At 40.6% G+C, this 72,089-nt stretch overlaps 1 long non-coding RNA gene across 2 annotated transcripts; it reads right to left on the bottom strand.

Moving 5' to 3' along the window:
* Window positions 1-24,403: 24,403 nt before the first annotated feature.
* On the bottom strand, window positions 24,404-58,467 carry LOC127014198 (uncharacterized). Of its 2 annotated transcripts, XR_007766160.1 has the most exons (6): window positions 58,352-58,467; window positions 56,984-57,093; window positions 56,723-56,883; window positions 26,757-26,824; window positions 25,583-25,715; window positions 24,404-25,295 (listed from the first exon to the last, which is right to left on the bottom strand). It is a non-coding gene; the product is annotated as an uncharacterized LOC127014198 (long non-coding RNA). The 2 variants fall into 2 exon arrangements; XR_007766159.1 differs by having other exon boundaries at window positions 24,404-25,715.
* Window positions 58,468-72,089: the final 13,622 nt, after the last annotated feature.

Raw genomic sequence — 72,089 nt, 5'->3', positions numbered from 1 at the left:
AACCATCTGGCAAAAGATACTTTTTATAAAGTTGTTTAAAATATGTATTTATTTAAACCAACAGACTTTAGTCTAGAGAGGATCTTTAACTCGATAGTTCACCCATGCTCTGTCTTTCTTGTTTTCTGGGAAAACAGAGTTTGAGATGGATATCTAATATATTATCCTTGATGCAAAGATTTTTCTAGGATCCAGACAAGCAAATGGCTGTCTCCATTTGTTTCACAGTGGATTTGAACTGGCCTTCCTGAAGTCTGTATGTCAATTAGAACAGAGCAGAAGAAGCTCAAAGTGCAGGAATCTGTGCGAAAGGGCCTTGGAGTTGGAGCTCTTCTTTAAGAAGTTGTGCAAGGTGACTCTGCTGGTCTCACTAACATCAGGACTGAACCTTAGCTCAAACTCTGCAACATACCTAAGTATAGTAGTTACTTTAAGCAAGTGAAGGTTGACTTCAGTGGCCCCATTCTTCTGCTTCAGAGCCTGATCGAGTTGCCCGGTGGAGTCTTTTTCATTGCCTTCAGGGAGCTCTGCACAATGCGGGTCTACGTCAGTGGCACATCTAAGGGCTTTTTGGTGTCCTCCCAGCGCAGCACTGCAGTGCTACCTCCATGTCCAAGTCCTGGCCTGGGATTTGCAATACACTATCTTTTGAACTTTACTGAAAAAAATGGAAGTAGAAACCTGATACGAATCTCACCATAATCTTGCACCTGCTTTTTAGTATTGTCTTTGCTATGTATATGTCTTATACATTTGCACAGTTGACAAACACCTGGGGAGACTGAGCAAAGAGAGAGGAAGGAGAGGGTTTTCTAAGCCAAAGCTTTTCTTTATGTAGGTTATGATTTCCTTCTGTTCTGAAAGGTGCTCATAAAGCTCATCTCTTTCCACACTACCAACAGTCACATTCACCAAAAAAACCCTTCCCAGTTATCTGAGTTTCCCAAAAGATGGCATAAATTGCTGTGTAACTTATCACCTAAGGCTCAGAATGGAGAAATAGTCATCACCTTGATCAAGGGATCCCAGAAGAAAGGCCCCTGTGGGACAGGTTACCGGTTGCTACATTGCATTGTTCAATAACTGAGCAAATCTTGTTCTCAGTTATCCTGAGGGGTGTGAAATCCAACCCCAAAGGCTTGGCACACAGCAGCATTGAAAGGGCTCTTTGAAGGGGGTGCCTGTCTCTTCTCTAGATTGATAGCAGTGAAGAAGAGGCAGAGTGTGTTGGGGGCATCCACAGACACCTCTATAAGGGACGAAAGATGTCTTTGCATTTGAACAACTTCAACATTTTCCCATTCTATCTCCTGCAAAGAAGCTGCTGGTCTTACTGGTTTCCTGAGAGTGTGGACAAGCATCTTCGAGTCCACAGCTTTTGGATGCTTGCATGAGAAACAAGGGTTAGGGCAATAGAACAAAGGCAACCAAGTTTAAATTTTGGCCTCTAGTACGTGCCAATTTGTCGATAATTATGATTCTATTAAATTTGGTAGCAACTTCTAGTGGGTGGACATATGAAAACTCAGACCTGTTTCCTCAGCAAGGAAGCTTTAAAGAATAACACCCATTCAGTAGTATAACATTTGATTAAAGCAGGCTCAAATATCCTAACTGTAAAGGTTAAGCACAGACATGTGTGTCACACATGATGCACTGAGTAAATGATGTAATGTTGATAGACCTGTAACAACGAAAAACATTCCAACACCACATTTTGGCAGAAAGTTTGATACCATATAAAATACAATTAAATGGCTATAACTTGCATGGCGTGAGAATCAGTGTCCTGTAAAAATAATACAATATTTATTAGAAACTTTCCAAAATACTTAATTGCACTTCAGAACAACTGCTCTGCTTTTAAAATTGCAATTCCTTAAGCAGGTTTGTACTGTGCAAGCTAGCTTTCACAGTTTTATTTTGGCAGGGTAATGTATAAGCTGCAGGCTGTTTCAAGTGCAATCATTTATCATATCCCTGGCATAAAAAAACCTGCTTTTGCAGCAAAGGAGGTCTAGCATGACTTTGCTTTTCTCTAAAAATGAAATTTAGTTTATGTCACAGGATCCCTGCACCACTGAGAGTTTTCAGGGGAACTGAGTCATACAGTGGTCCCGACCTTTACTGGTTCATGGGTACCAAGGAAGCTGCAAATTTTTAAGAAAAAAAATAATGAATAATGATGTGGATGATTATATAGAAAATGTGGTAATAAGCAACATGGTTTTACCAAAGACAGATCATCCAGACAAACCTTGTAGCTTCATTTAGAAAGTAAACCAGGACAACGGAAGATCTCACCTGTCTATGCTTCTGTAAACATTCAATACAGGGTCAGAGAGTAAATTATTAGGAAAACTGGAGGAAAAAAAACCCAAAACCAGGATTGACAGGGAACTGGCTAAGAGGAGTTAGTAACTGAGAAGTACTATCAGCTCCATCAGAGGCTACTCATGGAGTTGTTCACAGCTGGGACTGAGCATGTTTGATACTTACAGCAGTGTCCTTAGCGTAAAAACGTGAAACTGTGCTGACAAAATTTGCTGATGACCATGGTACTGGCAGTACAGGGGTGTCAGAATGACATGTCAAAAGGCCTTGAGGTCACCCAGTTAACAGAAAGGAGATTAAATTGCATTGTACGAGATGTAAGATAACATATGCAAGGAGAAATAACAAGAACTTCTGATGTAAGCGGCGCATTCAGCTGCCAGAAATAGGTCCTCTTTGGTTGTTTCTACGGACCCATGTCTTCAAACCAATCACCTAATGCTATTGAGCTGTCACTGTGCTGTAACCATTAAAAAAGCTAAATGAGATGGACCCAAGGCTTGTCCACAAGGTATTTTCTACAGTGAAATGGAAATGCATGGGCATTGCACAAGCTATTGCTGTGATCTCTTATGTCAAAACATATTGTTCTTGTCAACACTGCTTAAAGAGCTTGCCAAAGGAGCAATGGAGAAATATTTGGTGGGCATGGCCTGGGAGGAAGAGTGTGTGGCATCCTATGAAATCGCCTTTCAGAAGGTGACAATTAAATGACTCTACTTCAGGGAGAGGCCGGGACTGGTCTGTCTGCTCAATGCACTGCAGGACAGAGATGAAACTCCTTGCACTGAATAAGGTGACCTGGTCACTAAGCACAACCTGTCAATGGCAACACCAAGATCCTCAGCTGAAAAACGGAGTTTGTCTGAGTCCTTCTCAGCTGAAAGGTTGCTTCTATTACCAAACCAAGCTCATTTAAAACTTAGCTGAGTGTGCTGGTTTCAGCTGGGATAGAGTTAATTTTCTTCACAGTAGCTAGTATGGGGCTATGTTTTGGATTTGTGCTGAAAACAGTGTTGATAACACGGGGATGTTTTAGTTATTGCTGAGCAGTGCTTACACAGAGTCAGGGCCTCCTCTGCTTCTCACACCACCCCACCAGCGAGGAGGCTGGGGGTGCACAAGAAGCTGGGAGGGGACACAGCTGGGACAGCTGACCCCACCTGACCAAAGGGATATTCCATACCATACGATGTCATGCTCAGCAATAAAAAGCTGGAGGAAGAAGAAGGAAGGGGGGGACGTTTGGAGTGATGCCGTTTGTCTTCCCAAGTAACCGTTACACGTGATGGAGCCCTGCTTTCCTGGAGATGGCTGAACACCTGCCTGCTGATGGGAAGTGGTGAATGAATTCCTTGTTTTGCTTTCCTTGTGTGCACGGCTTTTGCTTTACCTATTAAACTGCCTTTATCTCAACCCACGAGTTTTCTCATTTTTACCCTTCTGATTCTCTCCCCCATCCCACCAGGGGGAGTGAGCGAGCGGCTGTGTGGTGCTTAGTTGCCAGCTGGGGTTAAACCACGACACTGAGGTAAAAAGCTTTGTAGTAATTACCTGTAATTAATATCTTATTAGACTTCAGTAACCCAAAGAGCAGGTGGATTTTGACTATCAGTACACTAGAGAGCCAGCTTCCAAATTTTAACCAAACTTAACCCAAAATGCACGGGGACAGCCCCACAGCAGATATACCCCTTGACAGTGTGGGTCCATGCCTCGAAATTACAATATTCTTTCTCATGCTCTTTCTCTAAGCAACAAGCAGAACCAAGCGCAATTTGGTTTTGTATGAAGCCAAGTTTTAATATTGCTCCTAATTGCTCTATGTGCATAGCACAGTTAAATGATAAGGAAGGCATTCTACTTCACAGTTCACATGCCAGCTTTACATACGCTCATAGACATACTAGATACATATTTAAAGCTCTGTGATAATGTGAGAAAGAAACACTGACAAAGCCATCTGTGAAAGGAAAGGTTTTGGGGTCTGTTGGCTCCTGGCTTTCAGATGAACCTACAAAACATTCTCATCCCCAGGCATCTATGAGTGGTGATACCAAAATCCATAAAATGGGCATAGTGAGAAATCCACAGCGTATGTCCAACACTAGAAAGGAGATATTAGCTAGAACAGAAAAACAAGGAGTTTTATTGTCCTGCTCATATCATATGGAGCATGCTTAATTCATTTATTTATTTATTTTCTAATAGTCTTATCCTTTTATGTTATTACAGTGCTTCAGAAAATCTCAAGGTCTAGGGGGAAGTTTAATGTTTGCTGTTCTGGGATCATTTGAAGCCATGCATTCAAAGAGGACAAAATCACTTTTAAGTCTGCCTGTAGGAAATCTATCTTGGCAACCAGACAACTAGAATTAGTTATTAAAGGCATGTCAAATGAATAAAGACACCTCTGTAAGGAAAACCGCAAAAGTATTTACTTTTTCTAATATGAATAGTGGGCTAATACCAAATCAGCTTTCATTTTCCACTCTCCCTTCACCTCCTAGACCAGAGGTCAGATCCAATAAAGACTAATGCAACTGAAAATCATTTCGGTTTTTTGCATCTATTACATAGCAGATGTATATTAAATAGCACTGCCTGGAAATGAAGCAAACTCACATAATCTGATGTGGCAATCTCCTTGTGGAACTGGTTCACTGCAAGGCAAAGAAGTCTGTGGTATTATTAAAAGTCAGGAGGCACATCAAAAAGTGGGGTTTTTTCCCCTTCCAGAAAAAAAGAGGTAGAGCTTGCTAGTTCTGTAATGAAAATTAAGATACTGAGACAACTTTGTTCAGGATCAGAGTCTACACTTCTTCCTTACACTGGGCAACCCCCCGGAATCACTTAGTCAACCAATAGAGAGAAAATAAGTATTTTCGTGATAGCCAGAGTCTGGAGGAGTGGGAACAATTCCTGGTTTTACCAAAGATTTCCTATGTGATACCTTCTAAATTCCTTAGATCAAAAGAAGAGACTTTGGGATTTTCATCTTTACCGTGCCTACATCAGAAAGCAGGACCTCTGTGCTGTTCAACTGTTACATCTGTCCCCACAAATTTACTTGAAAATGTACAGTTTAGGTACATACCTGCTGCTTTAAATCTTCCTTATCAGAATATGGTCAGATTTGACCAAGGTCCAAAAGCAAGCGTAAGCTTCTTCAAGACTTTTTTGTTAACTGCTGGATAACATCTAATAAGAAAGGAGCCAGAAAACCCATGAGTGGGCAAATGGCTGTCCCAATCTGGTATTTGTTGAAAGAAGCAACTACAGATTGTAGTTTTATCTTGATCCACTTAGTCAGGAATATTTATTTGGACTAAAGTAGCCATAAAAACCAGCTTTAGCTGTAGCTATAAAAAAATAGGCAAATTGTTTTGACATCAGGTAGCATATACAGTTACCAAATTTGTCAGAATTGAACACTATCAAAGGCCTTCTTTTTAAGAAAAATATACTACTTATACACAAAGTAATTCACCTGCTTAATCAGACACAGGGAAAATTAAAAACATGGGAAAAGGAAAATCTTGTGGATGGAAAAATACTTGTACCACTTATATAAGTTGCACGTTAGCTATCAAACACTTTTTTAGAAGACTTTGGAAATGGAAAAGTTCCAAATCTTAGAAAAAATAAGCACCTTTCGGTTCATGCAATTCAGTAAAACATAGCCCAAAGGAGCTTCTAGCCTGTGGCCTACAAATCAGATAGAAGTTCTCCATACTTGTTAGGTATTAGCCTCTTCTTCATCACTTCCCAGAGGAGAATTTCTCAACCTTCTTCACTTACTCCTTGTCGAGTCCTAAAGCTCGCTGTCATATATGCTACCATACCACTTGCACTGTCTCAGGAAGAAAACTCTTCAGTCATACAACGTACCAAGTTAAACACTGGAAAAAGACATCCCTGATTTCTCATAGCATCTGTTGACTTCTTCACGTTACTCTCACAGCTTAGCTCCAAGGAATTTCTCTATCACTCAGTCTAGATACAGCTAACAGAGTGAATCCAGCTGAAATGCCTATTGAAATTAACTCTTTGGACCCAGACACAACCACCGGGGAGGGCATTCTCTTAGGCCTTTCTCATACCCACCCATAAACAGCAAGAAAACATCAGAAAGTCATCCAGTTTGACTTCCACGCTCTCTAACACAGGTATACCACAGGGCACAGAATTAACCCAGTTGCTCCGGTATTGAAACCATCACATTCTGATTTACCAACAGGTATTCCATATGTCTCCAGTGTCAACTTGAGAAGGTCAAGAAATGGAGAAGCCCCCGCTTATTTGGTACTTTGTTAACTCTGATGAACATTTTTGCAGCAATAATCATCAGTCCTGAAGAGGCACACTGATAACTGCCCAGCATGTACCTTCACCTCTGTATTTCGTGGTTATTGATCATGTTACCTTGATGCGAGACCTGAGGTCTAGAGGCTTAACCTCAGTTGTTGTCCAAATCCTGGAAAGGCACAAAGCCCCATTTCTGAATCTTAGTGCTTTGATAATATGGTATTCACTAGAAAAAGGACTCAGTACTTACTGCAGCTCCCAGGCTGTCAGCAAGGACAGCATATATTTATGTCCTCTTGGAAGTATATGGAGATACAATTCTGTGGTAATTGCCATAGCATATCAAAATAGTAGCCCACTGCTCTTACGTAGTCCATCTTTGACTTGGATTTGGGGGAAAATAGCCCAGTACTTCAGCAGGAAATTGTATATTTAGACTCAAGGTGAGTTCTTCCTAAACTTCCATAGAGGCTGTTTTGTGTCCTGAAACATGAAGATTTAAACTTTCTCTATCGTAAATTTGAATATACTTTTACTCATATGAATCTTCAACATTTTGAAAATGTAGCTCATAAAGCTTTTTACCTGTTTTGATACCTTTGTAGCACACAAATTTCAGATGAACTATAGGTATGTAAATAAATATTATGTCCTTGGTGACTTTTTTCGTGGGCATCATTGCATATTTACTTGCAAAACACAGAGCTGGCCCTGGATATTTCTGAAACACCTTGTCATAACAATGAAGGTCTTTTTTGCTTTGAAAGTACACACAAAGTCTGCTGCATGCTGGCAGCCCGCAGTGCTATTTTGCCATTTTGACTTCAAAGCAGTCACCTTTCAAAAGATTGGTTAGTTGTGCTCACAGGGAGAAAACTACTTATATTAAGGAAAGAGATACCCCATTTAAGGAAGCCTGAAGGAAGTGTGTTTACTGAAGGGAAAAAAATAATCTAACTTCTCTTGTGCAAATTAGTGAAAGCAGTGCTCTGCTCCATAACACTGCTCTTTATACAGTGATCTCTTCATGAAACGGCCATAGTACAAGGCTTCAAAGGAGCAGTTGCAAAATTATTTTGATGTTAACATGCTGCTTATCACACACTTTTTTTTCTGTCAAACTTGATTCACAGCCAATCAGATATATCACATGAAACCAGGAAAGGGAAAAAGGCTCCTATCATTCCCTCCTTTTACTTTCCATAGGGCACAGCACAAGGAATGGCACTCTTTCATTTCAACAGATTACACCAAACTTGCATGTTATTACAACTCCACCACTGAGCATATGCTTAATTTCCTGTGCATCCGCAACGTACGAGGGTCTAACAAGGCTGAGCAATACAGCCTGCAGTATTTTCTCACATACCAAGACAATAAGGAACCACGTAAGTTGTCCAACAGATGTCTGCTGTTAAGATATGTTTTTAATCACAGAAGGACAAATCTAATAAACGGAGAATTTTTATTATGCGTTTCAAGTTGTCGTCTCTGGTGCCTACAATGGCATTGCATATCTGCTGGGTTTTACCCCACAGCAGTAAATTAGAAAAGAGACAAAAGGAGTTGATCCAGAAGTCACTGCTATTTCCCTCATTAGTATTTAGTGGGTTTAGAAACAGAGTAAACCAAAATTCTTGTGAAAGACCATGTATACGCCATATTGGATTAATAAAATTAATTTCCTAGCCTTCTGAATCTCCTTTACTTTCATTGATATGCCTCTCTCTAACAAGTTTAAACATTTTTTTTATTACAAGCTGACCTGCTGAAAATGAATCCATGCTTGAATTTTAGACTACTCTGGTTCTAGTTTGTCAAAATAAAAGTAAATAATACTAGAATGAGGAATATGTGCTTGAAGCAATTTGTTCATAGCATTACTGATTGAACATGACACCTCAGAGAAGGTAGTACATGAAGAACTAGAACTTGGCTTTTAGTCATAAATATAAAACTGTATTCTACATCATAATCTGCCAGACACGAGTAGGTAAGTACAAAAGTGTATCATTAGGGAAAGAAATCACAGCATCATGCATCATTAGAGCAATAAAAGACTAGGTAGATACAAAAGTGTATCATTAGAGAAAGAAATTGTAGCATTATGCATAATCAGAGCAATAAAAGAGAAGATATACTCAGTTTTTACTCTAAGTAAAAGGGAGGGGTTTTTTACCCAGGTTTAATAAAGTGGTCTTTGTATTTTTAGAGCTGAAGAATGATTTCTATTATTCTCACCTCAGCTTTCTTCTCATTTTCACTTAAAACACGAACATTTCCTACATAAAAAATACCTGAGTTTTTCTGAACACATACATGGTCATATTTTATACCCACCACCTTTTGCCACTGCCACTGGAAAAGATAAACCATCTCTGCTAATCTGTAAGCTGGAAAAGAAGCTGGTAATGGTAACATGAAGCTAGCACTGACACCGATGTGATACCAAAGGATTTCATATGCAGAGTGTTCTTCTCACATTTTTTAATCACAAATTATAACTGCAAGAGGGTGTGACTGTTACCAAATAGATTGTTTCTGTTAAAACTTTATTTTTAAATGTTTGAGGCTCTGCACAATCCCTAAGCAAAAGATCAAAAGCAAACAGTAGAGATAAGTGCCACTGACCACAAAAGTCCCACAGAAGCAAAATATCCACAGGTCTGAAAAACTAGTTATAAACAGCCTTGCCTTTGGGTCACACATACTGTATTTCAGGAACTGTGATTCCAGTACAGTTTAGCACACATTTAACAAAAGTTGGGTCATGCAAACAGTATATATAAAGATATATATATAAAATATATATAAAAATATATATTATACTTTCATCATGTGTAAGTTAGCACTGTAACCAGAACGATGGATTTCTGTACCCATTGCCCTCTTATGGCTGAAAGGAATTCTACCCTACTGCTGCTTTATTTTCAGAGTGATAATTCATTACCGAAACATAAAAGAGCCCATAATGGTAGTAGAGCATCATAAGAATTAAATTTTCCAAGGCGTGGGTACTCCTAGTCTGGTGGGTTTTTTACAAATGCTCCACAAAGTGACAGGAATTTCCATTAAACAGATTCCATGACGCTACTGGGACTTTCACAAATGTCAAACTTTTCACAGACTACCGCAATATTGTGGAATCCCAACAAAAGGCTATGATTTCCAGTGCATGCTATGGTATCCTTTATATTTTTGTATTTGTGAGGCTTATTCCTAACTGAATATTTCACTTCAGCCCTGGACCGACTGAGCAGTTCTGTATTTTCATTTAAAAAAATCATAAAGCACAGTTACTTTGCATTTCAATTCAGTACTTCCCTGGTAGTGCACCAACACTGGCACTCCTTGATGCTGCAGGGAGAGTGGAGGAAAGACGACTGCTTCAACTCAAACCATGTGAAAGTCTATACCTGCACTGGTGCCTCTTGTTCTGTTCAACAGCCTGATTTCAGAAGACTGTTTGAAGAAGTAATGCTATCCATTTGCTCAGTTTCTAAATAACGAGAACTGACAGCCCTGTGCTGCAATTGCTGTACGTAACACTTTACTCACAGCAATGTATCACGGAGAAGATGGCAGTGAACCTTACTTTTTAGCTCGACGCTCTTGAATTCATTGTTTTTCTTCCCTTGTATGTGTTCCTTCCTCGGGAAAATGTTAGTAGCCTGCCAAAACAACAACAGAACATGAACATTATGAGGGCAGACCAACACTGCTGGCAAAGCCCCAAAAGCCATGTGTGATATCTGAGAACCATCAGAGCTGTTTTAGCAGGTGAATTGGAGGGATGACAGCAATGCTTCAGCACCTAGATTACAATGCATTGCCTGTGTACATGCTTATATTTTTCTTTCCCATGTTCAGCTTCTCGCACTGTAAAACCAAGAGAGCAGATTTAAATTTGAGCAGGAATATTAAACAGAGTTAAAAGAAGGTAGGGACCTGCACCTTAAGATGCATGCAGACACACTGCCCATCTATTGGGCAGAGCCTGAGTTTTTTGCAAGAACAGCCAGGCACAAAGCTAGGAGTTAGTGCGAGTCTATAGGCCACCAGCTAAGAGCAGACCCGGTACCAGTGCACAGCAGTGTAAGAGCAGACCAAAGAGACCCAGGGAAGCTTTTGTGTACAGCTCCTCTTGCTAGCCAGGAAAAACTATAACAGAAAAAGATTTGTCTCCCTCTCCAGTGGCAACAGAATTTGGTGAACCTCTCTGGCAGTTGCTCCTTAGTACTGTGTGTTTATTTTCTCTTGTTATAGGACTTTATTTTGAAAAGATATATTTCCTAACTTGGCAAAGTGCTACTTTACAGCCTACACTCATCCAAAGGAGCTTTTTTTAAAGCAATATTATAATATGAGAAATCACAAATGTTGCTATGAAATAATAGTCTGGGAAAGAATAGTGAATTAATTCTAACGAGAAACTAAAAGTGCTTGAGAGAATTATGTAGTACCATATTCTATCTTTGACATTTGCCATCTATAATAAATTGTACTGCATCTGTCATGTCATTAGACACTGCAAAATACAGAACTGGGACTGTCCTGTCACTTACAATTTAGTCTCCCTGTTCTACTGAACTGCAATATTCCTACCATCTCTGTATATTGCTTTAAGGTTATGCAAAGTCGTATTTATCTGGAAATACTTTTTGTCATCCAAATAATTTAGATAAATTGCAATAACACCAGCAACTCCTAAAAGTTCCTGGAGAACAGTGTTACATGTTAAATACTTCTCACTGTTCAAGAAACGATGCCACTTGTCTGGTTCAATAAGACGTTCCTTATCATCCTACAACCCAGACTTATGAGTTGCCATGTGCCCACCACAACAGTTAATCTGGTGCATCATCCTTTACGAGTCACACAAACTAATTGAGTGCTTGGTGGCTGCTCTCTGTTACCATCTTTCCCCTCACCCTGCACGTGACAACATGCCTCAAATTTACTGTGCATGTGCCAGTCAGCTCTGTTGCCCATGCAATGAAGCGCTCCTTTATGATCGAAAGGCAGGGCTGCAAAAGGCTGCAGATTACGGAGTGGAGGTTAGGTACCAGCGACACATCCTACAGATATAGGTACTCCACTTCCAGAATTTGTGCAAAAGCAGCTCTGTTCAAACCCATAGGCAAACTGAATTTCCCTCACAAATCCTGTTTCCTTTCAAATTACTCTTTTGATAGGATCAAGGATCTCATCAACGTGTATAAATACCTGAAGGGAAGATGCAAAGAAGGTAGAGCCAAGCTCTTTTCCGTGGTGCCCAGTGACAGGACCAGAGGCCATGGGCAGAAACTGAAACACAAGAGCTTCCCTCTGAACATCAGGAATCACTTTTTTACTGTGAGGATGACCAAGCACTGGCACAGGTTACCCAGAGAGGTTGTGGAGTCTTCCTCTTTGGAGATATTCAAAAGCCGTCTGGACATGGTCCTGGGCAACAGGCTCTAGGTGGCCCTGCTTGAGCAGGGGATTTGGACCAGATGACCTCCACAGGTCCTTTCCAACCTCAACCATGCTGTGAATCTGTGACCAGAATTTGAAGGAAACTTCCCTCAAACTCCTGTGTAAAGTCCATTCTTAAATCCACCCGAAACACGTATAAACTCCGCAAAGAATATGTGCACAATCTGTCAAGAAGACAGTTCTCCATTTGATGCCCGTCTGCCCAGTGATTGCCTAGCTAAACCAAGAGTGAGACAAACTGACTTACTACATCCCTAAAGGAGTTCTGCTTTTATGAGAGCACATAAGGAAAGGTAGAAACAATTCCCTATTCAAATCTCTGAAGCTTAGTTCAAGTGCCTAATTCACTAGTGATGTTGCAGACAGACATAAACTATCTCTCTCTACTCTCAAGTGAATGGAGAGACACAGAGGTTATTCACACTGAGGCTTTGCCTTCGTCATGGAGCAAAGGTTTGCGTTTTATCATGGAGTGTTGTGCTGGTTTTGGCTGGGATAGAGTTAATTTTCTTCACAGTAGCTAGTATGGGGCTATGTTTTGGATTTGTGCTGAAAACAGTGTTGATAACACAGGGATGTTTTCATTATTGCTGAGCAGCGCTTACACAGAGTCAAGGCCTTTTCTGCTTCTCACACCACCCCACCAGCGAGGAGGCTGGGGGTGCACAAGACGTTGGGAGGGGACACAGCTGGGACAGCTGACCCCAACTGACCAAAGGGATATTCCATACCATATGATGTCATGCTCAGTATATAAAGCTGGAGGAAGAAGAAGGAAGGGGGGGACGTTCAGAGTGATGGCATTTGTCTTCCCAAGTAACTGTTATGCGTGATGGAGCCCTGCTTTCCTGGAGATGGCTGAACACCTGCCTGCCGATGGGAAGTGGTGAATGAATTCCTTGTTTTGCTTTCCTTGTGTGCACGGCTTTTGCTTTACCTATTAAACTGCCTTTATCTCAACCCACGAGTTTTCTCATTTTTACCCTTCTGATTCTCTCCCCCATCCCACCAGGGGGAAGTGAGCAAGCGGCTGTGTGGCGCTTAGTTGCTGGGTGGGATTAGATCACAACAAGTGTACACGTCAGCTCAGTGAGGTTTTGCTGCTAGAAAAATCACAAGGAGGAGGCACCATATGGGGCTTACCTAGCTGGCAATAAAAGTTACAATTATATTGTCTCCATTGGGATTCGATGCAGATAACTAAGATGCAGTAGCTAATAATTATTTGTGGGATATGTATTTTAAATGGTGAGGGGCAAATTTATGTCCTGATGTAGGATGGCTAGATAACAAGATGGTAAAGGCTGCTGTGAAGACAAGCTGAGAATGAACCTTTTGCCAAGCCCTGGCCACGAAGTCCTTATAAATTAGTATCATCACCTTTAAGACTTTGTTGGCCTTCTAGGACTTTCTGAGCCAGAGAGGACATATAGCTACTTCTTCTCCTGTGTCATGTACTGTATGTGAAACAAGTCTGGAATTACTTATACCCACTGGTTCCCCATCAGTCGTTCTAATGTTGAAAGACCCAGGTATGCTCTGGTTACTTGCACTTTCTGCAAGAAGTCTTTCCTTAGCTAGTTATACTAATAAAGCTATTGGTTTCAAAACAGCTATTCTGAACAACTTAGAGCCAGAATTTGGAAAATAGGTTAAATACTATGAATCACAGTCCTACTGTAACTCACACTAGGGGAACCTCATTACCTCCAAAGTTACTACTAATTGACACTAGTGCAAGAGGAGATACTAGTTTGTATCTGTAATTTGAAAATGTCTCTCTCTTCAGGAAACATCAGAAAGCTGATCTGAAAGACCGAACAATTTTTAAAAATCCAGACTAGCCACTTGAAAAGATTTGCACACATTTGTCACACTATCACTTTGATGGAACAATTCAGACATTGCAACAGTAATGTTTTTTGACCTTTTAATCAATTCCATTTTGCAAGTACTCCATCTGAGAACCACAAAGGGTATTTACGGGACCCATTCTCTGGAGTCGATGGAAACTTTCTGTCAAATAACCATCTGCAGGGATAGATAAAACACATAATGACAGGATACGTTTGTGGAGAATCTGAATGCATTGAAAAAATAAATCTGGACCTGAAAGCAGATGAGTTGGAACAAAGGGACCCAAGAAAGATGTAAGGCAGCAATTAGGGCTAGAAAATTAAAAATGTTGAGGAATTTAATCAAACAGGACAGTCTAATCAATGAAAAGCATGCCACATGCTCTCTGGGTAATTGCATCCCTCCCCTTTTTTTTTTTGTGGTGGTAGTAAGCCCGTTTTTAAGATAATTGCATTCCTATAAAACTCAGAAGTCCAGGACTACCATCATTTTCATATTTATCACATGGGACTTCATGCTCATTCCCCTGAAGTCAACAGCAGCTGTCAGTGATTTCAGTGGAAGCAGGAAGGGCAGTGATGATGGACAAGTAAGTGACAAGTGGACTTCCAGCACAAGCAGCTCCATGATCTTTTCTTTTATTGCCTTTCCTAGAAGAAAGAATTAGCCCATCTGATGACACAGACAACCCGAGTACTTCTCCATGGCAGTGTGTACTCAGACACTATGCAAGTAGGTCTCCTGTGCATCTCAGTCTGGTGTAACTATGTCACTTACTCAAAAGTGGTGAGTGAACAAGAATTAAGTGTAAATCTTAAAGCCAAGTTGGACAGAAACATGTAAACAAATCCACTCATTAAACAACGACATCAATGATTGTTATTTACTAGTTCTGTATCTGTAGTGCTTTTATCCAGAGAGATGGGTGAAATCCTTTAGAGATGCTTCTGATCTCCCATCTGAACCAGTATTTAAAAGTGTGATTTTAAATCAAGTTATTTAGCATAATCTAACCAAAACTTAAATGAAAAATAAAGAATTCTATTTGTGTATATACCTACAGTTCCCAGCACTACAACCTTTAGGGGAAGACACATCTATGTTTGGTAAACACGTCTTACACACTTATCTGTTTTCTCGCGTGCCAATAAATTACGCTAGTTCAAGCACTTCTATAGTGACGCAACCGCACCCCACGAGGAGGAGCTAGTCCAGTACAAGAGCAGTATTTTGTGCAACCTTTAGGATTTTAGGTCCAGTATTTATAAAGAGTTGTAATTGTTATAAACTCCCACCACACACACCCTCCTGAGTACATTGGGCTAGCCTTACTGTAAAACATCAAAATCTCCATGCCTTTGATCAAACACTCCAACAGACAACCAAGTGCTAATAACAGGGATACTGTTTGGACTTACCATATTTTCCTGGCTAGCAGGCTAATGCCATTTTCCTGATGGGAGATTACAGAGATTTAATTAAAGCTACCATTTTTTAATAATGGACTCATTTAATAGAAAAGCTGCTTTGGAAAAGGACAGTCAGCCTAAATGCCAGTCTGTGTCTGGGACCTTCATGAAGTTCTTTTGTACTTAATACTTGTAGCCAAAACAACAATCGAGCCTTTGTTAATAATGTCCCTGCAACAGAAGAGTGGCAGTGAAACTAGAAGTTAACTCTTTCATTCTATATCTTATTATTGATTCCCAATTCAATGCTTCTTTTTTCAGCTATAGTAAAATAACCTTCAGTGGACTCTATACCTACCTCCACAAAAAGCAGTCTGGACCTGACCATTGCTTAACCAAGGTTTGAGTAATCAGTTCCAAACTGTTTGCAGGACTAAGCAAAATAGGCTAGAGAGAGAAAATTACTATTGGCTATCTTAATTTTAAGAAATACCTCTCTTAAAAACAGTATTATGTCCTATAATCAGTGTACTGATAGGTAATCAGAAATTAGTTTGTATAAAAGACTATTTTATTCTTGAATAATAAAAGACAGTATCATTGGGATACAAATATGCTGAAAGTTAGGATGCTTCAAGAATTTACATCTAGAACTACCTGGAGACTGACATATATACAAAATAGACTCCAACATCTAGAAACTCCGGACAAACCTCATATCTCCTACAGGCTTTCTAAAGCCTGCTTGACCTAGAACAAAGAACATTGTGCAATACCACTAAGTGATGTCCAAAGGCAGTTTCAATCTCAGCTTCCTCTCAACCATCAATTGTTTTTACTTCAGTGTATCTTCATTTACTAATTTCTTTTTATCTTCTCTTTTCCTTGGTCTCCATTTGTCTTTGGTTTTCCTACCACAAATGGAGAAGATGCATTTCATTTTAAATTACCTTTTAAAAGAAAGTTGCTTCTCTCTGCTGTTCATTCTGTTCCATTGTGCAGTTCACATCCTGATAGTCTGACAATATACTTATTCCCATACACTTCCCTCATCTGGGATTGTGTTTCCAATAAGCCTCCCAAAAGCACTGTAATATTTACTAGCATACATTTTGGCACATATGAAATGTGTGATTGTATTTATATTCATGCCTTTTGCATACATACATCTATACAGACCTTGAAAATATTGCAAGTGTTTTTCCTAAGCTTTTTAACAATTTGACCCTATTGGTGTTGCCTGCTTTAAATCCCAGTATGACTCTTTTCATCCGTACCATTATAAAAACAACACAGAAACCTTAAAACAACCAGATGCAAAACCCCACCAACCGAAAGAATCCTTTACTTAGTTGGAAGAAAAGGCTTGAAAAATATATATATATTGTGAATTACATCTTAACTAACTTTTATTACCATTCCTATCAGCAGCAAGATAATTTGCTTTGAAAAGAAGCACAGTGATTTAGTCTCTGTGGTATTTATAGATAGTAATACTATTAACAATTTTTTTTTGCTTTTTTTTTTTGCTTTTTTTTTTAAGTAATCTCAAGCACAGTCATATTATATGTAGGATTTATGTGAGGAATGCACTAAGAGCAAAATGTGACATTATTTTAATGTCAAGTGTTTAAAAAAAACAACATCAATTTTAAGTTAAAGCTGAAGTTCCATTCTGATGACTGTCTGTTCAGAGTCATTTTTCCTTAGATTTCAGAATAGCTGCTTTTCACAGACAGGCAGTATGCAGGGTTTAATATCCAGAAACCTAGAAGAATTGTATGTAAAATAAATAGAAGCCAATCTGAGTGGATGTTATAAAATAAATTTTAAAAAGCACATATTTCACAGCAGCTTTTAAAGCTCCCCCAATCCAAAGAGAATTTAGAGACTTGATTCCAAGACACAATAGAAGAAAGACTGCTTTAAAGGATAAGCTTAAAGTCAGGCCCTTAACTCATCTCACAGGTTACTGAACCCTTCTCAGGACTCTGGAGGAGCAGCCACCCTTCTCGCTGGAATAGCAAACACTTGGAGTGGGCCATTTGGTTAGGTAAGTCTTTTAAAAACGTAGTCAGAACATAAAATAAAAATATTGACGCATCCTTTTAAAAAACAGTGTTGTCTGTATATAGCCAGTGCTGCCAAATTGTATAATAGATATACGTAGAACAGCAGAATAAACCCATTTGGAGAGCGCAGAAAATGGTATTAAATTGTGCAAAGCAATTAGAACTGAACCTTTGCATTCTTTTCAGATTACTGAACCATGTATGGCTATTCAATTTTTTTCAATTACAACATTGTGCAGAGCTATATATTTCAAAGTGCTTCTCTAGGAACTAATATATAGTTCAACCAGGGTGGTATCCACAGTGTCACCACCAAGGGCAAATGGATAAAGTTACCAGAGGGAATTATTCTTTTGTGGCAGGTTGATTTAGTCTTTTTAAATGACAGCAGCTGAACAATCAACTCTTATTTGTTTCTGTTACTAATAGGGAGGTGTTAGGTGGGTCAGCCTTGTAATAAAGTTTTTCTGTGAGAAGAAACTGCCAGTCTTGATAACAAAATTACAGCATTGATAATAGTAAATAGAAAGACCAAGCAGCCCCTGAAGGTGTTTGAATCCATCATTGAAAAATAATCTATATCTGCTGTGTTTAGGGACATTGCTTTAGTCAGCAAAAGCAATTTTTTTTTTTTTTTTACAGTTAATCAACTCTAATATTACTTTTAATAAGATTGAGATTTGAGAACAGAAACAGGGGCTGCAAAAACCAAGGGGTGTGTAGCAAATGTATGTAGCATTAAAAACGAGTCCTAATAGCTAGAGATTTGAAATAACTTGTCTCTATTGACATATTTGTAAGAGTAACCATAATGATATACACAGGGCATGCAATGTAATGCCCTGCCCCTGGGACAGCAAATATCAACAGGCAAAAATAAAATAAAATTAAACTCTCGGTAGGATAATCACAAACAGATCATCAAGATAGCAGCTGCCAGTTCATCAGCAGCTTGGAGTGAAACAGTCACCTTAACTCTAATTGAACTTACAGTAACCTGAAAAGTAACAGTCTCGAAGGCTGAGGTTGCTCCACAGGGAAGTTGAGCCCAGCACATGCTGCACACCCTGCGTTGCAGGAGGGAGCCAAGCTGCTCGGCTGCGGTTTGACACGCTAGATTGCTTCCCACATGGACCAGGCTGCAACTCCCACCAAATGCGCAGGGGAGGGGGTTTCAGGCAATGTTTCTGTGCGGGAGCACTGCGATGCCAGCAGAAGTTCAGCAGGTGAAGCCAAACTCACGGAAAGGCCTAAAAGACCCAACTCAGCTCTCAGGAGCAGTCCTCTGAGCAAGGCTGGACCTCAGAAACCCTCACCCCATGCTAATGTGTTCAGCCCAATTAGCCCGTTTCCATAGCCAGTGGAGCCCAGGTTTGTCACTGTGACACCACGGTTTGGCTACTTGGTCTGTGAGCTCTGAGCGATGCACCTACCAGGCTTGTTATGAACCTCACCTCCACAGCAAAGGAAGTCTTCTAGAGACAAAGCCATTCCTCAGACCACTTCATGTCCTGCTGGGAGCGTCGCTGTTACCTGAAAGATGAGTTTAAAGGCTTTAGTAGGTTAAGTCCGCTGTATTTCCAGTTAACATACCCTCTTGATGTGGTTGACATGACTTCAGTCTAGTAAAAGACACTTCTTCCCCAAATATAATTGCAAATTTTATCCTCATCAACTTTTTAACCCATGTATGCTGGGAAATCCTTAGTTGTAAAGCTTGTGTTTCCATTTCACCTGTTGTTGCCTATACCCTTTCCTGAAGCACCAGTATGTTGATCCCACCATCACACTGTCTACACCTAAACTAAAACTGCTTCAGTCCTCTAAAATTGCCACTCAGATAAATATAAGAGAGTTAAACAGAGAGTGGTATTTCTCAATCTGTATTCCGCTTTGTGTAGAAGTTTTGCATCTAGTTCAGACTCAGAGGAGGCTCCTACATCACGTTTTGTGCAGCTACATAGTTTGGCTGAATAGAAGCTCTTGCCTCTGTATTCAGGCCTTGTCTCAGTTATACCCCCAGCCAACAGCTAGCAAATTGTTTCCAGATTAATTTACCTGCTGTGCTGGTGTTCAGTGCTCCCCGATGAATTCCGCTTGTTTACTGGCACTTTTATCACCCCCTTCTGCACGCTGTGCACTCTCCATGAACGCTTCCAAACTCTCTCCAGGTGATGCTAGCTCCTCCAATTCCTACACCTCCTTCCAAACGCCAGGCATTGTTGGGACTTGAGATGGTTGCCACAAAACAAATGACAGGCTTCAGGCTTTACCTGACTTGTGATTTTCTGCCTTTTCTTGGTCAGATTTTAGATTCACCAACATATCCACAGAGGCATCTTTTTTTCTCCAGAAATTTCATTCTGAAGCCTGCCCTGCAAATGCTGAATGCTTCCCTAGGACCTCATTCAGACTTCTGTTTCTCTCCCACCTTTTTCGCCTCTGTATCAATGTGGATGCTACCTGCAATTGCTCAGGGCAAAGGAGATTTTGTTAGAAGTCTGCTTCATTCCAGAGAGGAGTTTCTAACTGATGACAAACCAAATTTACCCATTACACAACAGGCTGTGGCAAAGGATACCACTCCCATAACCAGTCCAGTGGCTAACACGTTCACAGGGAGCAGGCTTCATGCATCAGTCCTTCCCAGCCACAACTAGCAAATATTCTAACCACCACGGTGACTAACAGGGTGAGGTCCTTTCCCTTTCTTGCCTCTTGAGTGAGGATAAACTTGCCCTGGTCTCATAAGACTAAACCCTACAAGTGAGACATCTTCATGTTGTGTAATCCTGTCCAGGATTAGTCAGAACCTGGAGAGAGAGAATTATGAAGACTTTTAGTTAAGGAGTGGTGCTTTCCATACACGTACTTTTGGACTGTGTATACAGATCTATTCAGTTCTAGCCCTTTCTTTTTTATTATTTCTTTTTTTTTTGAACAAAATCTCAGTTTGGGGCTTGAAAATACACTGATATTTCAGTGAATCACTTGGGACTCCTAGACCCTGCCCAGCACTTGCAGGATTACATCAGGCTGGAGAGTGCAGGAGAATATTGGGTTAAATAAGGATATTGTGAAAAACAGTTGTGCTTAAATCGCTGAAAACAGAGAACTACAGGAAACCTGTAGTACTCACATCCATTTTAAGAGCCTGGCCTTACTAGATAGACTTCGTTCAGAGGGGCTTTAGAGGTGTGATGGAGAAAGCCAGGCTCAGTTATAAAAAACTGCATGGGCAGCAGAGGCTGAATAGGCATGGCCCAGCGCGGTGATCCACCATTACCTGTCTGCTGAGCTGTGAAGCACGACTGGCATCGTTTCTATTTACTGGTTGTAAATAAACTGGTAAAAGTGAAAGTAAATCAAAGGCAAGGGTGAAAGGGTGGGATAAAAATAAGATATAAATAGTGAGAAAGATTGAATACCAGAGATTTTATTGCTTGCTAATGGATTTAACAAACCCAAATATGTGACAGACTAGAGCATCCCTGTTGCTTAATTGTAAAACCATATACTTTCCAAAAGCTAGGGAAAGCCACTATAGATATATAGCGCTACTGTAGTCTTTCCTTGTAAAGCAATTAAATTGCACCATGAAGAAATGTTAACCCTGGAAAACTGAATTTATACAGAGAACTGGGTGTCAATCTGGGGGTTGAATTTACTGCAGTCTCCTAAAGGGAAGATCTTTGAAACCAAACCCAAACTTTATTTAAGCATTTCTGTCTTGTTAAAGTACTTTACAAGGTGTTACCATATCCAACTGAACTTCACGCACAAATGATGTCATTTGCAGTAACACTTCGAGAAAAACAAGAAATTGTTTAAGAGGCGTTTTATGATAAGCTACATATCTGAAATGCAGATGATAATAATACACTGTAATTACTGCATGCTTTTCTGAAATTCTCAAGTGTCAGTAAAACACTGAACATGGTGTGACAGCACAGAGAAGATACCACAAAGCAAGCTCAGGAGTAACTTTCCAGTGCCTTAACTGCTTTCATAACAACGGCCTGTGTACTCAGCGTTATGCATAGCCATGTCAGATTTGTCCTTGAGCAGAAATGTGGGGTGGGAGCATGTGACGGGGCAGGTAGAGGAGAAGAGCTGACAGGCTGTGTGCTGTCACCCTCGGCCAGGCACACTCACCCTGTGACACGTGGTGACCAGAGCTACCTTCTGCCATCGATCTGGAGCCGCCAGCCTGAGTCACAGGGCAGATCCCTGTGGGAGGCATTGGCCTGAGCTACCTCTGGCCACCCCACATGGTGGTAACCTGGGAAACTAACTCAGGGCATCTCCATCCCAGCTAGTCGCATGTTATCTCGTTCCTGCAGTTTTGCTGCATGGCTGAATTCTTTGGAGGTTTCTGCTTTCAGGCTCCAGTGTTGGGGGAGTCCAGTGCTGGAGTCTGATGCAATATCTGCGTTATAGGCACTACTAGACAAGTGCTGCTTTACCAGCTGAAAGTACCACAGAAATGAGAAATGTAATTGCAGATGAGTTCTAATTAGAAAATCAAGGTATAAAATATTCTCCTGCTAGTCTGTGTGCCAGCAGGCCTGTTTTTCTTTTGATCTGAAGCAGATTTGCAGATCCCAGGAACAAAGTAGAGTCATTGTTCTTTCAGACCCTGGTACTGTTCTTCCACTCTGCTCAGCCCGATCATAACCCCATAGACAATGTCCATTCTTCAAATTGGACCACAATTGGTTGCTTGCTCTAATAGGCTTCTACCTGTCTTTTCATAACGTATTTGTCCTCTCTCAAGTTCCCACCACTGTAACTATTAAATACTCTAATTTCATACTCTGTTGGCCCTCTGACTTTTTAATCTTAAAATAATTTTTCTTTACACCTGACACTTCTTGAAGAACTCATAGCTAAACTACATGTTTCATTTAAGGCTGTGGTTTCTGGTCCATGGAGTAATGCTGCTAGTTCACCAGTTTTACAAATTTCTTTTTTGATGCCAGTGCAATGCTTTTCACAGCAGTGGTGTTGATTTCTTTGTAGCTCTCTACATCTAGCATATCTCCTTTTGTCTGATAAATGTCTACCCTCTCAACAGAAACTCCAGCAGAATCACTTTACTACATACCATTTTTGTCTTACAATTGAATTGGTGCTTCATTTCAGCAGTTTGCCCCTTGCTTTTCTCCCAGGATGAAGCCACTTTGTGGCACCTAACATTTAGTGTAAGTCTAGACCAACTACACCAAATCTCTAATGCATCTGAAGAGCATTATCAGTAACTTGAACGTCCATGATGTAATGCCAACCACATGACCAAGAAACACAACCTTTGATCAGACAAATACCATGCCTTCCAATACAGTAGTCACCATGAACACATGGTGACTTTTGAAGACATTTGGAAGACTAAAATTTCACTCTAAATAATAGAGAATGCTTCCCTCCATAATGAGAACCTTACTTATTTTGTCAACAAGTCACTCATTGCCCCTACAGTGTTTCTTCCTTTGGAAGAGAGTAAAAGTTACAGTGAGAAAGGAGCTGGGATATGTGGATATGACATCAGTAATCTGACATGGTCAGTAATCAATAGAAACAAAATATCCAAGATGAGAAAATAACAATTTTCTCATTTTGATGTTTCACAGTTTTGTTCTGCCACCATCAGCTTCCCTTAAGGAGTAGAGCTTTCTTCCTCAGAACTTTACATAGAACTACATTGTTGCCTGTAAATGTGACTTTTTGGAGCAGCTTCAGGTAGGAGAGGTTAACGTACAAACACCTAAATCCTGTTCCTTGCCATCCTAGATCATGAGATCATCTGATAATATTGGATTCCTAGTTCCTTTTTTATTTTTCAAATTATTCTAGCCCACAATTAAAAAAAAAAAAAAGATTGACAACATGGCATTTATCTGATGTAGTGTGGTCTTTTTAAGGTCTGCAATATGAACACATTCATTCATCTCAGTGAGATCTATTGCCGCAAGGTCTCTTTCAGCACCGCCCCAATAAAGGACTGGTCAAATATTACCAGGAGAAAAGTGCAGCAGGCCAGGCCAAGCCAAGCCTTAGAAGCATGGGGGAACATAGCTGTCTGTCTGCCAAGAAATTCCCTGTCTGCAAAGGAAAAGGATCACTGATGCTTCCCGAGAGGGAAGCCTTCCTCCCACTGCAGTTCCAAGAGTGTGTGAGGGAAGGAATGAGAAGGGGAGCAGGAGAAGCACACAGGATCCGTATGCTAAAATGCGCTTCAGGCTCCAAATAGCCATAATCTGTCCCTTGATTCCAGTCTCTCAATTCATATCTGTAACTTCCATCAGCAAAAATCTTGAAATATTTGCAGTAAGCTCTTTTGCACATTTGGCTATTAAAATCAGTGACAAAAAACATCCAAGTTGCACCAGATGCTTCCTCAACATGCAGTGGGCGTTTCTGAAAGGGAGCATCAACTTGCTGTACATTGATTTATAGAATTCTTTTCATTAACATTGTGTTTCCACAATGCTGAATACATTTTCTGGCTGGTCTAAATTAAATAGACTTCAAAAATTACATTGTTACATGCACTCTGCAGAAGAAAATACACATTTGTATCTTCTCTGTTTCACTACAACAAAAGCAAAACCAAACTAGTTAATTACTTTAATAAATGCAACAAGGCATTTAATTCTAAGTAATTCAAAATTTCTACAGCAAAAGGCCTTGCAAATCATCATGTAAGATACTTCAGACCAACATTTACTCAATTGTTAGCAACTCGTCTATGGCAAAGGATTATTTGTATACACATGATACAACTAGCTCACAGCCAAATGCCAGCTGAAGAGGGTTATCTTGATTCATCTGGCAGAGTCGGGTTTTCTTTTTGTAATGGTGGCTTTCTTTTTATTAACAAAACAGAGCTTTCCTGGCAATTCATACTCCTATAATTTATAAGACCTGTAGTCTGGTAGTCTTAAATGGTTATCTAGGGGTTTAAATGAAAGGAAAATGATCTCTGTACCACTGAAACAACACAAATTTGTGGTCTGTGCTACAGCTTTATTGATTGGAAACTCTCCCAAAGCTAGAAGAACATGAATTACATTTCATTTTGCTAACTAGAGTTAATAGCTAAGATGTGCTCAAAATAATTAGCTAGATTTAAAATCATTTAGGGCAACAAATTCCAAGTTGTTTGATCCTAGGTTAAACATTAGTCTGTGATATCACACAAGCCAAACAAACCACAATTGTGAAATATTTCACTGTTCTGTTTTTTTTTTTTTTTCTAACCACGACACATCGGCTTCTTTGGAAACTGCAGCACTGAGCGTGATGTTATGTTTCTCAGACTGAGGAAGCGTTCTGATTGACTGATGATCATTTTAATGTGGGTCTTTAATCTAGTTAAACCACAGGGCCCACGCAGAGCAGATGTTCAGTGTGTTTCTGAACTGACAGCCCTATCTCCTTTCAGCGAAAACACATACGCTTTTATTCCACTCCCAGAATCTCCAAATATAGTATTTTAGGACACACCAACCCAGGTTGCAGTTAGGACATGGCTGCACTCCTAGCAGCAATTAGATACAGTTTTCCTCATCTGGGCTTTCAAAAATCCCAACACAGGCATTTTGTTATAAACAAACATCTGGTCGTGTCTCAGTAACAAAGAAAGATAAAGTGCTTTTGACAGAACTTTACCCTCTGGTCAAACTTTGCTTTTCACTAGTGTCTTTCATTTATTCCTTTTTGAAGACTATTTGCACAGGCCTCTAACAGGATGTCAATAAGCAGATTCACTGATGTGGAGAAAAGTGATGCAATACTCTCAGTATAGTTTTTAGAGCAAAGAAGGAAAATTGGGAGCCTGTAACAAACAAAAAATACATAATCAAGTACAACAGATCAAAGCCAATACAATGTAGTGACAAGGGTTTTCTGGCTGCTTTCACTGGGGTTTAAACATGATTATTTTATCTCATACAGGACAAACATTAGCACAGTGCAGCTAAACTGCCATCCCTCCACACTCTCAGCCGTATTCTTTTACCATGAGCATCATAGATTTGTTTCCTTGTTAATCATGGCAAAACAAGTTGGCATTTTGAAGTTCAGAAATAAATCCCATCTTTGCACATTAAACTTTACATGCACCTTTTTGTCAGCTGGACTGGTATCTCAGAGGTCTCCGGTGAAGCTGGGAGGAGACCCACAGGAGAGCCACAACCAGGGGTGCTGCCCTGCCTGGGAAAGTGTTCTTCCACATCTCAGTCCTCACCTCTGTTGCCTGAACCAAGAAATGTAAGGTAACCATAAGCCTCTGATTTGCTAAAGAGTATTCACCAACACAACAACGCAGTAAGTGCTGACATTTTACTCACACTCCTTCTTTAATATGTAGGCTAGATAGAAACAACATAAGTAGGGTACCCTTGAAAAGACAGGTAACATCAAGCATATACCGGTTCCTTTAACAGTGTGAAACAGCAGATGCCAATAGCTGAATCCAATTGGATATTAATTAAGGATGCTATCTCTAAATAGCCCCTGAAAAGCACCTTACAATCCCTGTTCTTTCAGACATTAAGAGGAACTGAGGGAATTAATCAATATGCACCTTCCAGAAGACACCACCAATAATTTCACAGAAGAAAGACCAAAGTAGGAATTTTATTTTAAGTGAAGTTATTGGAGGTTGCAAAGAACTAGGAGGGGTTCTTGGGATACAGAGCATGTTGGGAGGCAGTAATGATACTGTGCTATGGTCTCCTTAAGACATTCTGCATGCAGAGTGGGAGGAGGAGAAGCCCATTTGATGTTAATTTATTCTTTTCCTTTCAGAGCCTTCATCACATACCAGCAACTATCCTCTTGGGTCTTGGAAGTGTTTGGGGGGGGGGGAAGAAAGAAAGAAAAAAGAGAGAGAGATGAGGTTGAAAGCACAGAAATTCTGGAGCGATCTGTAGACAGAGCGCAGCTGGAGAAATTGGGGATTGTGTTTTATTCAGTCTACAAACTTTTAAAAAAAAAAAAAAAGGCTTTTAAGTACATGCAAATTTCTCTGCTGAAACTGCCTCATTGGCTGCTTTCTTAACATCTGTCTATAGATGCAGCCAGAAAAAGCAGTCTTTAATGCAAATCCGTACTCTTCATATCCCCTGTGTTTGAGCTGTACCACCACATTTTGTTTCCTCTTTAAGAAACAGAGCAAACACTCTGCAGCAGCAGATAGGCTAAAGGTAGTAATCAAACCAATCTGCGATACGTAATTCTTGGAAGGTAAACATATTCCTCTTAAAACAACAAATGAATTATTTTCTTTGCATACCTTTCTCCCAAGAGAAGGGATAACAAAATTCTTGCATTGGCATGATGCTGAGATTTCTCTCCTGGGCTCTGTAAACAATACATTATAAGAGGTTATCCACATGTACTGCAAATACAACCTGTTTTTACGACTAAGCTACTACCAGAACATGAATGATAAGGCAGTTTCTTCCATGTATTCCTGACATTTCTCTTTAGAAAAATCAAATTTCACTAACAATGAAAACTGATATTTTAACCAGAGGTGATTTAGCCTTTGGGGCTTAGTGAACAACATTCAACTATCTGTAATATTACACGGCTCTGTGGGTTGACAGCTCATATTTGAGCTCCAAGTGACTGAAAATAAAACAGCCTCCAAAAGCTCCCCTGCCATAAACAGGAAGAAAGAAAAACCCCACCTATCTACAGAGACTGAGGTCCAGCATTTCCCAATAGAGTAATGTTCAGTCAGGATTTGGAGGTTTAGCTAGTCCTGCACAGATGTCCACTCACACAGCTAATTAACATTAAAGCTCATACAGTAGCAAAGCAATTTAATTCCACGTCTTGAAGTTATTATTCTCACTGAGCTAGACCCAGAGACCATGGATGTTAACTCCACTACAGGGATGGTTGCTTTCTGCCCAGTTGTGACATTGTCTTTTGTATATAGTATGGCACAGCATATAGCATATAGACAGCTGACCAGGCTCCAAACAAGCTAACACATGAGGAAGAAAAGCAGCTTAGCTACAGCAACATGGAGCCCTGCATATGCTACATACATCCTCATGCTCTGCCAAAGACCTAGCTGAGCACTATGGTGTAGGAGGTCTGGCTGTGGTACATCAGGTAGTGCATTTAAAGCCAGTTCTGGTATATCCAGATTACTGCAGTGTGCAACATCCTATATCACCTTACAGCCCTCTGACGTTACACTGATGGGCACCAGCTGAGAGCCTCAAGACTTGCTTCCAAAGAAGGCAAAAGGAATCCTGCATTTGACTTCTTCAACTCATATTTTTTGTATTTTTCAAGCCATAACTAGAGGTAGATGTGCTCCCTGAGAGATGAGAAGCTTTTCTCCATAACCCCTTTTATATCTTTGGGTATCAAGGCAGGAACATGCCTTCCATCACCATGTACAGTACGGCTGACAGTGAGTGTTATATCCTGTCTGGAAACACAGAGGCTATCACATTAGTTAGCTAAAGTTGTAAAGCTCAGAAATTGCAGCTAGACATCAATATGCCCTACAGAGGGTCTCAGGTGTGCAGTAACCCACCTTCACCATTACTGACACATGTAAATGCATTAATCCATGGAGCTGATCCACTCCTGAAATATCAACACTGCAATACAACTGCTCTAATAAACTGTTGCAAACTGAATTAAAATGCAGCTATTTCAGGATGCTGTCCCAAAGAGAGGAATATATTTTTGAAAGGAAAACATACTGTTTCCAAAAGTCTTTTACCCACGTAAACAGACTTGCAGCCTTGAAATTCTCCCTTTAGTTTCCTTGCTCTATTTAGCTTTTCAGCATCTGATCATAAAGCACATATCGATAAACTTCAGAGCATCCCCAGAATTCTTTTCCCATATTTTCTTGGTTTATGATCCCCTTTGCTAACAGGCACCAGAAATTAACCTGCTTTTCTATTGAATAGGTCATCAAACTGCAGTATGCCCGGCAGGGACTCCCAGACCTACAGCTACCTCAGCTGTTGATGTTCATCACTGGTATCTTGTCTGAACAGGTTTCTTTTGCCCTAAACAGAAAGCCCTGTTGAAAGCCCTACAGGACAAAAAGTCTTCATCCTTTCTAGCTTCGTTGCAGTGCCACTGTGGACAGAAGATGCCCAAAGGAATAAGCGCCACCAGGTCAATGGGGGTGAATATTTACTATATCTTGTTCTTCCAAGGGCTTCTTTTTCTGCCAGGGAAGGCCTCTTAAAGCATTCTAGTCGTATCAGACTTGCTATCTGCTTGAATAAACTAGCCTTTAAAATAATTTGTCAATCCATCTACATCAACAACATTTATTTCATTAATTGGAAGAATTAGCTCTTTGTAGCAAGTCAAAGGCTGTGGAGCCAAAATATACTGTACTTTCTCCCAAGTGACCCAGAGACCCTTGGACGAACTCTTGGGGTGCCATTAAAATGAATAGTTATATAGAAAAAATAGCATTTTAATGTTTATTTAACGTAGCTACCTTTCCAAAAAAAGGAACTTTCAACATTTTTAAACATCTGGTTGCCTTATTTTTTAGTTTGTTTCTCCAGTGGTATGAGCAGAACTTCTTCCATTTAGAAAAGACAAGTCTGTATTCTTAGCCACATGGATGCTCTCAGGTTACAAGTAGTGTGGAGGAGGAGGAGATATATAAATACCTTTTAAAATTATTTTAGGACTGACATATTAAATTTTAGAGGGCCAAGTCCTACTGTCCGTTATGCTACTGAGATCAATGAAGCTAGTCTGGAGCTATAGTTGTATACACAATACTAGTCACGCCAAATAGCTGCATTGTAAGCATAAAAATATTGTATAAGGTAAAGCAAGATGAATTACAACAGCTTAATAAAAGAATTAATTTGCTTTTTTAAATGGCTAAGATTTTTACATGGACACTATTATAATTGAGAAGAAGGTATGGTACCACAAACCTCCCAAGCACACACGCACACATATATACATACTTCTTTATACAAATACATATATATTTATAGATAAAATTATAACACCAGAAATACTGGTATGTATTATGTGTTATACGTGTAAGTTATACACTGTGTATTTGAGAGTCTTAAAGATCTATAGTATCGATAGGCCCTCAGAGCATCCCTGGAATTTTTTTCCCCATATTTGCTTAGTTTATGATCCCCTTTGCTAACAGGCACCAGAAATTAACTTGTTTTTCTAATAAATAGCTCATCAGTCCTATCTATGAGAATAATCACCTCTCCAATCCTACACAATATTCTCCCACCTGCTCATACAATACTGTAGTCATGCTCCTAAAAGCAGCCTAAAAGCTCATGTTAACTTAGGTGACTACCATGAACTCTAAAACTTTCAGGATCACTGATTTCTAGCATGCAGAAATCTTACATGCAGGGCCTTCTTCCTCTTAAATACAGACCTTTGTGCTCGCATTCATCTGTGATAAAAATGCCTGTTCTTCCAAACATACCCTATCAAACAGTCCCCCCCGGTTAGCAAAAAGGTCCTACCAGAACAAGGTGTGATTACATCAGGATATTTTTCTAACAATAACTTCATACTTACTTCCAAATAACTGGAAGAAAAGAGCCAATTGAATAGCACTGGGCTAGCAATCAGCCTGACTGATTTCCTGAGTAAAAAACCCTTTTCTACCCTTGTGATGATGATAAACTTTTTATAGATACTTTTTACAAAACATTTTTAATCGTTGCAATATGGAGTGAGTGGTTTTATCTCCTACTAATTATCTTAATCTAATCTGTTAAGTGAGCAGCTTGTCGTCACATTTAACTTTACCAACAATATTTGAAATTTAATCTAGTTATTTGGCAAGAGCAGATTTAAATAAAACTATCTTCATTGGCAACAATTACTTTAAAATCTTTAGCTAATTGTATGTCCTAAGAAGATTTTAATTATTTTTGTTCAGAATCAGTGTCAGATTAGCCTGCCTACAGTTACACAGATCATCCTGTTTATTCTCCTTAAACATAGCCTCCCATAGGCTTTTATTTTTTATTCCTTGGAATTTCTTTGATGTTTCAGAGCTAACATTTACACTAAATTCCAGTAAAATAATTGGAATAGCAACTCCATCTCACTCAGAATCCCAAGACCTAGATTTGTTGGTTGTTTTCTGTAAATTTGCACGAAATTTCTCCAGGAGTCCATTCTTGCCAGATAGTATGATATCTCATAGTCACCAATATGCCTGCTTTCTGGTTCAGTTCTAATAGCTCAGCTATCATTTTTAGAAAAAAATTAAAACTCACACATTAAATTATCTTCAAGGCCTTAAACATCTCACATTACTATTGAGAGTTAAAATCAGGTAAATCATTTTTGTTCTCTGTTGTGAAAATGAATAGTCTCTTTGGGGTAGTCACTTAGAATGCTGCGATAAGTGAGTGATATCCTTCATGGCAACTCAGCATACAATGCAATAAATGACTTTATGGCTGGTTAAATTGTAAGGCAAGGCTGGGGTGTTTAATAACCATGAAAAGCCGTTTATTGCACATACAGTCCATTGCCACTGACACTGTATTTTCATAGGAGAAAGCATTAAAAACTTTTTTTTTAAAGAAGGAAAATGAAAAAAATCAATACAATTCAGGTTTGAAAGTATTTCACACCATCTTTCCTAGCTCTCCTACATTCAGGTTTTCAAAATGCAGCATCTCTTTCTGAAATCGTAATATGCACACATAAAAATTAAATCCACTCCCCTATGCATGGAACAATTTAGGGGGCCTTGAAATTCGTGCAGGCAGGCGGTGTGAGCCTATGCCACACTATCTGTGTTCATGTATCAAGTAGCATTTTCAAAATGTATGCTCTTTCTAGTGAGGCAAGCAGTGTTCTTAAAGAAAAAGACTCACTGAGCCACCACCAGCTGGAGCCAGGAGGGAAACTCTTCACTCCTCTGGGCTGAGCGGGCTGGGACAGAGACCATTTGCTATGTCAAAGGCTTTTGGCAGCTGAAGCAACCATCTGCAGGTTGGCACAGCAGAAGTAGGAGTAGGAAATGACTTCATCTGTGCAAAGAAAAATGGCATTTTACTGCTAATTGGACCATAGAGCAATACAGTCTTGAGATGTACTAACTACCTTAAGGATAAGGGTTTTGTGAAGATGTTCAGGAGTTTGTGCTGTTCTGATACCATTGCCTATGACAAGCTGTGACCCCAGCTGTGTCATTAAGTGGGAAGAGAAAAGTGAATTGATGTTTTACTAACAGAACAAGACAACCCAAAAGTATTGTGGAATATATAAGCATACATAACTTTAATATATAAAGTGGGTAAAGTAAGCTATAAAAGGACATGTTTAAAAAATTATTCTTTGAAATTTTTCCTCAATGTGACTAACATCTGTTGGTCATTTTGTCCGCCAGCCCAAGGAGGTTCAGAATATGAAAGAGGTAATGAACTGTGAGCAAGGCTTTGCTTTGCAAGAGTGTTTCTTTGATTTTTTTTGTCAGAATTGTAGTGGCCTCTGACCAGTCACAAAATAACAATCATTAATTGGGCCCTTTTTGTTCTCAGCCTAATCTTGCAACCAGCAGAACCATGTCCTCCAGCCCATCCTCATCCACGAGCAGCGGAGTAAATTCTGCCACGAGGAGAACCTGCTTAAAGCAGATATCTATTTAAGGCCTGTTATAATCTCTCATCTGGAGTAACAAAACCCAGGTGCTCCACATAGCAGCTGCTTGTCACCCTTCCTGATAGCTTGGCAGGTCTGAAAGTGAAGAGAGATCTGAAACCTTGTGCAGACATAATACGTTTCATTCCCAAGAAAATGAAACCATGCTTGGAGTTTCCCTAAGTGATGGTTGTAACAGGAGACATGGCACTGTCAGCACCTGTGTGGGAGCACCATTTGATGGAAACTGGGAACCTTTGTGTAATGCAGACTCAGTCCCCAAAGGCCAAACGTGATCAGCCTCCTAAGAATGAAGCGTTTCTTCCTCAAATCACTGTTTTTTATGGGTGCTCTATCACCTCTAGGCTATACTAAAATACTGAGATAATAGTGCTCAGCTGTGCCAACTAATCCTACCATTCACACAGATGACTTGGTAGAATGGATGAACAATCTGAAGAAAAACTGGTCTTCTATAGAAATATTCCTCCGTCAAAGACATAAGATGCTCCCAGTTTTCTTCTAACATTTTAACCCACCACAGTGTCAGGGCTACTCCTTTATGTACACAGGGAACCTCCATGCATTAGAAGCCCAAAGCAAGTTATCAAGGTCCTTCCTACACCTCCTACCTTTGCCTCCACCGCACATTTCAGAGCTGTCGACACAGCTCCTTGTGTGGTCTTGAAACTGATGCTGTTCAACAGCAGCCAAAAGAGAGGGGGAAATCTGCTTTTTTATTTATATAAATCTGGCTAAGAGTTTTTATTTATTTAGAATGGAGTTTAAACTGTGCTTGACTCTAAATAAATAAAACACGTTATTTTCCCTCCCTACTGGTTGCCACCAAGCCGTGTGAATTTCAAAGACCACACAGACAGCAGTGGCTGTGTGGTAAGATGGGGACGAATGCAAAGGGAGGCAAGCCCACCAGAGGCTGGGGTTTGCAAGGCTTGCAGGTGAAGGAAGCATTATGAATGGCACGCTTTAAGAGTATGGATAAGCATAACTGAAAAAGACATCAGTTCCTTGGATATTGTGCTGATGCTGATCCTTCTCCTTCCCTGTCTACCAGTGCATTTCTCCTCCACAGGACTGAGCCTTACTCAGGTCACTCCTGTCCATCACAGTGACAACCCTCTGTAACAGCAGCCCTGTGAGAGCACAATGGTAGGGGAACAGGCAGGAAGAATGGCAGGACAACACATTTCAGCCTTCAGTTAAGTGGAGAGGAAAGGAAGAAAATATCTTTAAGATTTATTCCAGGCTGGCCATTAGCTTCAGTCAGATGCCTGAAAAAATAAATTATAAGAGAAAAATCCCACAGAGGTGAACATCCTGGGACAAGGGACTGGACTCTCTTTCCTCTCCAGTCAATCACAGGCAACATTTCTGTAACACGTATGTCTTCTTTTTAGCCTTTAAGTCACAAATTCAATGGACCAAATACAACTCATCTTTGGAGTAGCCCCTGGGATGAATTTAAATCTAGCTTTATCGGAAATAGTGTCAGATGAAAAGTAGATGAAAATTACAAAAAGATGAAAAGTACAAAAAACTCCTTCATACCCTGCTTCACGGGTGAGTCTTATCTCACTCTAATCAGCAAAGACACTGACTCCTAGTGTCCCACACCTGAACGTCCCTTATTCCTTCACATGGTCAGTAAATGGTAACTTCAGACAAGTTCAGACAAGTTCAGTTCAGATCTTTTGGAAACACCAGGTTCCTGAGATATCTATCTGCCAAAGGAGGCACCTGCTAAAGCTCCCAGTGTTTAGAGGAAGGGAGAAACACAAAAGGAAAAAGCGCTAACTCCTTCTCCTTTTGTCATCCAGCTAAAAATAAATCTATTTGCAGCTCCCACACTACCTGCTTACAACAAATGCCACATAAAGCCATGCATTTATGGAAAGCTCCCATTTTAGACCATCAGACAAATAAAGAATGGATCCATCCGACACTCTGCTTGTCCCTGAGCTGCTGCACTATTGATTTGCATTCTTATTTCTCCTCTCCTTCCAACTTCTCCTTTTGAAAGCCAATACAGAAGAAATCACAAAATCCATCATCTTCACAGGCATCTTATTGTCATTGACCAAGGACCCCACCATGCCAAGTTTTGCTCCTCACTTTGGTTTTGTGGTTTACCAGTTGTTAACTGGAGGAAGACCTGACTGCAGACAAAGTCATTTTTCTGGTGGACTGTGGTCTGCATTTGATCTAAAGGGCTTAATCTTGATCTCATTGATACAACTGAGGGACCAGCATTTGCCTCCAAAATTATAGTTATATTCACCAATACTGACCTGAAAAGCCTACTCTTGGAACACGAAGATACAATAGACTATTTCTCAGGGACTGTCTATAGACCCTACTTACAAAGGGCTGAATTTGCCAGTCTCTGCTAAAATGCAGTGAGCAATAATAGTTTGTCGTGGTTTAACCCCAGTCAGCAACTCAGCACCACGCAGCTGTTTCCCCCTCCCCCTCCCAGTGGGGTGAGGAGGAGGAGAGCAAAGGAAAAAAAGTAAAACTCGTGGGTTGAGATAAGAACAGTTTAATAACTAAAGTAAAATATAATACTAACAATAGTAATAATGAAATATAATAATAATAGTGATGAAAAGGAATATAACAAAAAAAAAGGAAGGGGGGGGGAGAAAAAAAACCAGTGATGCACAATGCAACTGCTCACCACCCGCTGACCGATGCCCAGTTAGTTCCCAAGCCACAATCCGTGCCTCCCGGCCAACTCCCCCCTGTTTATATACTGGGCATAATGTTCCATGGTATGGAATATCCCTTTGGCTAGTTCGGGTCAGCTGCCCCGGCTCTGCTCCCTCCCAGCTTCTTGCACACCTGCTTGCTGGCAGAGCATGGGAGACTGAAAAGTCCTTGGCTTAAGATAAGCGCTACTTAGCAACAACTAAAACATCAGAGTGTTATCAACATCATTCTCACACTAAATCCAAAACACAGCACTGTACCAGCTACTAAGAAGAGAGTTAACTCTGTCCCAGCCAAAACCAGGACATAGTTCTATGAGGCAGACCTGTCCATACTTATGATTAAAGTAGGCTATTTTACAAGTTTCAGTACAATCCTCAGCAGCAGCATCTGCTGACCTGGTGTGAATGTGAACTTGCAAATGTCTTATTCCTGGGATGAACATCAAATGCCAGCAGAAGGACTGGGGCACAATTAGCAGCAGCTATTAACATTTTCTCTTCTTTTTACTGGGGAAGGAAGAGGGATCAGTGAACTTTTACATGTGAAAGAGAGAAAAAAGCTTAATACAAAGACTGGCAAGGCAAAAACAGGTCAAAGGAGAGTAGGAAACTTACTGAGAGGTCAAGCCAACTGAAAAGCCTACGTTTTTCTCCAAATAAGGCAGACATTCAGAGTTCATAGCTTGTGAGGCACTTGGCCAAAGTCAAAGTGAGACATACAAAACCCTACCACACAACAGACAGACAGACAGAAAGAAGGAAAAACATCCATATCTCAGCAGAGCAGCACAGTTGGCTCAGAATTTACTGTTGAGGGAAAGGTCAGCAGACAGCCCTTATTCAGTGATGATTGCTGAATATAAAGAGACATGAGCAAGGGGCAGCTAAAGAAGCAGAGATTATTAGAACAGCAACAAACCCTCCCCAGCTGGGAAGGGTACTGGACAAAGCACATATCTCCCTGTACTCTCATGGATACCAAAAACCAGAAGCAATTCTGAGAGGGAAAGAGACCAGTAACCCTATCTGGATTCACAATCTCTTTCCACATTCAGTTGGTTCAGATAATGAAGCAGTACAAACTGATTTCTGTGAAGACCAACTTGGCTTTTCCGGATCTGTCTTCTACTGACAGGCATGGAACATACATTGCTGCGTGCTGGCTGCAGGGGGACTATCAGAATCCCACACGGATTCGGGATCCCTGCCCCTCAGTTAACACACCTGGCACATTTCCACCAAATCTGTTCAATGTGAAAGCTTCCTATCCTTTTACCCCCTATTTTCCTCCTTCCCTCCTCTGACATTCTAAGTGTAACATATACTGTAAGGCTACCCCTACACCCAGCAGTACTCCCTTGCCCCCATCTCTCACATCTTGCACCTCAGGTGAAATTAGCAAAAACACAGCCAAATGCAAGGACAAACCACAAGCAATGGGTGCTCAGAACAGCTGCAGAGGACAAACGTAACCTAGAGTTCCCTGTTAACCCTAGTCTGCAAGGCCTTTGCCTGCCATATCACCGGTCTTTGCAGAGTAAAGACTGTGAATTCTTACTGCCAAGTACAAGGATATGGATACCAGCAAACTTGATACATGAGTCAGGAACTTCCCATCTCCTCTCCTCTGTGTCTTCTTACTAGATATTACAGTAGGACTTTTCCAAACTACTCAGACATGTTTCCAAAGAAATTTTCAATATACTGTATTCTAACAACTGGGTTGAGGGTGTGTGTTTTGACTTTCGTCTTTTTTTAAAAAAAATTTTTATTCTGATTTCTGGGTGGCAAAAGAGAGAAGAATTAAATTTAAAATGCTTCAGAGATCCTACGAGAAACCTCTTTATATTTGTGTGTGGTCCTGCAGTTTTGTCAGTTGTCTGACATTTTAATTTCCTGTTCCTCTCTTATGGTGGGATTCTGATTTCCTCTCACTCTTTCTCCTTTCTCCATTACAGAAACCTAAAAGGCATCTCCATTTCTACCATCTGTTTCTTATTCACTTTTATAAATATTGAAACAAATAATTAATTTGGCAAACAGGCATGATGTAGCCTGGCTCATCTTCTGTTAATATATAACTCCTACCATCCCTTTCCAGTCTTTCAACATCTTATAGATATTAGCTCCTTTGCACCAGACTATTCATGGTCTAACTCGTTAATGAAACTGGTCCAGCTTTAAAGGGTTTAATGTTTTTACATTAGAAAGCCATTCAACACAGCCCAGTTGCAAACTACTCTTTGATAAACTGTGTTTCTGTGTTTACACAATATAAAATATGAGAGAACTATCCATTAATAGTCTGATAAAACAGCCATACTGAGCAATACATACTCTGTCCTCAGTGACTAAATACACATAGTCTTCTGCTAGCAGCGATATGATGTTACTGGGAGTAGAAAGATTGGGTCTACCTTTAAAGCAATCCCAAGCTGTTCAAATGGATATCACCCAATGCCTGTCTATTCCTGTTTCATATGCCAATGCAGCTCTCAGTGTATTGGGAATCTGAACCCATGAGATTCCTCCTGAATGTCCAGTTGCCGTTTCCACAGGGCAGAGACTATCCTTTTCTTCTGTGGTTGGCTATGGCTTGTGTCAGGGTGATGCTAAACTGTAACAGAGCTGCTCAGTGTTCATACATCAAATACAAAACCCTAACATAGTACCTAGGAGTACTCCTATTGCTGCAGGAGCATACATGTCCTGAATGCCAAGGACCAATTTAATAGATTTTAATTGTTCTTTACTGTTACTGAAATGCTAAATCATGCCTCTCAACGTACCAAATAAGCTTTGCTGTGAAAGACTATGCTAACCACCACCCATGCTAGCCAGAGATGTTACATGATGTTAAAAAATCTTCTCTGTGTTGCAAAGTGCCAAAATCCCTTCTGTATTATTCACTCACTCCTCACACACCAATAAATACTAATGATTGTCAGAACTAAGACAGACCTCAATGTCTTGTAGCCATTTCAGCCCTCAGCCAGCAGGGAGTACAATTTTATTCATTTCTCTTTGCCTGCCCTTCACCGTAAAACTCCTTGGGAATACACCATCCTTTTAGCATCAGCCCTGTAAGGCCACAGGGGCAAGCCAGCCAGGGGCCCGGCGCTGAGCTGGCACACCCAGGCTTTGCCTGTCACCCACAGGGCCGAGACCTCCATGTCCAAACTTGAGAAACCACACCAGCCCCATGAGAGCTCAGCATGCGTGTGGACCCCCTCAGGACAGTGGCAGGGAGCAGGGTGCACTGAAAGGGGACAAAGAGGCAGCTCAGGACCTGGTTGTCTTTTTGCCAGTCAGTCCAGTCAGACTGGGACCACACCTCGCTCCCCCAGACCATGACTGTGCTGCCCTGTCCCGGGGTGCCAGCCAGCAGCATGCCCCTTCTCCCCTTCTGCAAACAGCCACACGGATGCACCAGACTACGCTGGGCACTCACCCTTATCTCACTGGCCACCGCAGCACTCACCAAACTTTGCCCAGACTATCTTTCCTCTCCTCAGACTTGTAGCCATGACTCTGAATTCATCTTCTGGATGTTTTCCCAGATGAACATGCCTGTAACTTTTCCTTGGGGGTTAAAAAAGACTTTTCAACCCATTTTTCCATATCACCACACGCTGCCCTGGAGATGTCTCTGAGGTAGATATATGGTGAGGTTACATATTCCTAGTCCTCACCGGGAACGGGATTGCAAAAGAACATTCCAATTATTTTAGGTTATGGAAAAAGTAATCAAATATTTCACTCACCACTAAAATGTCATCGTTTTATGCATTTCACAAAGAATTCTCTCATTATGTTAGATAGGCCTGGAGAGACTCCAGTCTCTGTGGGTTGCATGCATTCCCCTGTTCTGTTCAGAAATTAAAAGCCTTAGTCTGTTTTTTAAGAAAGCCAAGTCACTTAGTGCCCTGCTACTGACCCAAAACTTGATGGCAATACACCTGATTTCTCTTACAAACTGACTTGGCCTTTTCTGAATTCTTTCCTCACACAGCTGTGTGCACAGCATTCTCCCCACATGCTTCGATAAAAATAACAATTGCACATGAAGAAAAAAGAAAGCCCAGAACAATAATGACATCAGCAACCACTTGAGAAAAATTAATGAGTGCTGCCGAACAGCACTGCCATTCACTGACACTGAATAAACAAGACAGCAACTCTATAAGGCCATTAGTATCCCAATTTTTAATTTAAGTAGACTTCTTTTTTTAATTTTGGCACAATGCTGCAACTATACAACAGCATTATATGAACATTGCAGCATCAGCAAGAAAGCTCAGAGTTTGAGCAAAAGAGTATGTTAGCCACACAGACGTTATGCAAGCAAGCAATTCCCACTGCAGGAGAGAGGCAAAGTGTATCCTTACCTCTTACTCTCTTCCATATCACCGTAATGCCTAGAAGCTCAGAGAGCCAAAGACACCAGTGACTGGACACTGTACAAACACATAAAAGGACAGTCCTAAACCTATATTCTACAGCTCTAGGACTTCAACAGCTGCATGAGAAGTCCAGTGGCATGGTAGAGATAAAGGTTGAGCAAGAAATGTCTGTATTGAGAAATATATTGTTTTTCAGTCTATGCTGCTTTAATCTGAACTCCTACATCACTGGATTTTACGTAATAAAATGCATCTCCTGATAATTTGCTGCAAAGTTTCTCCTTTTCCACAAGATCTTCATAAAATATCTTTCTGCAAAATCAAAGAAGTAGAAGAGAAAATCTATTTAACGAACAAGTATAACACATGTTCCAGATTTTCTGAAGGACTAGAGTAAGAAATGACACTGATTTCATCTTAGTAAAAAATGTCATAGATTCTTTTGAAATTTCATAGATTTCTTTTGAAAAGAAATACATATTGGGACAACATACATTAGGGAGGCACTAAAGATCCCTGTTCAGGACAGCTAAGTGTAAGTAGTAGCTTTTAGTGTAGGCGTTGGTGCTTTGTCCTAGTGAACCTATGATGATAATAGAAAGTATCAGATATTACATCCAATTGTACAGACTCCACTCATATGAGCAAATCCCATTGCACTGGCAGGTCACACTCATGTGCATAACTCACAGAAGAAAAGGTGTATAACTAAGAGCAGTTATTGACCCCCTCTAGAGTTGCTTTTGGTGGGGAGAAGAGGAGGGAAGGAATTGTGAATTATTTACAATTTTCAGTTTATCCCTAATCCCTTAATTCTGTCGTTCTGAGAGTAGAGATTTTGCTTAATGAGAGCGCCAGAAATAACAAGCTAGAATTGCATGTTTATGAAATGGGGTCTTAGTTACTTATTAGGATCAACTGGGCTTGAATTAATGTTGGCTCACATTCAAGAGCACTGAGTGGACTGAATAAGCATCACAGTTTTAAAACTCGTTAATGGTTGTTTGTTGTATATATTTAACATACTAAAAACATCCAAGCACGCTAGACCATAGTTTTCTTACAAAGATACAGATGTAGAAAAATATGGCTAAAATAGCACTACATTCTTTGGATTTGTAGCTCTACTTACACCAGCGGTTGATGGATGAAGGTAATCCTGAATTTAACAGGACACCTTTCACTCCCAAATTTAAGTTGGGTCGGGGTGGATAGACACATCACACTGTTATTGTCTGTGCTTTTATCTCAGAAGGTAGATGACTATTTTACAGGTGATAAGCCAAAACAGGGCGGAAGTAGAGTTTATGTAGAAGTGAGTGTGTAATGTAAGTGGAAGAGAATCCAGGCCAGGTAAAAAGAGTAGCTGACACTGTAGATAGCATGGGGCTTTGAAAAACTTAGCTGAAGGCCACTGAATATGGGAAAATTAGTCCACATTTTGAACTGATAAAAATTGCACACAAGATACTTGCTCCAGATGACTTATAAATGATCTGAAGCACAGGGAGGACAACCATTCACATAGTTTTAATGCACGTTGCGCAGGACTTCTTACAAGACTAGATTCTTTCTTTCTTTTTTACTGCGTAAAGGCCCATAATGCTTAAGCTTGCATGAGATCACAGCTGCATTTCTGAGCGCATCCCATGCGAGGGATATTCATATAGAGGGTATGTGTCAGGAATCACTGAGCACAAGAAATAAAGGAAGTGTGATCACACTAGCTTTCTGTTTCAAATCAGGAGCAAGCTTTTGAAGAAAATGTCCTCATCATCCCACTTACCATGCTTTGGTTTGCACTTCAAACAGCCTTAGGGCTCACAAACTGGATTATGAAACTAAATTGGAAGATCCACTCCAGCAGTGCAGCTACTGCACTCCAACCAGTTACGGGTATGCAGCCTACAGGACCAGATTAGAAATAGTTCAAGGTAGAGCACCTGAAATGTGCTTCATGCGGACATCAGCTCCTCAGCACCAATTGTTCTGTTCACACAAGCAGAATGTGGGAGCAGAGGGAAGGAAACAAAGTGCAACCTGTCAAGCAGCTCCTCTACTCTAAGGTCAGTCCTGAAATCCCAACACTTGAACCAAGCACCTCCTGAGCTGATTTCATCCCTACTGAAGGACAGTACATTACCAGACCAGACTCAAAGAAAAAAAAAAAAAAAATCACTTTCAAATTAAGGTCCCAAGGCAAAAACTTTCATCTGAAAATAAAACCAAAACAAACTCACAGGTTTGACTGAAAATGATGGCAATAACAATAATACATGGCAATAATAATAAAATAAATGTTACAGGATCTGATTTTTCATCAAAACATTGGAAACTGACTAAAACGATTAATCTCATCTGAGCACAAAGTTTTTCTAATTAAAAAAAATATTCTTTTTTTAGAAAAAGAAATCCCTGTCTGTCATACACAACCACAAAGTAATGGTGAGTCAGGCCAGACCTACCTCAAGCTGAGATGCATATACAATTAACATGATCCATAGAGGACACAGCCCTGTCATACATAATCTTGACTGGTTTTTACCAGAAGCAAAGGAAATTCTGCCTATTCTAAGCCCTATGACCAGAAGCTTCAGGGAAAGAAATGTCATCCTCCTTCCCTTCTGGTAGGAAGGGAAACATACTACCGAAGACAGTTTCATTGGCAAAGGCTTTCAGCCAGCATCTCTGGTAGGAACATTATCATAAGCAGACATCATTTGGGCTGTGGGGGAGCACCCTCCTGCTCTCACAGCCCAAGAGTGGAGGTCTCTGTAGCAACAGAGAAGTCTGCCATGACAGATGCAGGAGAGCTGAGAAGCAGCTGCCGAAACTCCCAAGTCTAATAAAGCCTCATCATGTTTTGATGGCCCCAGCGAGGAGAAAGCGAGAGTCGAGTTTGGCACAGAGTCATGTAGATTACTGCCACCAAGCGACCCCAAATGCCAGCGGGTTTTGAGGATGGGTGAGGCACGGCAGTGGAGCATGACTGTGGCTCAACGGGTGGGAAGGAGGTCTGATTCCAGGCAGCCTTACAACAGTACATCGCTGTGCTGAGGCTGCAGCACATTCCCCTGGCTGCATGCATGCCATGTCGCTGCGCTCTACGAGACACTCGCTACATGCGTTACATCTGTTTGATGGGGACTTTCCATCACACCGATCTAATGAGGACAGACTACCTGCTAGCATTCCCAAAGCTGTTGTACAGGTAACCTCCACAAAGGTTAGCTCTGCATAGCGCAAAGCAGACCACTTTATTGCTTTACCAAGAAGTCACAGACATTTGACGGCTCGTGTACCGCAATACCTTTATAGGCTAGTTCTTGGACAGGTCAAAACTCCAATTAGGTCAAAACCCATTAAAGATTTTTGAAAGTAATCTGCAGTTTTGGGCCCCTGCTTTGAATCACCCAGCATGCTTGAGACTGAGACCTCAGTATTTTTGGAAAAAAATGCCTGCTTGAGGTATCTTAAGGTTTCAGGCATGCTACTTGATGCACTTGCTTTTCACAAAAGCACACAGAGAAAAGGAGAAAACCTAGTTGTAAATATCAGATAGATTTACTCCTATACTGTAGGAAACATTGATAGGCAATGAAAATCCAAAGTCATGCTATGGTACCTTCCCAAATGTGAGTAATTGTATTATGATTTGAAGGCTGTGCTGTCCCATTTTTCAGCTCAAAGAATTTTTTTGCTTCAGGGATTAATAGTGTCTTCTGAAGAAAACAAATAAAAAATTTTGGTTCTCCCCACTATTCATCTGTTTGCTTCAGACCTATCACCTGAAGACAGCAGCTGCAGAACGAAGGTATTGAGAAGGATGGGGAAAATGGGAGAAGCATAGGTCAAATTATAAATATGAAAGAACATAGTAGCTTTTAAACTAAAGCATGTTTAATAGAGCAAGGCAAATAAAGGTTGCTGAATAATCTGGAAAAGGTAAATTGGGTTGTTTTATGCTGCCAAAGACAATAAAACCAGCATCATTCAAGTTTCTCAGCAATTAAAAGACATCATGACAACAACACCTAAGTGCATACAGAAGATTGCATGGAACACAAACACTAATACTAAAAAAAGGCAAACATCACCTTCCTGAAAATCAGTTGGAGACCTAAGGTTTTTTGGAACCAGAGTGGATGAGATATCCACTCCGCAACATCTGAGTAAAGCAGCAGATTTCTTGTGGTTAAAGGGTTTCAGAAAGGATTCGTCAGACCTAGCATAATTTTGCAATCCCACATAACATTGATTTCTTCATAAGCTCATCTTGATTCCCTCATGCTTCTGGCAGCAATAAATCACAGCAGTTTAAAAGAAGGTCATGTACACATTTTCATATTTCATACACGGTCTTGTTGCACAAAACAAATGATCTGGGGTACTTTGCTTGAGGGTTGTAAAGTCATCAGTTCACTTTGGATTGACTTTAATACATCTCCATGGAATACTCTCATCCTTTTCTCCTTCAGAAGGACTCGGTACACTCATTTGTTCCCTAACTACTTTCAGGCAGGCCCAAAACTCATCCGAAATGTAACAGACCACAAAGCTTTCTTTTACAGGCAAGTGCAATACATGAGATCATGCAGTCCACTTCACTCCTGACTCCTAAGTGGGACCTCTAACCCTCATTTAGGCACTTCAGGTCCCTGCATAGTTTGTGAGGAGGCAAAAGTACCTGACAGTAAGACACAAAACCCACACACACCTAGGACCTGCACCTCGCTGGGAATCTCTGATCTCCAGTATTGCCCCTCAGGACCCTCCATCCAGTTGCTTCAGCATGCTACAGCCCAGCAAATCCAGCCCTCAGCCACCTCCTAAGGGCATACCTATGCTCTTTCCCTCAGGTGCTCAATAAGGCTGCTCTGGTATTTTATAAGCCCAGCATGACCCAGAGCACAAAGGAACGTGGTACACAGGGACCCGCATAATCATAAAGTGACCAGGTTACACTTAGGAGGGCTGGTGTTGGACTAGAGTTAATAATTTCAGCTGGATCAGACCTGGCTCCATGCTAAGTCAGTCTGATGCTTTTGCTCCCTTTGTGCCCTAGGGAATCTCTGTTATTCTGGTTTTCCCATCAACCATGGTACATCAGCGCTTCGTTAGGGAGAGCTGTGCGTGGTATTGCGCGCATGGTAATTATGTCCGATATTATGAGGCTACTACACAAGATCACTTCAGGACAGAGCCTAAACCTGAGCATAAAAGATGTCCCTGACATCTTTTCATTCCTTTTGGAGTTTAGTTTTAACTTTGCATCTCCAGGTTTTGTAATTGCTAATCAGAGGATATTACTCTGCGTCTTTGCCATTTACTAATAATTTCGCACAATCTCTTACAATTATTACTGGTTTTGCTTGGAAATATGGTTGCATTTACTGATCTTATTTATAAGTATCAACTTCTGCCTAATACAAAATATAAATCAAATTGCTGCATATCCAGAGCTTATTCCATATTATCATAGAAACACATCTGTTTACATTTTCATTACGTTTTTAGACCTATATGAAAATCAAACTCAAGACAATATAGAAAGTGAGCACCAGTATCTAGAATAGGTCTTATTTTAAAACAGAGGTTTGGATTTCATACTTCATGCACCCTTTTTTATGCCAGACCAAAATACTTTACGTGCTACTAACTTGAGCTACAACTTTTACTGTGGTTGAAATCCTGACCCTTCCTCCCAGCAAAACTGTCATGGTCTATGCTATAAACCCCAGAGCTAGCAACAGATATCGATTAGCAAGAGATTAGGGGCCAAGGGGATTGCTCCAGACCCCAATTTTCATGCTCCAGAGAAAAATTATTGTATTATTTCTGCTACTGCTGCCTGCTGTCTCCTTGCTTCACACATGGTCGAGAACCCTCCCTGCTCCCACTCTCTCACGCCTCCAGCCAGGCAACAACTTGTAATAAAAAGCTGACGCCAAAAATTAGAATCATAACTGTATATTGAAACACTCCTCTGAAGTGCTTACATCCCCAACACCATATGGACCCAGCAAAGGATCTCAGAGAGAAAGAGAGGGGAGGAGAGAGAGACAAGAGCTTCTAGCTGAGAAGCACGTGGATTCATGCTAGCAGCAGCACAGCAAGCTGCTGGAACTGATTTACCACTAAAGCTGTTAACCAATAACTGACTTCTTCCAATTATTGGTTTCACAAACACTAATCAGGTTAAAATTAGTAATCTGAATATAAAACTTTTCTTAAAGGAAAGGGAGTGCTGTCCTGCAGGGGTAGGGGAAGAGGGAACGCTCAGAAAGGGGAGACATGAAAAAGCATCCTGGAGGTGGGAAATGTGTTTTGTATCGGGGCAGAGCTGCAGGACACCATACAGCACACTTTCAGCTCCCTCTCTCACCTCAGGGACTGCCAAATGCCACTGTGGTGACAGTGGGGGTGAGCTGGGAGCCAGAGCAGAGAGCCTGAGGCCTGGGGACATGCATGCATAAGAGAGGGAGAGAAAGAGACAGAGAGATGGAGATTTAATGGCAAAGATTAAAGTCTCAAATACATAATCCAGTTTTGTATGACTTTTCCTATTCTATTCTCATTTTGCAATTACAGACCAAAATTAACAACCTAGTCTACTATTCACATATCTACTTTCTTAGATTTAACCACTGCACTGCAAACATTTACCGAACAGCCAAGTCTGTTTTAAGAAACACAGCATCATTGAGAGCTGACAGATCAAGAAACAGAGGTACAAAGGTAAGAGACAGCATTTTCAAAAGCGGGATGGGGGGTCCTGATTCTGGGGTGACCATCTTGTTTATCACAAACCAGAGACTTTTTTTAAAGCTTTGGTTTCGGTGGCTGTAGCCAAATACAAGAGAGAAAACTGGAGCCTGAACACAAATGTCTGGCTCCTTTTCTTAGACCACCATGCTGGATTACCACCACTGCTAACAGCACTTCCACTGAGAATTGGCAGCTGGGCCCCTTGACAAAATATGGGGATATGTTGATGGGCTTTGAGTTGAAAACACTGAAGTATTCACTCCATTTAATAAAGAAAAGCATCTAAATCTTTTAAGTCGAAAGTTCTACTGGGAAATAAGCAATAGGCATTGCTGTGTTCCAAATGTCAGGACTTCCATCCTTCTATAAATCGTAGGCAGGGCTCAAATGCGAGGGGGGAAATTCCCAGCACAATCCTGCCCGCCGCGTGGACCAGAGTTCTGGAAAAGGACAACACTGAGCAACTGTGCTATCCATATAGTTTTCCAGCCTTTTCACATGCCCAAAGAAAAAAAAGCCCACCCCAGGACAGGAAGTGATTTTACTTAGCATAGTGGAAATTAAGGTACAAATTATGGGAAATACTTGTACAGGAAGAATTCAGCTTCCTACACACTTGGCAGGAAACAATAATACTAGCTGTTCAGAGATTGCACCACCCTTTCTAATAACTTTGTGCAGAGTGAGATGGTTCTTCCAGTCTGCAAAATCCTGTATAATTTCGAAGCATATTAGAGGTGAAGGAAGTAAGGACCACTGGCTATAAAACACAAAGGTCAAGATACAACCCCTGCCCTGGGAAGTCCCTACACTGCAGATTACCCACTCTTTTGACAATTTAACAATGAAAGCATCACTCTAATATTGCTCTGGTTTTACACTCCTCTCAGTACATCCACTACAGAGCACTGCATCCTGGGCTAGAAAGGAGGGTGTTGGCATTTTTCTCAGCAGTTCTTGAATTTTTGCAAGGAAAAAACTTTCAGTCAGTAAACAACAAGAATTTCACAGCCATTATTTTAAAAAGCACATTGGAAATTAGGCTCTAAACTCCATATTTAAGTAACAAATAATTCCTAACCAGAGCAAGTTCTAATAAGATTTCCTGATGTGCTGAAAGACAAGATAGGAAGTACCAGGACAGCCAGGCTGACCTAAACTGATGTCAGACAACAGACTTTCATATAAGGCTTCTTGCCCACAGTGTCACCACTTCCTTCTCTTCTTTGTTCCACAAGATAGGATACTTCATTAGATTTGCAACCTCGAGCTCATTCCCATGGCAACTGATGGCACAACAAAACATAAGACATTAATCACCATTCTCAGACTTCATCAGCAGAGAAGAAACTGGGCTGTGAGCTGACAGAACTGCATGACTCACAAATAAATAAGTGCAAGAAGGGAAAGCAAAAGTGTGATAGCATGCTACAGTGCCCTAGGGATAAAGGGGATCCAAACCACGCTACGTAGATCCCCATTCGGATCTGGATCTTAGCTCCCCCACTGTTTGGCTATATTAAGAGTTAGTGCTTCAACCTGTCCATTCAGACTCAGAAAGGGATGAATCTGGGCTCCACAAAGATTGTGTACAGTCACATTCCCTGGTCTGTTCCTGCTCAGGGCAGAATCAGACCTAAGCCACAATGAGGTCCAGGGTCAACTGACCCAGAGTTCAACCGACCCAATTATTTCTCCTAATTGCACATCCAGTGGAAATGTTTCCTTATCTGAAGCCCCAGCTAAAAGATCCTCTTTTGAGGGCATGTGAGAGAGACTGTTTATCCTTATGCTTCACTCCTTTGAATGTTTTCATTTCCACTGATAATCTCATTTTATTGCCTGGCTTTTCTCTCTCTCTGAGATAAAGCTACATCAGCGCTAGAATCTTACTGCTGATGGTGACCTGCTTTCAGTGGGACTTCTCTGTAAAACATTTTCAGAACAAAAGATATTGCAAGACTTGCATCTAAGTATTTTTTGCAAGCATTCAATTTTGTGAACTTGCATCCAATACTCTGGCTTCAAAAGAAAGTCATAACCATTCTTTGGATGGCAAAATAAATATTATCAATACTAGGACAGAAGCAGAGGAACGATGCATATTTAGATAAACTAAAAAGGTTTCAGACAGTGAACATTTGAATCAATTTTATACCTATCTCTCAAGCTGAGGCTAAGAGTTTGATATGTGGGAAAAGCCCCAAAGCAATCTTTGATCATAAAAAGTTCACTGTGCTGTATCCTTCAAGTAAGTATAATTCCCCTGTTTCAGATCTCCTTGGGCCTTGTGTATGGACGCTAATCTTCTTTGATTTGCTATGTAAACACAGTTGCACATACCAGGTTAAGTATTTCTAGGAGGCGTTCCTGCATCCTGCTGGCATGGAAATTTCTCCTAAGCCATTACCTCTAGAGGATTTGTTCATTAATATCTTACTCCCACTCAGTGCTCCATTGCATTGGCTTCATTAGGAGAAAAAATAAAACTTTTCCAATAGGATGTTCCTAGAAGCTGAATGAGTTTAGAGAGTGTTTTTATTCAAGCATACTCTCCAGGACGTGGCATTTTAGAAAGACTGAGTGCAATGTGAAGTAAGGTGTGCAATATAAGTATGTCAGACTGGAAGATTCCGTTCACAAGGACTGATGAAAATCATTCCTTAAGCTACGGCTTTCATAGCTTCGTATCTATGAGCGTCATGCCTGCATGGATCCACACACAGAAGAAAACAGAAAGCCAGCCAAATTTCAAAAATCTGGAAATCCCACAAAATTACTGAATTCCACATAGTTCCTGTTCAAAAGTATAAATTAACTGCAACTTGTTTGAGACCCTGTCAAAAATCTGTGAACAAGCCCAGTCTGAACTTTGCAACAGACATTTCGTGTGACTGAAGGACCTAACAGCAGTCCTTAAAGTTTTCAAAACTTTAAGGTCTCAACATGCAGCTGCTCCCACAGAGAGAAGCTGATGAGAGCAGCATATCCCTGCTGAACGCCGAGCTCTGCGGAAAACCCAGGAGCTCAAACCGAGCGCTGATGGTTTCCAAATTCCTTTGAAAACATAATGAGCTCTTCCGAATTTCCCCTGCAGTGGCAGGCAGCTCCAAAGGCATAAATGATTGCTGCTGTGGTAACACAGTCACAGTGATTTCATAAACATCAGAATGCCTTGCCATGACTTGGGAAGGCATCTGGGAAGTAAGCTTTAGATTTATCCCTTGTAACTCCAAGCACCACCAGAAAGTGAGCCAGATCTTACAGCGCGGTCACTAGCCCTCTCTCCACAGACTGGAGGAAGCACTGAGGGCTCCTAACGCTGGTACTCACGTAGGTGCCCGAAGGCAGATAACAGGAATAGAGGGCACCATGTTTCCAAACCTCAGCAATGAAGCGCACTGCCTCTTCAGACTTGCTACCAAACCACTAATCTGCAGGTTCACCAAAGTAAACTTAGTTATGTAGTTTTCTAGCAATTAATTTTCTTGCATCTGGAAGGACACCGGAATACAGGCCCTTTGTTTTCACCACACCTGTTTGTTAATGTGTGTAAGAGCACTGTCATCCCTAATACAGCCTCAAAAGGACAGAAGATATGAGAGCTAGGCCAGGGTAGCAGTTCTGGGTGTTTTCAAGCTGGAGAACCCTCAGGAAACATATCATGGCTTCCTTACATGTAATACAAGAGTACAAATTTGACCCAGTGATAACTGTGGTGGATGATGGGATATGTGTGGATAGTTTGACAAAGCAGATGGAAATCTTGACTCCATTACTCACTCTGCTGTGGATTTCTTACATTAACTTCTACTAGTAAAATCTTGCAGCAAGAAAAATCAGCTAGTGCCTTGCCTTTGACATCAGGAAGGATATGATGTTATCTTTGGTACTATAGAAAATTATTTTCTATAGAATAGAGATTATAAACTGCTCCCATTTCCCAGAGGTCTCCATAGATAAACATCAAGAACTCAGATGCTGTGATTATAAGGTCAGACAAGGAAAAAGTTACTATATTCACTTCTAAAAACTTGACAGAATGAACACTACATATTCATGTATGTGTTTATTTAATGACCTTTCTTTTCTTTTTATTGCTTTGCTTACTATAGCTCAGTAATTTTTTTTCCTAGTGTTTTTTTGTAAGTTATCTTCATCTGACATGAAAGATATCATTAGAGACAATGCCAGGTTGGAAACAGTCATCTGTTTTCCAGCTAAATTCTCCTACAAAGACAGCAACTAGCAACTAGGATGTATAGCAGCTGAAACTGTAATGGTGCGTACAATGTTTAATTGTGCATATGTGATACACACTATTTAGCTTTCTCTTTGTTTAATGCAGCACATAGAAAATCTCAGGAGGCTGGGGAGGGTCATACCCATGGCTGAATGAGAAAAGAACATTAAAATTATCATTATAGGCCTTCCTCCCTTTGACTTAGCTGGGTGAACCCTAGAAGATTTAGAGTTCAGATTCAGTTCAGATAAACATCCAAAAGTTCACAGGTTTACCCAAATTATCTGAACCTCTAGAGCCCCAAAATGAGCTGGAAATCTCCAGAACTGCCTTTCTTGAGGGATTTCCTGCACTTCCACTTTTGGACAAAAATCAGAAGTGAAAAAAAAAAAAGGGAAAAAAACACTTAACATGAATTAAATATGGCAGAACCTGAGCACAACTCGTTTAAGTTACACTAAAAGTCAGATTCTACTCACATAGATTTCTTATCAAGTGTTTTGATGATCTTTTTTTTAGTATCAGCTTTTATGTCTGAATCAGAGCATATTTATTTTTTCACCTGACTTCTCTCAGTCTATCCTACTCATTTTTACCATCAGATTTTTGCGAGTGGAACCCAGAGCAGGTGGTAAAAGGAGGCTCTGTTCTTCTACACATTTACAGTACATCTACACAGCACATTTAGGTCTTGCAGAGAATATCTCCCCATCTAAAATATTTATTAAAGCAGGGGCTAGAGGGTAAAGAGAAGAGACAGGGAGTATAGTGAAGTAGTTTACAAAGTGCTGACATTCATAACAGATAGCCCTCTCGTTGGCATAGGAGCTGCTGGTTTCCCTCTTTGACACTGATATGGAAAAAACATCAGCAGCCGCACTATCAGCAAGAACATGACCCTCTGATCAGCCGTTGTTCACTTTCCCAGAGCAGATTCCCATCTACCAAATTAACCGTGGCCATTCATTTTCTCTGTTGTAAAAATGTGTTTTCAATCACCTTTGGGACTAAGACAGATGATCTGTATTAAATGAAGAGCACGTTGCCTTGTAGTACTTTCCATCATCCCCTCCACTTGTAAAGCCAGACAGGAATGTGGGCACCCTTGCCACGAGCGCAGTTCTCCTGGCATGCTGTGCAGAGCCCACCTCATCACGAAACACCCTCCCGAAACACCCTCCCCCTTCACTCAGTGATGTGTTGTGCCATTTGTACCAGTGACAAGAAGTCACTTCTAATGCTACCAAGTGGGGAAAAAATATATTTCATAATCTGACACTGCCATACTGAGCCAATCAAAGGTCTATGTAGTCCAGCCTAATAACAGCTATAAGAAGAGGGGTATATACAGAGTAATTCTTTCCCTGCTGTATCCATCCAGCTACCAGCAAGGTACCAGCTTAGAGACTTCCTGAATTGAGAGTTTGCACCTGCGCCACCATGTTTAATAGGTACTCGTGAACGCATCCTCCTCTAATTTGCCTAATGCTTTTCTGAACCTGCTTATGTTTTTGTCCAGGACAACATCCTGTGGCAATGAGGTCCACGACTTCATTGCACTTGCTTTTGCTTGTTTAAAATCGGCTATCTGAGAATTTGAGCGAGTGTTCACAGTTCTTGTTTAGTGAGAAACAATGACTAGAGAAATAGCTCCTTATTCACCTTCTCTATCCTTCTTCATTCACCCTCACTGCTTTTAAAGATAATGATCATCTTTCCCCAATAGTCACTCTTTTCCAGCCTAGGAAATCCATCAAGCTCTTTGTCACGTAGAAGTCATTCCATAGCATCCTTATGATCCATCTCTCTGTTTTTTCTTAAAATCCTTAGGATTTTTAAATTACAATGTTTCCAGAGTTTCACATAGAAGACCAGGTGTGAATGCTCTGTGGTATGACACTCTATACTTTGATTTCTATTCCCTTCCTACCAGCTCCTAGCATTCTAGCTGACTCTGCCACCATTTTGAGGTGACATTGTCAGAGCTACCCATAATGACACCTGAGGTGCTTCCGCCCAGATGGGAATAGCTATTTCCTACTAGTCATGGCATATATATAATTTACGCTAGTTTCTTCACTCTTCATTTATTAAGATCAGAAAACAACCTGAGAAAAGAGATTCAGTCATCCAGCTTCCTAATAGCATCTGCAATTCCCCGGGGTTGATTTGAGTTTAGATTTTCCTGAATAGTTTTGTGTCATTAGCAAATCTTGTTCTTTTACTGCTTATCCCTATTTTTAGATCAGGAATAATTTGAATAACATGGAACAGATTTTTGTCAGTAACTTCCCCCTCCTATGATTGCCATTCCTTCTATTACATCATTGTGATGTTCTAGCTAATTGGGGAAGTGTTTTCTACAAGATTTTCACCCATTTCTTGGAGGCTTGCCACATCCATCCTCATAAAAGCATGAAATACCTCTTAACTGACATGGGTTATGAGTTAGTAAAGCAACACGTTTCTCTTTCTTACCTCCTTGCTGGGTCTCCGTCAATGCTATGATACATATTAGCTCTTTAAGAAAAGACCTGATATAGGAAGCTGAGCTTCCTATATCTTTTTTTGTTTTTCTTGGTTGGATTTTTGGTTGGGGGTGGGGGGGTGGGGGGGGTGGTGTCAGACCAGTTCAGTGTTGATCCAGGGCTTGCCTCCTATCACCGTTGGCTCAAATGCCTGAAATTATCCAATATCCCAGCAATGTTCTCCAGTTTTTAGTCCTGTCCCTCCTCCTGCACAGCAAAGCCAGAGCCTGCTACAATTTCACACCCTCCAGAAAAAACCGACCAGTAAATCTGGCAGCTGAAAATCATGTTTGCTGCACCTTTCCAGAGAAACGTGTCTCATGGGGTCTGTTCAGCCGCTGATGAAAGGCAGGCTTAAGCATGAAATTCACTGTGGCTCCAGCAGGAGCTCGGTGTCACTGTCCCCAGTGCGTTGACGCTGGGGGAAGGGGAGGGACACACCACACATGTATAGCCAGGCACACACAGTACATCTTCTCACCAGATGGTGCATCGGACCTGTTGGAGTTTAACTTTTAACTAAACTAAGGGCCACATTCAGTCACAGCATCAGTTTCCTCCAAACCAGATGTCTGCAAGATACCACAAAAATTGTATTCATGTGAGCCCAAACCCAGGCTGCGGGTGGCCACTGCCCAAGCCTTGTATACCATCTCTGTCAGGACAAGAAGTCTTCTCCAGCAGCAAACTGACAGCCCCTTTGTTCGGGCCACCGTGACCTGAAAGCCTCCTCTATCCTGCATGGCACGCATGAAACCAACACTCCTGCAGCACGTCGCTGTTGCTAACCGGGCATAGAAAACAGCCTGGAACAGAGCAGGAAACGCTCTGTAGGGTTTACCCAAAGCTTCCCAAAGCAGCATACTTCTGCCAAGGCACCCAGTAACTGTGCAGTGCATGCACAGTTACCTTAATTTTTCCCAGCAGCTCAGCATGCTGACCAAGATGCTCTCCGTGCCGAAATCCCAGACATGTGCTGTAGTCCTGGCTAAGAGCAAACTGGCAGGAGGTGTCTCAATTGATAAGCCTACTAGACATTTGGAAAACATGGATAAATCCATGAAGCCTTCAAAAGCCCCTGGATAACATTTTCAGTAGGCGGATGGAAAGAAAATGAAAAGAGACCCAGGCCAAGTTGCATGGCAGCCCTACATCTTTCCTGGAACCCTGCCTCTAGATCTCCTTCAGTGCCATAAGATGATTTTAGAGAAGTGAGGTCCATAAGGCTCCAAAGAAGCAATAACGATTTAATTTGTATGGGTAAAACCCGAAGCCAGCAGCCTACCTGTAATGTTATTTGTCAAGCAATGGTAACAGACTAGTACAGATTTTTATATCCTGGGCATTGACTCAGTGTCAAATATTTAATGAAAAAAAATAAGAAAAATAAGAAGTAGCTGATCCAAGGACTGGCAATGACTGTACTCAAGGATCCAATCCCTCTCTTGCCTCTAGTCCCCTCCCCATGCTTCGCCCTAACTTTCCTCTCCCTCTCTGCCTTTCTCACTTGGAAGATGTTATTGTTTAACATGGCACATTCCCAAGCTGCTAGACCAGGACAGTAAAATTATTCACTGACTTTACTGTACTCTTCTACCAGTCACTCATTTTTTAAGCTTTCAGCCCTCCTTTCCTCCACCCCCACCTCCTCCATTCCCCAATGAAATTCACTTTTTCCCTTCTCTCCCTCCCTCTTTGCTAGGCAGAATCTGGAAAAAAGAAATCAAGGCCAAACTCAACAAAACTACTGCTGCGTAATAGCAGTCCTTTTTCACACACAGATGGTCAGTCAGAAGAATGAGCGCTTTATAAGACAGACATCGTGCTGGTCTTTGCAATCCTGTTCTCCCGGACCTCAGCAGGAGTTTTTCATCACCAAAGTGGATAATAACTCTGTCAGACACCTCATACACACAGGTATTAATAAAAAAAGAAAATACCGTAGTGACTGATTTTACAAGAAACTGGGAATCTTAATGTGATAGTTAAAAATGCACACGATGATTACGCACAACCAATAGCTATGTCAACAGGGGTTTATAGCAGGTTGCTAATAAGCAGGGAATGTGCTTATGTATACATCTATGGTTTTGCACTTTACTGACAACATTTCCGCGGCCAAAGTCCATGTACGGTTGCATAGTCATAAACATGCACACATTGCGTGCTTGTAAACACCTAAGTGGCCGTAGACTTCTCCATGTTTGCATATGGAAACACCATTTGCATGGGTAATAGCAGTTTACAGCACTGCTGCCTGATATACCACAAGGTGCTAGAAGTTATGCATGCCTTTATTTCTGAAATTTGGCTGAATCTATAAATTGGCTTAAACACGTTATTTTTAAAGAAAATTCCTTTTTCCCAAAACTGAGGTTTGATGACAAAGGTAGATTCCCATCATTATTAATTAGATGCCAAACCCTCATTTTTTCTTGTGATAGATCCAGAGTGTCAAGATCACATATGAAGACACAGACGGCACTAGCATATGCTAACCCAGAAACACAGCTCCCTTTGTTTAAAATGGAAAAATATTTTCAGAAGCTCTACATTTTCCTACAACAAAAGAAGCAATGCTAAAGAAAATCACTGCAGTAAGTTTGAAGTAGGAGCTCTGTTCTAATAGTCATCTTCCTCTTTCTTCCACAAATGGAAATTCTTAGCACTTTTGTAGCTCAACATTTTCAAATTCAAATAGAATGAAATTATGTGTGATCTCTCGCGCTCTCACTTCATTAGTCATTCCCTTCATTAGTCAAATAAGAAGGGGCAGCACTTAAGGCTTCTGCTCATAAAAGAAGTTCTCACAATTACATATTTGAGAGCTATTCTGACATTAAAGTTAAAAAAAATTGTATTTTGTACTTGATCTGATTCAATGAAGGCATAAAAAGAGAAATTATGACATCTTAGAAGCTTAAAGATGATTCAGATCCCAAACAGAAATTAATTTGCTGACATCCTTATGTTACCAGCAGACCTTCGCACACTAAGCACTAAACAATTATGGTGTACGTGGAAGGACAAATCCCTGCTAAGGACACGCACTTTCCACAGGTTAAGCAGTACCCAGTCTTCAGCCCTCAGTCTCCATTCTTCCTTGGACACAGTGGTGAGAAATATCCTCTTTTCCTACTCTGGCTACCCCATTTCTCCTGTTCCTCCATTCACCACCAAACCACCTATGTTTCAGAACAATTTCTTTGCACTACTGAAGTTTCTGAAAAATAAACACCATCAACAGCGTCATACTGATGATTTGTACTCTCCCCTGGGTGTAAAATTAATTCAGGATTTTGTTTGGGAGCTGCCAAAGAGCAGCATATTACCTATCATTAAAGAGATGCATGGTCAAAGCTGTGAGTGAAGATTGCCAAGAACTGGGCTTTGCTGTGCCCACCTCAGTTTGGTGCTGTCAAGCCTTCAGCTTCATTCTCCAAACGTAATGAAACAAATTAAGTCAGCCTTTTCAGCATCAAACTCATTCATCATAAATTAATTTTTAGGGGCATTTTCCCATGGATTCAATCCAACTTACCCGGATTCCATGCTTCTCTTTTACACCAATCATAAAAATTAACAATAAGTGTTCAAAATGAGATCTCACACTTATGGAGCACAGAATAAGGTTTAGGAAAGGGAGGTTAAAAGTGTTTAGCCACTGGGGGAAAAAAAAAAGATAGTTTAAACAGCGAATCTCTGAAAGTAACAAGAAGTTATTTAAAACAAATTTATATTATACTGTAGTACAGCACAAATAGATTATGTATTAACTCTGAATGCACAAAAATCACGTATACTCCTGTTTTCAATCAGCCTTTTCAAACTTGTAGACACTATTTTTTAATTATTATTAATGACAAGCACTCAGACTTCACCACATCAGCAAAACTCTTATTAAAGGGGGTGAGAGGAAAGAAGAAACTTACCCTAAAGACAGGTTTTTCAGCAACACCTATCTCAGCGACTCGTGAAACCTTCGCTGGCACGGACGGTGCTGGCCTCCGTGAAACAGAACGTAGGACTGGGCTGGGGATGAGGTTAGCAGGCCAGATCCAACAGTAAGCAAACCAACTTTTTAATTAAGGATCTTAAACAAGGTAGGAGAAAAAGAAAACATGAAAAACTTTTCCTTAACAAGAAAACACATGGAGAAAAGGGAAACTGTGGGTTTCAATGTATATACTCACCTTCTCTCTCTGGATACCTCGGTCTGACAAACTGAGTTTCCACTTCTAAGAGCATCAGTTGCAATGATTACCACAGCAGCAATTTTTGATGGCTAAGGGTGGGGGAAAATCTAAAAACAGATAGAGTGATGTATCCTCAATCTCCCACATTTATCAAGCCAGCTTTGGAGAATTTTTATAATCCTACACGAGCTCCAGAGTATTTAACAGGAACTTCTCTGTTTTCTTTCAGAATTTCACTTCTTCTGGAGCTGGGTTTCAAAACATTTCCATTTTAGCATGAAAATAAGGGAGGGTATAAACTAACCCTGCAATGCAACCTTGTGCAAGTCAGAAATACACGTATGTGAATGATCTGACAGGGGCTGAAACCCCAGGCTTGTAAAACCAACCAACAAACTTCAGTGCCCTCAGTGGAGGCAGGATTGATCCCTGGCAATCCAGGATTACTAAAGCTGTATTTTTTAAATAGAACAGAGAATGTATTTCAGCTGGATGTTAACCCAAAAAACCTCTTCTGATTGTAATGGCATTACTACCTTTCTATTTCCCCCTTCACTCCTTCCCTGCTTAGTTCCCTCTGCCAGCAGCTCCCCATTTCACCCTCCAACACACAATGCTCTTTCTCAATCTCAGCCTCAGTCACGTAAATTGCTCTGAAAGGCAGGATCCCCGGGCTCTCACGAAGCTCCTGCTGAAGTTAACGAGACTTGGCACAAGATCTTCTTATAGAGAATGATTAGCAAGAGCAGCACCTTACTTACTAGGAGACAACACAAAAATCACTTCTCCACTGACAGTTTTCATCCTCAGCTCTAATTTTTACCCAGGAATATTTTTTCCTTATATCTAACTTGACAGTTATTAATACTACTGTGAGTACATACCACCTGACTTTATATGATTTAGAAAGAGGAGAGAGAGCAAAGATAACAGTTTCATTATAAGTTTTAAGTGCCCATAAATCTTTCTACATCAAACCATTCCTGATCTCCCGAGAGGGACTCTCCAAACACTGAAGCCATGCCTATTTGGCAAGAACTACAGACACGGATTTCTTTTTTAGCCTCCTTCGTCTCTACAGAGGGCAAAAATCTTGGATAGAAAACTTTGGTCCAGAAGCCTTTTTCTGTTCCTGCAGCAGTTAGAGGCACAGTGATGGTTTTAATAGAGTTCTCTAATGACTCTATTGCTACTTTTTATGACTATTTCTTGGAGTAATAAAGTGGCAGAGGCAACAATATTGAATCACTAACTTTTCTGCAGCAAAGAAGAGCATAATGAGCCTATAAAGTCATTTTCATTCTAAGCCCAGCTCCCAATGCGTTTCTAGCTCCTGCAAAACACAGAGTAAAAATTCCTTCTTACCTGTGTGCTCTCCTAGTTAACGTCAGGAGGTGAGCTCATGCTGCCCAGCTGCTTGGGGGGTAATTTCAAAAGTCCCTCCTTGACTTCTGTTTTGTGATATTCCAGTGACTGTTCCTCAGAGTACCTGCAATAGAGCAGTTCAACACCCCCTTGAGCACCTGAGGATCTTGTGCTCTCCAAGGAAGTGCAGAAGTAATGGGCAGCTCCACAGCCTGGCTTCTCCCACCTGTGCATGGTACGAGGCAGCTCCCTCCCGAGTCACCTCCAGAGGATGAATCAGATCCCAGGTGGGATAAATTGCCCCATCTCTCTTGGCTGACCTTGACAAGGGTCAAGGCTCCTCATTTAGGCACTCCAATTGGATGACAAAAGCACAACAGGATGGTTCTAGACCCTCACACAAGTAGTTTTTCTAATGTCAGGGACCTTGCAACACAAAGTGAATACTTTTTCACCACAAATCTTTATAAAAGTGCAGACTGAGACTGGGAGACCCATACAATGGCTGTGAGGTAAAATACAAGTTCCACTGAACGAAACTGATAGAGTTTTTACCACAGATTTCAATGGCACTGTACTTTCACTCCTACTTATGCTCAAATGGCTACGTTTATTAGCGTGAGATCCCCCTATCTATTCAGTAGAAAACTTATTAACTTTACAAGAGTGTATCTAAAATCACTATCTAAACCAATCACGGCTGCATACATGTACCTCATTAACCAAAACCAAATGTGTTTTCTTCTACAGTTCAGTTCTTGCTACAGCTGTAGCTGTGACATGGTTCTGTGTTATGCTGTACTCTAGCAAGGCATGTCAAAAATGCAAACTGAAGGGTAAAATTATTTCATTTCCAAAATAAATAAGTGCCTTTGGTCAACACTAGTACACAAAAGACAGGTATTTTAAATTTAGGGACCTGCAGGGAATTGGTTCCTCACATAGCTTCAATTAGCTTTCAAATTATCTCTCTCACAATGTGTACAAATATTCCTAACCAAACTTCACTGAAAAATGGATTCTCAAGACTTTTATTTGCCTAATAGTAACAAAACTTCACTGAAAAATGGGTTCTCAGTACTTTTATTTGCCTAATAGTTAACACAAGGATAACAACACACATGCAAATTTAAAATAAAAACATATGTGGGGATTTTTTGCCCCAAATAAGAATTTGAAACAGATGTGCTCTTTTAACTGTATTTCTTCACCCAATGCTTTTCTCTTCACTGTTTGTATTTTTAATGTATTTTTTTTCAAAGGTACATAATAATTTATTCCCCCTTTTATCTGACAAGCATGGCTTTCAAATAACATATTCTATCTTTATTTCTTGCTGGCATAACTCATTCATATCAATTGGTGTTTTGCACAAAGGGAGCTGACTGCAGTTCAACTATAAGCAGGGATACTATTTTCATTAGAACTGTATTTAAAAATCAGTGTAACAAAGTTGCAGGATGAAAACATTATAATATTCACCCCTGCCTCTGCCAGTCCTGTATTCTGACATCTTCCACTAAACTCATGCTTTTATTGGACACTGCCATCCTACTTCTCTCCTCATGTTTTCAAATAGCAGTACTGAATGTTTAGAGGGACAAATTAGCTGTAGCAGCTTTTCAGTCCCAGAACCAGAAAAGATATTTGATGTCTCTTTTTCTCCTCAAAACTTCACCTGTAACTTTCGCAGAAAAGCATCGAAAATCTGGTAAAGCAAAATTCCATGCAGTAGCAAAACACAAGAGGTATCAGAGTCAGCTCTCTACCAAATGTACCAAATCTGAATGTCTTCTCCAAGACTCAGATTTCAGGGTATGCTCACCTACACTGCTCTCAGCTCAAGTTATTCACCGTATTATCGATAGAAGGAAAGATCGCAACCAGGAAATAGCAACTTGAATTCCTGTAACAAAACCTCTTCGGATTTTCTTTTATAACAAATTGTCTTCAGATTTTTCAGGGACATTTAATCATGTCAAGCTTCATTAGCGCTCACCGGGTCATGAGGTGTCTTGGCCTGTCGTTACAATACAAAGTGCCACTGCACGAAAGCATTTTCATTCAGCAGAATCCAATTCCAAATAACACGCCCATCTATATGACTTGATATTCAGATGCTCTCAAAACAGATTTATAAGAAGCCCTGTATTTACAAAAAATATATTTAAGGTGTAACGCCAAGAACTGGTAAGTTAGGAAATGTTCCTAAATTTCTACAGGGCCTAAATGGCAGGGTGTGCCAGGAGGTACACCAGGGGGGTACCTGTGGTGGTAGCCAGGGGCTGCAGGGGCCCTGTGTGGAGGAGGTCCAGGGCTGGTCACCGCAAGGTCCTGCTGACTCCGACACCACTGTGAGCACCTCAAAACTGCAGCCCATCAGGGGAGCCTGCGGCACCTCTGCTCGGACGTGGTTAAAGAAAGTAGCCACTGGGGCAGGAGACACCTGAGGAGCAGACGTGTTTTGAGAAAGAAAAGGAAACAAAATGGAGGGGACATGTGGAAAGCAGCATGGCTGGGGACATGGCTGGAGACACGCTCTCGGAAGGAGGTGCTCCCTGACAGAGGAGGGACACCCCCACGGGACTGAGGTCGCCCCACACCAGGGGGGGTACACCCCTGAGGGACTGCACCCGTGTGTGCCCCACACCAGGCCAGGGACACCCCTGAGGCCCGTGGGTGCCCCATACCCGAGTAGGGACACCCCTGAGGGACTGCAGCCATGGGTGACCCACATTGGTGCAGAGGAAAACAAGTAAGGAGCGGCAGAAAGCCATTAGGCCGGTGACCCCAACCTGCTGTGCCACCTGTCACCTCACTGAGGGGACTGGGAGACTGTGGTAGCATGCGTGGTGACGGGGGAGGCTGAGAGCAGGAAGGAGGAGCAGAAGAGTCGGACTGAAGCCAAGCCTGGGGAAGGGGGAGGAAAGGTGTTTCCCTAAGTGTTCATTTAATTGTCTTTTTTCTCAATATGTGAATCAGTAATTAAAAGTTTATGTTAATTAGCAATAAATTAAATTAAGTAAAATTCCCCAAGTCAAGACTATTTTGCCCATGGCAAACTTAACATTTAGGAAAATCTTTGTCTGTCCCTTTCCAGTGTATTTGTTACATGACAGGATCTTCAACTGCACGGCTGTCGCCCACCTTCACCACCAAACCCAGACACACGCACCATGAGTAATTTAACCATGAGTGAAGAGGAAGTGTCTTCGTATGACAATGGACTTTTTTTTTCTTTTTTACCATGCTTACTTAAAATCTTCCAGAGATCAGAATTGGGAATTGACTTCTTACCATTTTCAATGGTACTCCTAGTAGCTTCAAAATACGATACCCAAAAGCATTTTACCACATGGTATCAAAGAAGAAATTACCTTGGCAATAGCTGAGCAAAACTGAAAATTTCAACACCCAGGAAATGTCAATGCTTCATATAATTCAGACTTTATAAGCTAAAACTTTTCCGAAAAATATATTTGAATTCTGATTTCTAAAAAAAAGCTGATAATTTCATCAAATAAGGTAAGATTTTTTAGGGTAGATGTCAAAAGATATATTTCTGGCCCAAATACTCAAACCTCTGGCTTTGTCAGGTCTCTGATTCAAAGCACGTGGCTACAAATACTTTTTTTACCTTTTTAATACTTAACAGTCAAAATATAAATGGAACAGTGTATTTTTTCCCTTTGCATTACTCTGAAAAACGCTAGAATATGTTGGTGTATTTTTTGTCCAAGCAAACACATTCTGCTTGATGCAGACACCTGAAAAAATTTAAACCTAACAGTTAAAGTCTGGCAAAGCTAAGGTGACTGAAAATAGGGTCTTATTTAACGGGGTCTTACAAGAATAGTTTTATGAAAATGGACAGAAGAGTCAGGCAAATTCAATAACTGGGGAACTTATTAGGACCATGATTAATTTGGATACCAAAGAGTAAATTAGAATATTTTGGGAGCTTTGGCCTCCTTGAAGAACTGCAGTTTCACAACGATCAGATAGAAAGGGAAAAAATAGGACCATCTTGCAGACCTGGCACATCTCGCAGAAAGTTCACAATAGAAAACCAAGCTGTAATGGCCCTACACCAATCAAAAAAACCTATAAAGACTGAGACTGGGAGATGGCACTATAAAAATCGTAATCAGACTCAGGAACCAGACTGAGTGAATTACGTGTTGGCCTTTGAGCAGCAAATCAAAACAATCAGCAGAGAAATCCAAGCAGCAATTGAACATTGACCATTGGAAACTAAGAGCAGCAGCAATTCACCGAGATTTTTCATTTTTCTAAAGTGAACTCAACTAAAGCTAGTAAAACTCAGCAATTGCTAACATACCACCATAACTACAGGTTTAATAATGTCCCATAAACTTTAAGAATTTGAAATTCATTGCTGCAGAGCAGCTTACGCATTCGGTTTGCAACACACCCATTTTCACACTCAAAGACATCAGAAAAGCAGATGAAAGTTTATTTTTCTTTTGATAAAGAAGTTAAGCAGATTTTGGCAGCTTGCCATCAATTTGACCCCATCCCCCCACTTCCCCCCTGCCCAAACACTATAAATTAACCTTACACTGGTTGAGGAAAAAAAACTGAAAAACTTCCAACATTCAAGTCCTTTGGCTGAACCTCTCGGGCATATCCCGTAGTGACAATCTTTAGTCTTGACTATCTCAGTTCGCCTCTTCCCCAAAACTATGCCTATAGCACAAGCTTCTCCTTAAACTCCAATTCCATTTTCTCTTGGTCTTGATATTACCCTCAACCACAATTTCTCATGCAGACTCTTCAGAAATACCCACTATGACTCTCTTCTGGACTAGCTGCTGGTCTCCACACAAGCACATTTGCAGAGTAACTTCACTCAGCTGAAGTCACTCCAGATTTCCACTATGAGCCTAAGAGCAGAGTACGGGCCCTACAAAGTTAGTCCCACAAATTAGCAATTAAATCCAGGAATTATGCAGGGAGGAAAAAGTTTTAGTTGATTTTGACTGCAAGGCAAATTAGATGAAGATTTTTATAACTTGTCTGCATAGCAATGAATATACAAACAGTGAACAAACAATACAAGGGGACTCGCACTTTACACACACATATAAGTGCAATGCACACAGGTTATTCTAGGCCAGATTTTAACTTAATCCTAAGAATACTGACATCCCAATCTTCCTTCTGAAAGTTACCATTTTTTTCTGACAGTGATTCTGCAATAATTTCCTACAATGCTAAATCCCCAGCTTCCTCACTTATATAAGCAACCGCCTGAAATGATTTTTCAGGACAGACTGAAAATGGAGGAAAGTTTCAGAGTTTCTAGTAAGTCTGAATTTTGTGAAACAAAAAGCTGGTTGTTACGTCACTCTATGAAAAAATATTTATATTGGCTCTGGCTTTAAGGTTACATTTCTCAGTTCATGCAAGTGGCAGGAAATATGCAGAATCTAATCAAGAGATAGTCCACAAGGCTTGTTAGATGAAATGTTAAATAAAGACTTGTTATGAAAACAAAAAGATGCAACTCAGGAAATGAGCTTGGTCATCTCACAACTCTCTGTTGTTCCACAGCCAAGCATTGGCTAAATATTAGATTATCATTATAAATACACAGGGAAAAAGCTGCATTCAGGATTTACCCTAAAAGTAAATTTGAAGAGCACCTAAGTGACTTATGAGCCTCAGCTTTCTCTTCTAATCTGACTTAAAAGACTAATTCAGATCTTAATGAAAACCAGGGCATGTAGGCTTCCAAGTCACGCACTTTTGAAGCATTTACCTAAAATCTAAAATACAGTTTTATGCACGAGCCAGAAAAACCTGCAAGAAAATATATTTACAAAATGTGAACACATATACAAGAAAAATCTTTTCACATGGAACAGTCCTTCTTTGAGGAGGAAACTTTCTATTTTTCAATGCAGAAGGTCAGTGTTACTAGAAAATAAATAACATGAAAGAGGCAGAAGAGGACAGGGGAAATTGCTCTGCAGAAGAAAAACAAAGAACAGCAGTCACAAACTTCTCACGAACTCCTGAACTACCAAGTTAACCAAGGTAATCTACTGCTATCCTCCATATTTCTGGTCCAGTCCTTCTTCATTTCTTTGGCCTCGTTGCTGTAACTTTCGTACATTTGTAAGGGTGAACTATGTATCAGCACAGTGAATGTGATTTCTGAGCTTCCAGTGGGATTCTCAAACTGGTACACATCAGTCTCAGACCGAGCATTTCTTCAGATTATACAAGTGCAACAGCAGTGTCCTGTATTAAGATTCTTGCCTCTGTTTTTATTTGACAGCACGATTGCATTTACATTTGGGGGAAAGCCTGTACAAAGGGATGGCTTTTGAGCTTGGCTCCCGTAGGTGCTCTTAGCTCGTAACATGGTGAAATTAATAGCTATTTTTATTTCATCTGGCAGGGAGTTTTGCAGTCAATGTTGGATTGCATCTCCTGTGACCACAGGGTTTCTCAGATTTCCCAACAGTTTAATTGCTCTATGCTACGTGAGGTTGCATTTTCAGAGAGAGAAGGAGCTATCTCATACAGCCAGAGCTCTGCAAACCAGCCAGCATTCTTGAAACGCAGTCTTTGTTCAGTGACTAGTAGGAAAAGAAAATTAGTAAAGTTTCATTGGATAAAGAACCATAACCAAATAAAGAGCTTATGCTTAAACATTACTATCAGTCTGATAAAATTAAACTGATGAAGCAAAGAAAGTTTAAAGCAAAACCTAAAATTTTCAGCGAAAACTTGACTATGACGGAATAACTTGTTTAAGTGCCTTCAGTATCTTCATTGCTGACATTAAAATTCCATAACCCCTTGATTTCTAGAAGGGGAAAAAGGGGAAAGTGGAAAAAGAAAAAGACAACCAAGTGAGTTGGTTGTCTGGACAATCAATGAAACCTGGACAATCAATGAAAACAAATACTTGGTTTGTTTTTGCTTTCCTCTCTTCCTGAATGAATTAATGAAACTGTTGAACTTTGGCCTCTCGTTCAGGCTAGAGCAGCAAGGAGACTGGTTGACTTAATATCCCCCACAGCCCATGCTGATGGAAGATTTTAATGTGAGAACACTGTGTGCTCGTTTAGCATTGCACTCCCTAGAGGGAATATGGTAGACAGTGTATAGATTAAATTTAGCTAGAATTGGACATTAAGAAACACATACTTGGTGCCTTGATAGTAAAGATCAAGGGAGGTCACTCTATACTTGGTTTCCTTTGTAGGTTTATAATGCCTTTGCCTTTCTCATTCCTTTTTTTCTTTTTATGGCATAATTGTTGCATAGCAGACAACCATTTTGTCTTTCTTAGTGATGCTAGTTAGACAATATAGGAAGCTCGTGTCAGGAAAATAATCGGGATTCTCTGAAGCACTCTTGAAGTCCTTTCAGCATGCCTCATAATTGATTTCAAGTGTCTGATGAAAAGTCAGGCCCTGTGACACAATTTTTCTTTGGCTTCAAAATCAGACGAAGATTCCTGCCATAGGAAAATCAAAACTTCAGGTCTGAAATGAGAGTTTTCTTGGATTTTCTTTTTGTACATGAAATGCCACTGTTCAGAGGTATCCTCAGCATTGCACCAGCTAATAATAACACAAGGATAGTGATCTGCAGCCGCTGCTTTGCAGACAAAAAAAAGGCTCCCTTTTAAAGTGCGGTGCCAACAACAGTTTCAGGTCATTTCCCAACTGGCTTTTCCTGTCTGGTATGCGTTTCAGAGTTTTGGCTCTGTTGACACTGCAGGTTAAATGAAACAAAAAATCCAAACAGAAGCCACAAAACTCAGCAACTTAGCCTTTTTGATCTACCTAAGTGTTTTTAAGCCTGCTCATCACCATGGGATCCAAGTGCTCTTTTTCACATTTCAGTGTTTCCAAAAGGGTCAAGCCATGGTAAGACCATAATGCTTGAGTGGTTGTTGCAAGAAAAGATTGCTTTAGAGAAGAAACTAGTCCTCTTCTCCAGAAATAAACCTGAACAGGACAAATTAAAGGTGGAATAGGACAGAAAGAAAAGGGCTGTTTTTCCTTGGCAAAAAGATTAGTAGAGTTGGCAGCATATGGAAGTAGAGTTGTAAAGAGTTGGAAGAAAATCCTTTCCTCTAACCTTCAAGAGCAAAGAGGTCACAGTTCTTTCAAAGGGCTTCCCTTGGGATAATGTGAACATGGACCATCCCATACCTCACGGATTGAATAACCATCTGAAAGTACAATAATTGGAGATAAACTGAGATTAGTTTCTTGCATTGACATCTGCTTGGAAAATAACATGGAAAATCTAGTGCAAGGGTCATTTGGCTTGCTATGTTAATGACAATACTGCCAAGATCCAGTACCAAAACAATGAGTAATTTGTAAAGATTTGGCATAATAGTAACATAATATTGTAAATTTGCAGAGCCAGATTCAACCTATAAGCAGACCCAACACTGATTTCAATATACATGCTTACTGTAAGCCGAATGAGTAATCTGAACACATATGTGGCTGAATACATCCTAACCCCACTATATATGCAATGAAAAAAATTGTGCTGCTGCTTCTTTCTAGTTATTTTATGTAGTCATGTAATAAATTTCTTTTTTCATACATATTTGCATCTATATTTTGGCAGTGAGAAAAGTATACATTTAAATGCAAGGCAAGATAATTGGTCTTTGAAGACCTGGCAGGAATGTTTTAGTTAGCGTAAGTTAACAGAAGCACAGTCAAGGCATTCATTCAAAAAAGGCACAGTAACGTTGGGATGAAGGGAAAGCAGTCAAATGAAAGATAAGACTTGCTTGAGTAACCCAATATAGCCAAATAATAATGGAGAGCAGAAACTGGTCAAGGGAACAATGGAGAGAGTGACAGGATAACCAAGCATCAACTATGGCACAGGGGAGAGGCAAGTTAGTACTGATTTCTTGACTCCGTCCAGCAAATTGCTAGACTGATCACCCACCAGAGTGCCTAAAAAACATCTCTCTGTCCGTCTTACACTGTTATTCAGGGAGTCAAAATGAAAACCTAGGACAAAAATCCTGATTCTGGGAGTCCCATTTGCAAGATTTTATCATATATCTTCCCAGAAAGAGGGAAGTTTTCCATTAGCAGACATCAGTCATGGCATTTCTGCTGAGACAGGCTAACCACCACTGTCGCCTTCTCCCTCCTACAGAACACCTGATGAGACGGTGGTCAGAGCAGGAACTTACCTGGAAGGACCACGGACTGGGTCCTACATTTCCACAAGATATAAATGGCGAGGCACAAAAGAAATGGACATAGACTAACAATTCCTGTTCTTGCTCCAAAAATGGGTTAATTTTCTGTGTGAAGAGTGAAAGTTTCCTCTAATAACAGAGTTCCTCTGTCAGTAGCAAGCGTAGGAGAAGTGACCCACTGCTATTTTGCTATCCAAGACCCAAGAATGCCTCTTTGGCCACATAGAGAGACCTGGTGGAGGCAGAGGAGGAAGCTGGGCAGTGTGGAGAGACGGCTCGCTAATCCTGTCAGGAGAAAAAGTGTTTCATGTCACTCAACAGCATCTCCACAGGGCAGTTACAGGAGAAGCGCTGACAGCCTCTGAAAGGAATCACATCCAGTCGTCCTCCAGCAGGAAGAGGTTGGCTTTGACACGAAGCTTATAGGGTGGGTGAGATGAAAGTGGGGGGAAGGGACCTCGGGGCTCCATGTAGGATTTCGCCTTCCTCTGCCCCACGAGGAGACGGAAGAGGAATGCATTAGCAGTCCCAACTGCTTTCAGCCAGCCTGTCCCTTCTGACCCCTTCACCAAGCAGTTCTGTATCTCTCTCATTCCCCGCCTTTCAAAATTTAAACTTGCTAACCCTGCTGCCAAAAATAAAGACAGAAATAACATCAGGGTTGAAAGCAATTTCAACATAAGGAAGAGCTGCAGGGACAAACCAGGGATTCTTGCCACATGACACGGAGTACATACCCTACCACAGCACACACTGATAAGTACATTTTGCAACCAATTTTACAGACTTGTCCTGCTTCTCTTTAGAAAACGTTTAGTCAGGTTCTTTCAATCACTGGTGCGCTTGAATGATTTTCAGCGGTACAAGCAGTAAATAAGTGTAGACAAAGAGGTGAAACATCCACAGAAGGGATGAAGTCACCCAAGACATCAACGAGGTTAAATAAGAATGCACTTAAATAGTATAATAAATGTCTGTATTGGCGCAGAATTACCATCTCCAATGTACAAATCAGAAAGCATACAAAATGAATGTAATTTACATTCTACCTAAGAGCAACAACTCCTTACTGAGTGCATCGGATTCACCATCCCCGCACCACGCCAGAGCACTCTGAGGGACAGGGTACTCAGTTGTGACCAAGGACCTAAATCCTTCTCCCAGAAGACACTTCTAGAGTCATGGTTTTAAAACACGTAGGTGTCTAGGGTTACAGATGGGCATCTGGATTTTTACACAAGATATTCCTAACTGTCTAGGAGGTTTATACAGCATTTTTACTGCAGCACACCACCTACTTTCTGCCATTCCCCCTGTGGCAGCAGCCACACATCCCTCTCAGAGACCCTTGTCCTTCTCTTCTAGGCCCTCAGCACCCCCTTAAAGAGGCAGTAATTCTTGCCCCAAAAAGCAAGTGAAGATTGCTTTTTTCTGATACTGAATGACAACATGGAGAGCAGCCCCTTGCCCATCAGTGGGGAATAAAATTCAGAGGTCCGGCTGCTCCTTTGCTTCAGTTGTACTTCAACATCACATTTTCCCCCCTTTGGTGGATTAAAGCTGAAAGGCTTTACAGGAGACATGTCTGTAACAGTAATGTAAACAATAAATAATAATAGGAAAGAGAAAGACAGACTGATTTATTGAAGGCTATTCACTTCTATAAAGTAAATAACTGAACTTTCAATTTAAGTGGACATTTTTACTGCCAAATAAATCTCCTTGCACAGATATGAGAGGAGCAGAGACTTCACGTAGTACACACAGAAAAGGAAAAGTTAGAGAAATTCACATAATGCAAGTGAGCGCACAGGGCCAGACTCTTGATGGATGCTGCTGTTTTACACCAACCTAGGATTGTTTATATATTCGTCTGCCATTGAATGATAGTATTACACACGAAGATATAGCAGAAATAAACAAATTGCTTTTGAGTAAATGAAAAAATAGCCACATGCCTATTCAGCAGCCTTCACATCATGAAGACTCCAAAGAAGTTGATACTTGCTTTGCCCAAATAAGGACTACCAAGACTTTTGGAGTAAGCCCCTAAAGTTAGGCACTGCATCTATTTTTATGCTTCTGAATGCCCTGCTCTGAAAAACATTTGAGTACCCAGCAATTCCCCTGGACCACAAAGAGAAGTGACATTTTTCAGCACTGGACCACCGATCTACCTTTGCAGATTCTGATGGAGACGGGTCTGTGGACTGATATGCACATCCAGAACCAGAGTTCAGGTATGTTCAATATTGGCCACTACTTGCCTCGTTGTAGAAGTCCCAAAACACCAGAGGCCAAATTATTGTTACTATACGGAGAGCCCCACTGTAAATGAGCATGGACCAATAGATCTGACGGACCAACACAAGAACAATATTTGCACCTGGCTTATTACCCGAATCAGGCGCTATATTTGGGCCCATCCAGTTTCTAGTGAAGAAGACAGCAACCCGAGTTTCTTATCACTTCTGAGAAATGTTCAGGCCAAAACCTTGGGTCTCCTCCTTAATATTCTTTGCTGATTTCTGCTCTGCAGTTTCTATACAGTGCAGTGGTAGTAATAATACAATTTCCTCAGTCTGCATGGATTCTTTCAACAACCTAGAGGAAGGGAATTTAAAATCTACCCTCACGAATTTTCACCAGCTCCACTCTCTCTAACTGTCCTTTTCCAATGAACCAAATCTTACTTCTTTTTGATCTCATTTCCCACAAAGTCAAAGTACAGTTGACACTCCCTGAAGTAACATAACAGACATGGGTACACCTAAAACATGGGAACTTGGGAGTGATTTGGAAAGGTTTATGTATGTGAAATAATTGAATTCACACACCAGTGACTTTTATCTCAAAGGATGGCCACACAAAATGCTGAGCGTGATTCCTAAGTGGTGAGATACTACTGCACTTATTAGATTTCCATCTGATCTGATGGACAGTCTTAACAATTTTATGGAATGTGATAGATCCCTCAGGCTTAGAATGAACTTTGACGGGTTGCAATTTTAAAGCTCCAAAACTCGAATGTGTGGAACAGACTTGCAAATCTAAAAACATTTTTGGATGAACAAAACAAGAGAATAAGACAACTATGGGAGAGAGAGTTAGGGAGAGGAAAGAAATACATCCTGCAGTTTTTTATGTTTGTTTTACTGATTTACTTAATTTTATTTTCAGTTAGTTTAAACACCTACCTCTGAGGCTTCTTCTGTTTGTTTTCTTAAAAATTAGTAGTCCTTACTTTAACAGTGAAGAGCTAGTTAAGATTATTCATTATCCAGGTACAAATACAATGGATCTTTCAAAACATATCCTAGCCTTTTTTTATTCTTGGCTGACCTATTTCAAGAGCTCTCCCTGTTTTGTGACCGCATACAACAAACCCACATTTCTGTAGCCAAATCAAGCGGATTGTGAACTTTTCTCTAGACTTGGAGCAGGCTTTGAAGTCAGAGAGTCAGAGTGATGAAATTAAAATGCAATAGGACATTAGTTCACTGAGTTCACGTACCAGCAAAAATCTGTTTCAAGACTTGAAACTGAAGTTAAAAGCACAATAAAGATACAAATTCCTGCTAATCTGAAACTTTCTCTTTCTCACCTTGTCATAAAAGCCCTTTGTGCCTGTAACCACAGTCCCTTATCTATCCTCCAGACTCTGCCAAAAGGAAGCTGACACCTCATCAGAAGATATCTGGGGAGAATGGTACTGCTTGAATCCTGCTTCTATCTTCAGAATGATAGTTTAGTCTTCAAGGGATGGCAAAGGATTTCCACAGGCAGATGGATCAGCAGAAAATGTAACCGAACAGCTCATAAACAACATGTCCTCCTCATAACCAGCTAGTTGGTTTTCTGTTTCATGTTCTTACTTTTAAGAATTCAGCTGTGACTGTATCTTTGCCTAATACCTGTGAATTTCATTTCCCTAGCTGCTACCCTGGAATTAGAACTGATTTAATAATTATTGTAAATGAAAATAGGTTTTCCCTTCGCTGCCAATATTACTCACGTTTTGCTGTGGTAGTTACATAACTTTACAATATTAAATGTTAGTTATCCCACTTAGCAGAAGCTAAGCACTATAGTTTTTCTAGGAGATCGGAGTAAGCAAAGTCAGTCACTGCTGAGTGCAAGAGTTAAGCCTACTTAGCTACCATGTGGTAGAAATCTGTAATGCCTGTAGGACTTTGCAGGGTAAGACTTAGCAGGCACCAGTTACACTGCAGTAAAAAAAATACCCTTTTGCAGTAAAAACATACATGTAGCCACTTCTTTCCTACTTTCTTATTCTTTCGCAATATTTCATTTTTCCACATGTTTACACAGCATTTCTGCAAAAGAAATCTTGGGCTTAAGATTTTTGCTCAGTCATTGGCTTTGACTACTTGTTATATCAAAGTGCAAATTTTCATTGATGCCCTTTTACTACAGTTTTTGATCCAAGATAAACAGTTCAGCAGGAGCATAGGTAATGATGAATATAGAATACTGGACAATGAATGA

Source organism: Gymnogyps californianus, chromosome 3, assembly GCF_018139145.2.
Source record: "Gymnogyps californianus isolate 813 chromosome 3, ASM1813914v2, whole genome shotgun sequence".
Classification (NCBI taxonomy): Eukaryota; Metazoa; Chordata; class Aves; order Accipitriformes; family Cathartidae; genus Gymnogyps; species Gymnogyps californianus.
This window is presented reverse-complemented; position numbering and strand designations above follow the sequence as displayed.